Source organism: Nelumbo lutea, chromosome 3, assembly GCF_056320005.1.
Source record: "Nelumbo lutea isolate HS-2025 chromosome 3, American lotus-T2T, whole genome shotgun sequence".
NCBI lineage: Eukaryota > Viridiplantae > Streptophyta > Magnoliopsida > Proteales > Nelumbonaceae > Nelumbo > Nelumbo lutea.
In genome coordinates, this window is record NC_142686.1 from 20,633,021 (window position 1) to 20,690,979 (window position 57,959).

At 38.4% G+C, this 57,959-nt stretch overlaps 4 protein-coding genes across 4 annotated transcripts in view; 3 read left to right on the forward strand and 1 right to left on the reverse strand.

Annotated features, from left to right (window-relative positions):
• The first annotated feature begins 806 nt into the window (after window positions 1-806).
• LOC148863449 (choline/ethanolaminephosphotransferase 1-like) lies at window positions 807-41,039 on the forward strand. The gene is made up of 20 exons (XM_088978027.1): window positions 807-1,366; window positions 1,465-1,616; window positions 2,111-2,299; window positions 14,756-14,765; window positions 14,876-14,926; window positions 15,280-15,357; window positions 15,460-15,535; window positions 15,626-15,648; window positions 15,730-15,830; window positions 33,134-33,228; window positions 33,372-33,440; window positions 34,357-34,426; window positions 34,825-34,888; window positions 34,967-35,007; window positions 35,111-35,195; window positions 36,758-36,820; window positions 39,025-39,083; window positions 39,195-39,247; window positions 40,224-40,296; window positions 40,773-41,039. The coding sequence occupies exons 3-20, from the start codon at window positions 2,163-2,165 to the stop codon at window positions 40,792-40,794; spliced, it is 1,170 nt and encodes a 389-aa protein (XP_088834153.1). The 5' UTR covers window positions 807-1,366; window positions 1,465-1,616; window positions 2,111-2,162; the 3' UTR covers window positions 40,795-41,039.
• A 5,629-nt stretch (window positions 41,040-46,668) lies between these two features.
• LOC148863450 (proline dehydrogenase 2, mitochondrial-like) lies at window positions 46,669-49,505 on the reverse strand. The gene is made up of 4 exons (XM_088979730.1): window positions 48,763-49,505; window positions 47,334-47,979; window positions 46,978-47,218; window positions 46,669-46,866 (listed from the first exon to the last, which is right to left on the reverse strand). Exons 1-4 carry the CDS (start codon window positions 49,309-49,311, stop codon window positions 46,806-46,808), a joined length of 1,497 nt encoding a protein of 498 aa, XP_088835856.1. The 5' UTR covers window positions 49,312-49,505; the 3' UTR covers window positions 46,669-46,805.
• A 3,622-nt stretch (window positions 49,506-53,127) lies between these two features.
• LOC148863451 (uncharacterized) lies at window positions 53,128-53,817 on the forward strand. Its single transcript, XM_088979571.1, has 3 exons — window positions 53,128-53,273; window positions 53,366-53,434; window positions 53,541-53,817. The coding sequence occupies exons 1-3, from the start codon at window positions 53,214-53,216 to the stop codon at window positions 53,613-53,615; spliced, it is 204 nt and encodes a 67-aa protein (XP_088835697.1). The 5' UTR covers window positions 53,128-53,213; the 3' UTR covers window positions 53,616-53,817.
• Window positions 53,818-57,701: 3,884 nt separating this feature from the next.
• Window positions 57,702-57,959, forward strand: part of LOC148863452 (stress-induced protein KIN2-like) — a 1,665-nt gene continuing 1,407 nt past the window's right edge. The window contains exons 1-2 of the mRNA XM_088979572.1: window positions 57,702-57,845; window positions 57,946-57,959. The exon at window positions 57,946-57,959 is cut by the window's right edge and continues 55 nt beyond it. Of these exons, the coding sequence (XP_088835698.1) occupies window positions 57,786-57,845; window positions 57,946-57,959 (74 nt within the window). The 5' untranslated portion in view covers window positions 57,702-57,785. The remainder of the gene's footprint in view (window positions 57,846-57,945) is intronic.

Sequence of the window (57,959 nt, forward strand, 5' to 3'; positions counted from 1 at the left end):
GTAGACGGTACTGTATATAAATGCAACTTACGAGGTTTTATACCATGTATTTATACTCTTTCCAAATTGAACCAAATCGTCAAAAGCATCATTTTTACTCTCGTATAAGAAAATTAATGACAATCGCAAAGGATTACAAACTATAGGACATGTTTTAGCAATGTGATTGGTTTTAATACATAAATGAAACTTTAAGGGATATCTAAGTAAATGACAAAAAAAAAAAAAAATAGCTTCATTCCATCAACGTATATACATTACGAATATTACATTGATCCTTTCTTAATTATGGATCACGAAAATAATTTCTTTACCCATAGAGAACTTGTTAATTAAAATTTATATTTGTTAATAAATTAAGAGAAAAGTTACTTTGACCTGGTTAATGAAGCAAGAGAAAGTATGTCATGTTAATATCAAGATGTTAGGTGGTCATAGTGGTTTTATATTAAAAAAAATGTAAAGGGAGGTTTGGAACTACACATTTTTCAATGTTCTATATGAAAATCATCATTGTTTAAATATTTATTTCTAAAATATTTATGGTCAGCATATTTTATTTTTTATTTTTTAACATTGTAAGCATGAGATACTTGTCATGAAAACATCAAATCACAATAAGACAAATATATAAACCAGAGATTCTTGTTTCAAAATTCAAAGGGGGTCTTGTCTTGACTCTTGTCCAGTTGTCATTAAATGAACAAATAAGCCCGTGACGCTAGCATCCACCTTTATATTTTTATACACTATGGTACTCCCCAGTCCCCAATTCTCATATAAAGGAACCCTCTTAGAAGTTCATTGCTGCAAATGTATTATCAGTATCATATTATGATGATAATACATTTAAACCAAGTAAAGATGATGTGGCAAAACCGAAAACATCAGCCCCATATGCCCAAACTTTTGGGTTTCCACGTGGCAAACTCATATCTTTTTTGTTGAGGTTTATAATTGGGAACATCATTTATGGAATAACAGGAAAAATCTCAGTTATTCACAATGACAAGAAGTAAACCGTAAACAGTGAAGGGTACAGATGTTTCTGTCCTTTTTTTCGCAGAAGTACTTCTGGTTCTGGTCTATCAGTGATGGCTATGACCTATTTTGTAAGGCATGCAAGTAAAAGCACTTTTTGCCAAATAACCTGGAAAATGAATGATTTACAAAAAGTGAGTAAAGTCATTTGTTTTCCTTAATTTTACTTTTGATTAAATGCAGCTAATCAGCTATGGCCTATGGTTCTGAAAATCAAACAAGTTTGGCGGTTTGCCTTTTTTTTTTTTGGTAGAAAGATTAGCGGTTTGGGAGGGCATGAATGCATGATTCTCGATATTTATCGTTTTTCTCAATTCTCGTGATGGTAATGTATTAGGGTTTTTTCTTGGTATTCTTGTTCTTTTTTTGGGTAATCAATAATAGTATGGAAATTTGATGAATATTTTATTATTTTTTATATAGTTTTATACTTTTCAGAAATATAGTTTTGGGACGGGAGCGTCAACAATTTACCTTTGCCTCTGTTGTTTTTCCCTACAAAAAAAGGCCGAGAATATCTGATCTCTCTTGTTCCTTCACTTTCTCTCCATCGCTGCAACCTATTAAGCTCAGAGGTGCGACGTGAATGATTTCTGTCTTTTTATTCATTTTTTGCTTTCTTCAGATCTGTCATAGTTTTAATTTCTGTATGGTTTCCATTTCATCGTTTTCTTCTTCGTTTATTTCATGTAATCACGTGTGTCAGCATTTAGTTATGATTCTAGTTTCCTTGGTCACTGATTGATCCTCGAATCATTGTGAATTCGTTTCTTTCTATGCTTATTTTAGTAACAACTCATTGTTGACAGTAATTAGTAATAGAGCAGATAGCAGAGCAACTCTGTTTTCAATCTATTTAGAATCTTTTTCTGCATTTGTCTTATAGATTGAATGGAAAATGCTTGGCCTTTTCTTAATATTTGGTCACTTTGTTTGCTTACGATGAGCTTCAGTTTATACTTTCAGCAAACTGATTTTGTTTATGCTTTTGTTTTTCCTTTTAGTAGAGAAGTTTTTCTGATTCTTGAGTATAAGTTTTATGCTTTATTTCATTTTAATTTTTGAACAGGTAATACTAGGAGTTCAGTAGATTGGGAAGAGCTTCCGAACTTTCAGTGCAAATGGGGTACATTGGATCACATGGAGTTGCTGCTCTGCACAAGTATAAATACAGTGGGGTGGATCACTCCTATGTTGCAAAATATGTATTACAACCCTTTTGGAGTCACTGTGTCAATCTTTTTCCTCTTTGGATGCCGTAAGTGGTTTCCTAACTTTGGGTGATTATGCTTTTTCCTGAATGATGAGAGTAATAGCAAACTGAGTTTCCTAACTGCCTTCATCTCGGATAATGCTGTTGTTAGTACTTTATTTGCTTTATGATGGGAGAGTTTTATTTAGTTAGAATAAGAGCTTATAATTAAAGCGCAAGTATAAGTAAACGAAATTAGTTTAAAATGAAACAGCATTTGGTTGAGTCTTTGAATTTTTGTTGAGAGTTGGTTTGTCATGAGACAAGAAACATTGAACTAATTCCTTTTTCTTTGCAGTTTCTGCCCTCTTTTTCTCTCATCTGTTTGCTTCTACAATTCCCATTTCCCCTCCTTTGTCTCAGTTGCATTGAAGGGCTTTTGGGATTTATTTATTGTCAACTATTACCATTCCTGGCATCATGTTAGTTGCATTATGAGTAACAATTACAAGATTTCTTTTTGAAGGGTGAGCAGATAAAGGAAATATGGAAGGGAAGGGACTCTTAAGAATTATTAGGTGAGTACCATTTTGGAAGCTTAAGTGTACAATAAATTATTAATGTTGAGGAAAGCAAAGATGACATCTATTTCGTAGGATTAGGTCCTGAAGTTAAAGAAAGAATCTTGAGAAAGATGAGGACTAAAAAGGCTTGATTGAGTTTTAATCCATTAGAAGTCTGGAAACATTGGGAGGGTGTGTTTGTTTGAATTGTTCAACAGGGTTGTAGATGAAGATGTCCTGGACGAATGGAGGAAAAATATCAGATTACTTGCATACCAGGATAAATGAGGTGCAACAAAGCGACACAACTTGTCTGGAACAAATTTATGAGTCATATTATGAAATATTAGGAAGGAGATTGTTGAACTATGATTAAGACATAAAACAAGAATATCAAAACAAAATCTGGCTTTATGCTAGGTTGGCACATGAAATACAAATTGAACCGGGGACACAACTTATCTTTGGCTTTGGATTGAGAGGTAAGCTTGTTAGGGTCTGTGGAGCATTTTGTGAACTTGTTGAATTTTTAGTATATGTTTTCTCAACAGGACCATAGGGTGCTACAATGGAAAAACCTAAAGTAGAAAGATGTTGGAGTTCCTGTATTGTGAAGAACATGGGGCTTACTTTCTGTGAGGGAGTTTGATGATCAGAGTCAACTTTGAGTCGAGAAATAAAAAAAAAAAGAGGCACTGTTTTGTCCCAAGGGACCTTTCATCTCTTGTTGATGCATGCCCTGTTAATGTCATAATGTGTTCAGTGAGAAGGTTTATGTTCCTGGAATTTGAGTGCTATTGCTATCTGCTAGACCTTATGGGAGGAACTAGTGTATCTTTGGTTGCAGATAGCTTGATGTTATATTTTCATTTTCTTTTAGAAATCGATGTACATTTTGTACATGTGGCATAGGGACCATATTTGTAACTTTTTTTGTATTCGGGGTGCTGGCCAAACAGAAGGAAACCATTCAGGTAAAGAGTTGTCACTATATAAAAAGGTCCTATAATTTCCAGATTTAGTGAATTATCAGATGTAGATTAAGCTCTCTAGTGATCCAATGAACTTAGTATCTCCCTTATTGCATTGAGGTGATGAGCCAGGCACCATGGTCCATCATAAAAAATGGACCTAGGAGAATTTCTTTCAACATGCCACCGTACAAAATTTTGAACTTTTGGTGGGTCAAACCATATATTTTCATAAGCCATAGATAGGGCTTTTCAAAAATTTTCAGGTCTGCCCCTGTCATCTATACAGATGGTGGCCTCCTTAAACAGATGGGAAAGAAATATCTTCCCATTTGACTATTTTGCAATATGTGCCCCTAGGAAGAGCCAATGTCACTAATAAGGCCACTAGAAGCTCTAAAGTTGCTACTGTCAGCCTTTAGGAAGAATCCCTTCTCTGCTTTCACATGCACACAATGCCAGGTGAACTTCAGTCTGGCGCTGCCATCAAACTGTATCAAGATCTCCCATTGGTTACAGGAGGATCAGCAGCATGTCTAGTGGTCCCCCAGGAGAAGAAAGGAGAATTTTTGGAATACTCCTTTTGGACCTCTAGGTTCTGCCCTATGAGTATACTTTTAAAAAAATGAAAGGATTCTTGTACCACCTTTTAGGAATCTTCTTTGTATATTCTTGTTTTTATTAATAAATTCTTTCTTTACAATCAATAAAAAAATAAATCCTTTCTTTACAGATGAAAAAGAAAAAGAAAGGATAAAGGAGGTAGTGGCATCAACTCAAAATAATGAGGCTCATCAGTTGGGAAGTGGGCATATTCTTGATTCGGGAAATAAAGCTCCAACAGATGGGAAAAATTGTCCTTGTAGTGATTGAAAAGGCCATTACCCAATGTTGGTCCCTCTGTCCCAGCTATCTTGAATATTGGGAGGGGTAGACTGGGTATGGTCTTAACCTTTGTCCTTGGAGTGATTGATTTGTCATAAAATATGATTGAGTTGTTTCTTCTTCCTTAAAAGCCCTTGAGGGTCTTACTTTGATGTAGAACAAGGAATCTGAATTATCTTGATTTAGGAACCAACTTTCTAAGAGATGGACAAAAAGTGGTATAGGAGTGACTCTCAGGTTTGGTGTAAATTATAATTAGGTTATATTTTCTTCTTTAGAAGCCTTGGAGGTATTATTTTCATGTGGAATGAGTTGTCTAAGATCTAGAGTATTTTCTGGACCAACAAGGCTTGGAGGTGTAAGAGCATGGGGTTAGCAATTGCACATTATAAAGAGTGTGATATAGGTTGGAATTTGGATTAGTTGAACGCTTTGGCTGTTCAGTGGACTGTGGAACCATTGATGAGGTTCCACTCCAGTAATAAATTCATGGGCCCCACTATGAAAGGTGCGGGCCCCATGTATTTTTATTTCTGGCATGGAACGGACCTTATCATTGGTTCCACAACCCACTAAACAACCAAAGCGTTCAGCTAAACCTTACTCTATAGGTTTGTTAGAATGTTAGAGTGATGTTCGGCTGATAAGAGTTCTTATTAGCCCATTCTTATGTTTAACTTATCTTGTAACTGGGCTTGTGTTAATGGGCCTGGGCCTAATCCTGTTTAATGATTTAAGTCATCTGGGTGTCCCATCACTAATCAGGGGCATCCCAGTAATTTCTTGTACCTTGTACCATATTCATCTATAGATAAAGGACTGGTCGACTGGATAGAGCAGTTCGACATTCTCTTCAGTTCTGTGGTTCTCTTCTCTTCCTTGCTACTTCGAGTATAGCTCTTTAGATTACATGGTATCAGAGCATTAGCTCCTTCCTGGTTTCAGCAGGCGCACTCTTTTCCCTTGCTGTCTTTTCATCTTCTCTCTTCCTTTTCTGGGTTGCTGCAGTGAAGACCTAGGAGTGTAAGAGAGTAAAGCAAGTTCGAACCTAGGGTTTCTCTTGGTTGTAGGACTCAAGGGAAGTAAGACCCAGAAGTAGATGTCCTACTAGATTATCTCCAGCAAATAGTAGCTATTGGGCTACTAAGAGAGGTCTGTATAGGACAAACCTAGTTGAGGATTGATTTCAGTAGTCCTAGCACTAGCCGAAAGGGGGAGAGCTTCCTCTACAGTTGCAGCTTTGTGCTCCAGCAAGACTTGCGCAGAACAAGTGGTAAAGACTTAGCCTTCTCTACAGTTGCAGCTTCGTGCCCCAGCAAGACTTGGGCAGAACTGTGGTAACTTCAGTTACAGATTCTCTTCAGGTCGGTTATCAGTCCTACTAGCCGAAAGGGGGAGAGCTTCCTCTACAGTTGCAGCTTCGTGCTCCAGCAAGACTTGCGCAGAACAAGTGGTAAAGACTTAGCCTTCTCTACAGTTGCAGCTTCGTGCCCCAACAAGACTTGGGCAGAACTGTGGTAACTTCAGTTACAGATTCTCTTCAGGTCGGTTATCAGTCCTACTTGTAAACTTCAGTTACTGCACTGCACAGTTACTTCAGGTTGCAGAACAAGCCCTAACTGAAGTAACTTTAGTTACTAGCACTGTGAACTGGTTCAGTTACTTCGACTAGTCCTAAACAGCACTGCACAGTACCCGAACTGTGAACACTTCTACCAGCACTGTGAACACTGTGACCACTTCGGCCAGGCCTAAACAGAACCACCTACAACACTGTGAACAACTCTTGGACTGAAGTCAGGATGTCCTCACTATTCGGTGAAGTTTCCTCTAGAGATAACAGACCTGTTACAAGGTCCTCAAACCTAGAAAACCCTAATCTGCATAGCTTGCAGATTACAAGTGTGCTGCTAGATGAGTATAGCTTCAAAGAGTGGTCTGTCTCAGCAATGTTGTTCATTACCTCTCGTGACCTCACAGGCTATTTGGATGGAGACAAGAAACAACCAGAAATTGGCAGTCCTGAATACACCGTGTGGCGCAAGGAAAATGCCACAGTCATGTCTTGGTTGCTGGCCTCTATGACTCCTAGGGTAGCCAGAACTGTTCATCACTTCCCCACAGCTGCTAAAATTTGGGAGAAAGTATCTAAGACATATGGCCAGAAAAAGAACAATGCTAGAATCTACAGGCTGAACCAAGACATTGCAGCCCTAAGGCAAGGAGACATGTCCGTGGCAACCTACTTTGCAACACTGGAAGGCCTCTGAGAAGAGCTTGACCACCATTTGATTTTGGATTGGGAAAATGCTAATGATAAGGGGAGGCATGATAAGCAGATTGAGGAGGGCAGAGCCTTCAAGTTTCTGGCGGGTATTGACCCTGTATATGAAGGTATAAGGTCACAGATTCTAGGGAGAGATGAATTACCTGAGCTTCACCATGTCTACTACCTAGTGAGGAATGAAGAAGTAAGGAGAAAGGAGATGCAAGTTGACTTCCAGACACAGTCAACAGAACTACCTGGAGAACATTCAGCCTTAGTCTCCACTAAGGGGAATAGATTTTCAGACAAGAAGTCCCTCAAGTGTACACATTGTGGTGGTGAGAAACACACAAAGGAGAAATTTTGGGTCCTGTACCCTCATCTGAAGCCAGCTGCTCTGAGAAAGGACAAAAGGCAACATAAGGGCCACACAGCAAGTGGGAATCTTGCCACCAACAACAGTAGTGACAACTCACAGAGTATTCAGACAGTGTCATCTTCCACCGCAAGGCAGGCTGCCGACTCCTCTGGACCAAGTACTTTGGGCTTCACAGCTAGTGAGGTAGAGGTTCTCAGTCGGGCATTAGCCCGTCTGAAGAACAATTCTTTAGCTTCCACCTCTCTTGCCAAATCAGGTACAACCTCTGCATTTAGTGCATCTAGTTCCATTAATTCTACCTCTTGGGTGATTGATTCCGGAGCCACTGACCATATGACACATATGTCCTCCTTATTCTCCACATATCATCTGTTGTCTGGCCAGGATAAGATGAGAGTAGCCGATGGGTCCCTCTCCACCATCTCTGGAAAGGGGGTGATTGACCTAAGCAAGGATCTCTCTCTTAAATCAGTCCTACATGTTCCTAGTCTTACCTCAAATCTGTTGTCTGTTTCAAAGCTTAAAAAAACTTGAACTGCAGTATAACTTTCTTTCCTTCTCATTGTGTCTTCCAGGACAGATTGACGAGGAGAATGATTGGGAGTGATCATGAGTATGGGGGCCTCTACTATTTTGATGAAGATGTTAGCTCAGCCTTGCAAGTTTCTACTATTAGTCCGGAAAGTGTGGAGTCAATAGCTAGGCTGCACTTGTGGCATGCTAGGCTAGGTCATTTGTCTTTTTCTTCCTTAGCAATGTTGTTTCCCGAATTATGTAAGGGCATTCCGAGTCAGAGTTTAATTTGTGATGTGTGTCAAATGTCAAAACAATGTAGATCAATGTATCCAATTTCTAGTAATGAAATTCAAGCCCCTTTTGATTTGGTTCATTCTGATGTTTGGGGTCCTTCACCCATTGTTTCCATTGATGGCTTCCGTTACTTTATCAGTTTTATTGACCATTATTCTCGGTGCACTTGGATTTATCTGTTGAAAGGACGTGAAGAAGTTTCTCGGATAACTATGATGTTTTGCAAGATGGTTGAAACACAATTTGATACAAAGATCAAGCAATTCCGTTCGGACAATGCAGCTGAATACTTTGAAAGATCCCTGAACTCATTCATGGAAGATGCAGGCATGTTACATCAATCATCATGTGCTTACACCCCTCAGCAAAATGGGGTTGCTGAGCGCAAGAACAGGCATCTATTGGAGACAGCTCAAACCCTTCTTTTCCAGCACAATGTGCCCAAGCAATATTGGTCTCAAGCTGTTCTTACTGCATCTTACCTGATAAATTGGATGCCATCTAAGGTACTGGGTATGAAGACCCCTTTCTCTGTTTTGTGTCCCACTCTTCCAGAATTTCCTCTTCCCCCACGGGTTTTTGGTTGTACATGCTTCATACATGTGAAAGATCCAAAGAAGACCAAGCTGGATCCTAAGGCTACAAAGGGAATATTTTTGGGGTACTCTCCTACGCAGAAGGGGTATAAGTGTTATGATCATGTCTCCAAGAAAAAATATGTCACTAGGGATGTAGTCTTTTTTGAGTCTCAACCCTATTTCCAGTCTTCTCAGAATCCTCTTCAGGGGGAGAGTAGTGGGTTGGAAGAGGATTCTCATTTTCCCTTCTTTTTTGTTCCCATTTCATCACCTTCCACTACTACTAGCTGTAACATTCCGGGTCAACCTAGTGAGACTTCCACTGTGCCAGTTGCTTCTCCAGATTCGGCTGATGCTCCTGAAGGTTCCAGTAAACAAGAAAAAGAGATACTTACATACAGTAGAAGGAAGAAGGCCCCTCAACCTCATGATTGCAACCAGTTGAACTCAGATCAATCTGTCTCTGCAATCCAAGGTAATTTTGATTCACTCAATTCAGATTTGGATCTTCCTATTGCTCTCCGTAAGCCTGTTCGTTCTTGTACCACTCGGCATCCCATAGCTGATTATGTTTCTTACTCACACTTATCCCCTGCCTATCATTCCTTTGTGTTTGCTCTTTCCTCTGTGTGTGTCCCTTCCAGGTATTCAGAGGCGGCATCTGATCCAAGGTGGAAAGAAGCCATGAATGAGGAGATGAAAGCCCTAATGAAAGCAAGGACATGGGAATTGGTGGACCTGCCAGAAGGGAAAGGCACTGTTGGGTGCAAGTGGGTATTCACAGTAAAGCACAGGGAAGATGGGTCACATGAGAGGTACAAGGCCAGACTTGTAGCAAAGGGATTTACACAAAAGGAAGGAATTGACTACAAGGAAACCTTTGCCCCAGTAGCAAAGCTCAACACAATCAGGGTTCTACTGTCACTAGCAGCAAAATTCTCTTGGGAACTTCATTAGTTGGATGTGAAGAATGCCTTCCTAAATGGTGATCTTCATGAAGAGGTATTCATGGAACCCCCACCTGCATATGATGTTGGAAAGAAGGTATGTAAACTAAGGAAAGCATTATATGGTTTGAAGCAATCTCCCCAGGCATGGTTTGAGAGACTTTGTTTGGCCACGAAGAAAGTAGGGTACACTCGGAGCAGTGCAGATCATACATTGTTTACAAGGAGACAGGATGACAAACTTACAGCACTCATTGTGTATGTGGATGATATGGTGATTACTGGAAATGATGTGAAAGAGATGAAGAGTTTGAAGGAGTTCTTAGCTTCAGAATTTGAGATCAAAGACCTGGGAAATCTGAGATACTTTCTTGGAATTGAAGTTGCTAGATCAAGAGAAGGAATCTACATATGTCAAAGAAAGTATGTGCTAGATCTCCTAGAAGAAACAGGCATGATGGGGTGCAAGCCAGCTGACACTCCAATAGAACCAAGCCATGGATTACAAGAATCAATGGGTGAGGAATACTGTGATAAGGAAAGGTACCAAAAGTTGGTAGGAAAACTGATATACTTATCCCTTACTCGGCCAGATATTGCCTATGCAGTGCATGTTGTCAGTCAATTCATGCACTCACCAAAGGCCCCTCATATGAGAGCAGTGGAAAGAATCCTCAGATACTTGAAAACTTGCCCAGGGAAAGGAATTCTATTCAGAAAAAACAGCAGACTTGAAATTGAAGCCTACACTGATGCTTATTGGGCTGGGTCCGTTGGAGACAAAAAATCAACCTCAAGTTACTGTACATTCTTGGGAGGAAACCTAGTCACATGGCGTAGTAAGAAGCAGAATGTTGTGGCTAGATCAAGTGCAGAAGCAGAATATCGGGCAATGGCACACGGGGTTGCTGAACTCTTATGGCTTAGGACTCTCCTTAATGAGCTTGGTATCAAGACTGAGGGTCCTCTCAAGCTGTATTGTGATAATAAAGCTACTATCAACATTGCCAACAATCCTGTGCAGCATGACATGACAAAACATATTGAAATTGATCGACACTTTGTCAGAGAGAGAATTATTTCAAGAAAACTTTGTGTGCCTTATACTCCATTAGAGATGCAGATTGCAGATGTATTAACTAAAGGGCTGGCATCAACGAAGTTCAGGGACATACTTGGCAAGCTAAACATGATTGATGTTCATGCTTAGCTTGAGGGGGAGTGTTAGAATGTTAGAGTGATGTTCGGCTGATAAGAGTTCTTATTAGCCCATTCTTATGTTTAACTTATCTTGTAACTGGGCTTGTGTTAATGGGCCTGGGCCTAATTCTGTTTAATGATTTAAGTCATCTGGGTGTCCCATCACTAATCAGGGGCATCCCAGTAATTTCTTGTACCTTGTACCATATTCATCTATAAATAAAGGACTGGTTGACTGGATAGAACAGTTCGACATTCTCTTCAGTTCTGTGGTTCTCTTCTCTTCCTTGCTACTTCGAGTATAGCTCTTCAGATTACAAGGTTGACAATGTGGAATTACAAGAAAAGTTTAAGTGATCTCAACTTGTGATCCAAAGCAGTTTTTTAAAAGCGCAAGGCGCAAAAAATGGTGCAAAGGGCAATTTGTACTCGAGGCATACGCCTTTTCGAAGCAAGGCACAAAAGCACAAAAAACGCCAAAAATTAAAAATATTAAGCATAACCAAGGGTTTAAATATTGACACAATACATTTGACATCATATTGGTATTGGCTAGGGTGGTACAGGAAACATTACAAATAGGCTTGTATCCCTTGAATCATGCGTATTAGGCCGATATGCACCTATATCGATCCGTATCATGTTGTATCGGCTGATATGCACCAAAACATGATGATATTGACCGATATAGACACATAATGCATCATTTCACATCTCTATTTAAAAAAATGTAACTAGTGTGATTGAACCCAAATCACTTTTTTTTTTTTTTGAGAAAAAGGTAAAGTAATTTATTAGACAAAAAGCATGAACCAAATCTGCAGCACAAGGAGCTGTGCAGTGCCCAATCAAAAGCTATATTACTTAGTATGCATAGATACAAAAAAAGCTCCAGCATTACAAAAGGAGCTGTGAGGTCTATTTCTGAACAGATTACGAGATCCTACACTCAATACCCAAGCCTTAAATGCGGTCTTGAGCAGTTGAACCAGTAAGCCAACCTTCATTTTATAACAATAAATGAAATAAAATAACTTTTACCAATTCTAATGTCTACATGCAATCCAAACAAATAACAAATATTTATGTTCTGCAAAATTAGTATTTTGTAAACTAATGGAATAAATAATCTCTCAAATCCACATTTATATCAAAAAGTGGATTTTAATCTCTAGAAGCTGAATACAGAGCCATGGCACATACAACTTGTGAATTAGTTTGGTTGAGAAATTTTCTACAAGAGATGGGGCACTCAATTGATACTTCGATGAAGTTTTATTGTGGCAACCAAGCTGCAGTCTACATCTCTAATCCAGTTTCTCATGAGAGAACAAAACACATAGAAGTTGATTGTCACTTTGTGAGAGAAAAGGTTTTTAGTGGAGTAATAAGTACAGCATATGTTAACACAAGAAGCCAATGGGAAGATTTGTTCACCAAAGGGTTGAGTCGGGCAAGAGTGGACTGCATATGTAACAAGCTGGGATTATATGATTTATACTCATCAGCTTGAGGGGGAGTGTTAGTGTCGACTATACAGGGGCAGATTAGTCTTTTGTTTATGTTTAGTATGAGGTGTAATGTTGAGTTATAAGTGATGTGTCCCATACTTAACTAGGGGCACAAGAGTCAATTTGTGTTTAATATAGAAAACTATAAATATAATCTGGCCGACTAGAGAAAAGTGATTTTTCTCTCTAGTTCGAACCAGCCTTTCTTCCTTCTCTCCTTCTCTTCACTCTTCTCCTCTCTTCCTTTCTCTTCTCTCCTCTTTCTATCTTTCCTTTCTCTTGTATTCTGAAACTAACGGATATACAGATCTGAACTTTATCATATCCGTTGCTAAATTATTAGCGCTTAAATCATTTCTTACTACTTCTACCCATGTCTAGCCTTTCTAGCTTTATCACCTATTGGAGCAACTCCTAGGTTCTTTTGAGTGACTTCATTTCTGATCCTATTTTTTCTAGTTTTCCACTCATCCATTTCAGCATATACATTTCTGCCTAACTCATTTTTTTTGGAAATGTTTTCTTGACTGCCCGACACTCTGCTCCATACAGCATAGCTGGTGGCCTTACAATTGTTTTATAGAATTGTCCTTTTAATCTAAGTGGTATTTTCCTATCACAAAAAACTCCAGATACACCTCTCCATTTTGCCCATTCTGCTTGCAATTGATGTCATGAAAATATCTTCTAGGTTGCAGCATATCTGCTATAGTGGCTCTTTTTTAGGATTTCATATCTCATGGAAAGCTATGATACCTGGATGCCTGTACAAGGGTGTCAAATTGTGCTGGATGGTTCAATTTTTAGTGAAAATTTTGTATCCAATATTGTATCTGGCTGTGTCATTGTTGTATGATTGTATCCAGGTAAAATAGCTGAAAAGTTAACCTATTTGGGAGAAACTTTTAGGAAATGAGGTTTGGAGTAAAACAATCCCCCCCCCCCCCCCAAGGATTGGGGGTTTTTGTTGGAAATCTTCCCGGAAAGAATTAATACTTGTGATTCGCTCCAAAGAAAAAGACCAAATTGCTGCCTTTCCTGGAACTGGTGTGTTCTTTGTAAGGCTAATGGAGAAACTTGCTATAGCTTATTAATTTCCTGCCCCTTTGTAAGCTCTGTTTGGGAATGTTTTTTTTTTCCTGTTGTTTGGGTGTAGGTGGAATACCCTGCCTAATGTGCAAAGTTTGTTTGTCTCTATATTTTTTAGTTGGCCGATGAAAAGGAGCAATGTAGGGATGCTTAAGGGCTGCTGTCAGTTGGACCATTTGGGAGGAAAGGATTCTAGGACTATTTTGGAATAAGGAAAGAGGCAGAGAGGCAATTATTGAAGCAATTACTGTTAGGGTGTTTCAATGGGTGTAATCCTTGGAGCTTTTTTCTGTTTTTTCAACAGGTGACATTATGAGAAAGTGGAAGGAAGTGGCATGTTCTGATTGGCTTAAGTCTGTCACAAACCCCTCTTGGTCTCCACCAGAAAGTGGTTTCATTAAGCTGAATTTTGATGGGAGCAGTGTAGGGAACCCAGGTCTTCAGGTATTGGAGGTGTTTTCAGCAATGAGGAAGGCAAAATTATTAGATTATTTTTTAGGGCCAATTGGAGTAGGGGTTCTTTAAGGGCTGAAATAATGGTTTTAATGGAAGGAGTGCAAAGGGCAAAGGATATGAACTGCAATAAGCTGATTATAGAAGGTGACTAAGTTGGCGATGGGATGGCTGCAAAAGGAAGAATATGGAATTACAGAAGTGAGAGGAGGAAATTCAAGTGTCTGACAGCCTGACACAAAAATGGATGTGAGACTTATATGGGTTAAAAGAACTGCTAATGCCTTTGCTGATATACCAGCTAAACAAGGGGTGGGAAGAAATCAACTGTTTTGGGCTCAATTGTAACACTGTTAATCTCTTGAGGAGAATTAAGTGAGTTTACTTCTCCTTTATTTCTTCTCTTGTAATATGTTTTATATTTTAATGAAATTTGCAGTTATTGATCAAAAGGAGGGGGGGGGGGGGGAGGAGATGATGGCTGCTGTTTTTGAGGTATACAAGGTTAAATGACCTGTTGCCAAATCACTACTCAATTGGATTTCTCCAAGATTATTGCGGTGTCATTAAATATTAAATCAACTGCATTATTTGGATAGTTTACAGCCCCATGTGCATTGCTTCAGCATTTTTTAGATTCTTATTATATGTTGATTGTAAATACTAACAATTAATTTTCAATTTCTATGAATCATTACTTATCAAATAAATTTTCTATGATACATTAAATATGCATGTAGCTAATTGAAAATTTATGCAGTCTTATCATGCTTCTCTATACCTTCATCTTAGTGCAATTTTAATGACCCTTGACAGAATGTGCTAACTATATTTTTCTTTCTATGTTTTCAAATTTGGATGCTTCTCCAGACCAAATATGGTAAGATTTTCTTTCATAATCACCATTTCCTGGCACGCTAATTAGTAGATTTTGAGAAGATAATATTTTCTTGTTTCTTATTTGATAATAGATTTGTTACTTTTTCCCAGATAACACTTACGGGTTTCATGTTCTTGGTTATATCTGCACTTCTTGGCTATGTAAGTGGGATCTTCTGATATTGGATTGGTTTGTAATCAATTTATAGTTGTGTTTTCTAATTATTGATCTCTAAACTGTAGTAACATCTTAGGTTATTGTATTTGGCCATAATTAGTAGTTTATTGGGATTTGGTGTATTGGCTTTTCTTTTTGACAAGATTCGAGTAGAAACTACTCTTTTAGTAAAGATATGAAACATTGCCAAGAACCACATTTATTACAAGAATTCCATCCATATTGTCACTTGGTGCTGCCTTTTCTTTTTCTGATTGCAGTTCATTTATAACCTCTTTTGGTTTGGTGACTCCTCACTTCTTGCTTTGAGTTTCTTCAACTTCTTTAACAATCTCAGGTGTACTCACCTCATTTGGATTCAGCTCCCCCAAGATGGGTCCATTTTGCACATGGAATGCTTCTCTTCTTATATCAGGTTTGCTCAAGTTTCCTTATGAGCAATGCAGTTTAGATCTTTTTTTTTTTTTTTTCTTTTTACACATGGAATTTACTAATTCTTTTACAACATGCTTGTCAGACATTTGATGCTGTTGATGGGAAGCAAGCAAGGCGCACAAATTCCTCCAGTCCACTGGGGGAGCTTTTTGACCATGGTAATTTTCCTCTCATGCTTATGCCATTATTTTTTATTTTAATGGTTTGTGTTGCCGATATGCTTCTTAATCATCCAAAATAAATTGCAGGATGTGATGCACTTGCATGTGCGGTATGTATTATTCTCTTTAGTTGTCATTCTGTAGCCATGGCAATTGAATTCCTCTCAGAACTTGCATTATGCTTTCCTCAGTTTGAAACCTTGGCTTTTGGAAGTACTGCCATGTGTGGAAGGAGCAGTTTCTGGTTTTGGGTCATTGCAGCTGTTCCATTTTACTCTGCAACATGGGAACAGTAAGTTATCTTAAGATTTCTAATACCATCTTGTCATTCAAGACTTTTGCCTGGTTACAGTTTGTGTTTGCAACTAGTGATTTTTTTATGTGCATCTGATATAGTGCTAACTGCTATTCATTTTTTGGTATGGTGACATCTTACTTGCTTTCATGGCTTGTTAATCCAAATCAACATTACTTGGCAAGATTTACTGGATCAATATGCTCATATCCATATGCCATTGGCAACAAAGGAAAAACCAGCTGCTCCCCCCTCATCTCATAGCACTGATCAATTGTTGCTTGCTACTCAGACAACCTATATAACCTTGGATATCACATAGTTTCCCAATTCTAGTCCACTCATCCTCCCAAAACCTTACTCTAGAACCTCTTCCCACTTTAAATTTAATCAAGCCCCTTAAATCCTGATTAGACCTCATAATTCCTTTCCAAACACTCAACCCACAAGTCCTTGAAACTTCCCTTGGTTCCCACTGAAGCCTCACTGCCCCATATTTCCCAACCACCACCCTCCTCCATAAAGCCACCCTTTCCTTCTCTTGCCTTTTCCTTTGATGAATAACTGGAAAAACATTCATTAATTAAAAGAGAAGTACAAAGAGAAGGGAGAGATAAACTCTCTTAACTCTCCTCAAACAATTATAAGATGTTACAACATAGCCCAAGATAACTGTATTCTTTCAACCCCTTGTTTGGCTAGTGCATTGGCAAGATAGTTGGCATCTCTTTTTACCCAATTCAGGTTCACTTCCATTTCCTGTGTTAACCATTTAAACCTTCTTTTTTCATTAAGGAATTCCCACCAACCCAGATCCTCTTCCTTGGCTTTTTGAGCCCCTACCAAAGCAGCTAGAATTTCAACCCTCAGAGTTCCCCGCACCAATCTGTCCTGAAAAAAGACCAATAATTCTGTCATCCCCATTTCTGAAAACTCCAATTCCTGAAGGCCGAGATTCCCTTCACAACTGCCATGTTTAGCTTAATAAAACCATTGGAGGGAGGAGACCAACTTGGTCTTGTTACAACCGTATTAGGAGCAGAATCAGCTACTACTTTCCAACTTCGCAACAAACCTACTCTCCAAACAATCAGAGCATCCCTTCTGCAAAAATGTCTCTCTTTCCATATTTTCCAACACACAGCAGTCTTGATACACCTCCATAAAGTTTGACCCCTCTTTTTTTGCCAGCTGACAAAGGAGGGGTCAAACAGGCTTTGTATATTTGATAGGAGGTTCCGTTCCACCTACACCCAAACAAGGAAAGAAACCAATCCCAAATTGAAGATACTAAGGGGCAGGAGATTTATAAGTGATGGAAAGGCTCAGCATTAGCCTTGCACAGAATACACCAGTGAAGGGATAAGCACCACTTAGGTCTCTTTCTTTGGAGAAAGTCATAGGTGTTAATCCTTTCCAAAAGCACTTCCCAGCAGAAATCAGCAATCCTAGGCAGAATTGGCTTACTCGAAATCTCTTTAACCGGAAAAGGTTGATTCAAATTATCACCTGGTTGGATGCACAGGTAAAGATACCTGATGGGGAAAAGGTCCAAATCCAATTGTCCTTCTCCTGCCCAAATCTCCACAGCCACTTCCCTAATAATGGTTTGTTGAAAGGTTTTATCCTTCTCAGTCCCAGTCCACCCCCTCCTTTGGCCTGCACAACCTTTTCCCAATTAACCAAATGAAACTTCTTGGCCCTGCCCAGCCCCTTCCCACAAAAAAATCCCTTTGAACCTTCTTTATCCTCCAGGCCACTTCTGAAGGAACCTTCCATAGTGAAAGCTTATATGTTGGTAGGCTTGAAAGAACACTCTTAGTAAGTGTAATTCTACCTCCAAATGAGAGGTGCTTTGCCTTATCTATCCGACCTCTTCTCCACTCTCTCTAAGAGGGGTTTCCAAATGTTTACAACAGCAGATCTAGATGCTATTGGGAGCCCAAGATAAAGGAAAGGGAGCTCCCCAATATGACAATCCAACACAGTTGCAAGCTACTCCATATTTTCTCTACTTAAATACCCAACTCCAATCAAGTGGCTTTTTTCTAGGTTCACTTAAGAAACCTCTTCCTTTATTTCCTACAAATCAAAGCTCTTTTCTAATTGCTTCTTTTAATGCCCATCTCTCCTCATCTCTTTCCCCGAAAGTATGTTAAGCTTCTTTAGCCATCCAAAAACCTCAATTTGATCGATTGCTGCTTGCTTTCTCTCATCTAATTCCCCAAATTGCCGGATATTCCGATCTTTTATTTTAGCTTTTAATTCTTTCAACTTATGATGGAACTTCATGCCCTTCCATTTAATCCTTGAATTGCTACTCTCTTCCCACCATTCCTTAACTTTCTCTTTGAACCCAGGTGACATAACCACATGTTCTCAAATCTAAATGGAGCTGGACACCTACATCTTTAATAATCTTTAAACAGGGAAATTGGCTAATGATAAGAAATTGTTCTAGGCATGGCCCTCGAGACCAAATCTCCCCCAATGATCCTCCTCGTTCACCGTTAAATAAAAATCTATCAAGATAAGTGTGATAAATGAGAATTATTGTTACTGATGATGGAAATGGCTAAAAATACAAAAGAAAAAGACAATAGAAGTCTAATCCATGATTTGCTAACCAGGTTAAACAATTCTTCAGTTCAGTTGGTGATGGTGGGGTCACTTGTCAATGGTTTTTTTTTTTTGAAAGTGAGTGGTTTGGAGGTTAAATGTACCTAGTTTGGCCACATGATTGGCCAACTGGCCTGACTAGCCAATTTTGCTATATAGTATAGTAATGCATGTTAAGACCTTTTCTCAACTGATAAAAAAAAAATGTTAAGACCTTTTCCCTTCTGTCTACTCTATTTCCTTGTTTAAGAATAAGGTTGTCTCTAATTTCCTTCCCTCCCCCTTTTAGCCTTTGTCTTCAAATTGGAATTTTGGCTTCCGTCGGGGCTTGAGGGATGTTGAACTTGGTGATGTTTCTCAACTTCTTTTGATTCTTGATAATGTTTGTTTGGATCCTTTACAGTTAGACAAGAGGATTTGGTTCCCCCACCCAAAAGGCTTTTCTTGTGCCTCCTTTTTGAAAGCCCTTTGTCCTTCCTCCACTCAATTGGTTTTTCTTGTAAAGGAGCTTTGCGCTAAGCGTGTTCACCCAAAATTATCCTGTACTGTTGGGAAGTGTTTTATGGGAAAATCAATACCCTATACCTCTTACAAAAAAAGAAGCCTTTTATGTGTTTGTCCCCTAGTTGGTGTATTCTTTCCAAAGCTAATGGTGAGGATTGCTTCCACTTACTAATTTCCTACTCCTATGCTATTGCTATTTGGGATTGGATTTTTGCCTTATTTGGTTGCAGGTGGAATTTACCCACTAATGTAAGTTTGCTTTTTGACCCATCAGTCTTTGTATGGCCCACAAAAAGAGGGAGGATCATGTGGAAATGCATCAGAGCAGCTGCACTTTGGACAATTTGAGAGGAAAGAAATGCAAGAATTTTTCAAGAGAAGGAACGAAGTCTCCCGATAATCAAAGAGTGTATCTTAACAAGGGCAATTCATTGGTTGAGAACTTAAGAATTCTTCCATTTGTTCTGCTTCGATGACTTTAGAAGGAACTGGATAGAGGTGGCTAGTAATTCCCTCAATAAGGAAAGGATGTCTATAGTATGGAATCCGCCGCCGGAAGGTTGTGTAAAACTGAATTTTGATGGAAGCAGTCAAGGCCAGTGTTTTAAAAGCACAAAGCATAGGGGTCAATTTTCACCTGAGGCACAAGGTGCAAGGCGAGGTGTGCGCCTTTTTTAAGCAAAGCGCAAAAATACAAAAATAATGCTAAAAAATAAAAAAAAAGTCAGAAAATTCAAAAAAATCAAAAAAATATTAAACATAATATTAATAAAAATAAAATAAATTTTAAAATAATGTTTTAAAAACCTATTATCTAAAATTAAAATACATAAACATAAGATGTAAAGCATATTCAAATGAGAATTTAAAAATAAAATCAAACACATAAAACATTTTCAAGCATGTAAAACCTCTAATCTCTTTTTTCACTCAATTGCATTACTTCTAGTAGCTAATGTAATGTAAAACATATTACATTCCTGATTCTACGAGTCGCCTTTGTGCCACGCCCCTCGAGGCAAGCCCAAACAAGTCCATGTTAGGTCTTAAATTCTTAGTTTTCACACAAAAAGTAATGATTTTATAAAGTGGACTTGTTTGGGCTTGCCTCGAGGGGCGTGGCACAGGGGTCTGGGGGCAGAGCCCCTAGCCCAACCGCTATATTCGAAAAAAGCAAAAAAGTGTCAAATTTTCAAAAGGCGCACACTTGGGCTGACGTGCAAGGCGCATGCCTAGGCGCATTAGGCGTGCACCTTTTGAAAAGGCTGCGCCTAGGACCTAGGCGAGGTGCATACCCTAAAATGCATCTCGCCCGTGCACCTAGGCGTGCCTTTTAAATCACTGGTCAAGGCAATCCTGGCCCCTCAAGTATAGGAGGGGTTTTGTGTGATAAGGATGGTAATATCTTAGCCTTGTACTCGGGCCTAGTGGGAATAGGAGACTCAAATAGGGCTGAATTGTTGGCAGCTTTACAAGGTATTCAGATTGCTAATCAACTTGGTGTTGAGAATCTTCAAATTGAAGGTGACTCCAAGATTGTTGTAGGTTGGTTAACAGATCCGAACTCAATTATTTGGTGCTACAATACAAGAACCTATCAAAGAAGGGCAATTGGTTACTAAGAAACATGAATGTTAGCATACTGTGGATCGGTAGGTCTGCAAACACTATAGAAGATTATCTAGCTAAACAAGGGGTTTTGAGGAAACACTTGTACTGGCTACCTTGTAATCATGATCCTTAGTGCTATGTGATTTTTACTTTTTAAGGGAGGCCACACCTCATGCCTCTCATTGGGCTGCTTGTAACAATTCTCATATTTTCTTAATAAAATTCTTCTTCAATTATCAAAAAAAAAAAAGTAATGCATGTTAAGATAATCTATATATTCTGATCTATAGCCTTCTTTTTTGTGTTTTTTGGTGTACATTACAAAAACATAGAGAAAAAGAAGGAAAGATGGATCTTTATGTCAAATATATTTCAGAAGTAGAGAAGAAACCAACAAAATTAGACCAGATCTTGTAGATGTGAAAGTTTTGAACAACAAAATATTACCTATATCAGCTATTTCACTATAAAGAGTAGGAATACTCAATGCTCTCTTTGGTGCAAGGTGGAATCCTCCAATAGGCATCAGATGTCCATTTGAGGCATCTTTCCTCTCCTCAATAACAAGGGGAAAATGAGAGAGATGAACAATGGCAGCTATCTTGTGGAGCCTATGGAAAGAGAGAAATGTGAAAATTTTCAAAAACAGACAATCAAACCAAATTTCGTCATAGACTTGGTCACAAACTCACAGTAAGAATGACTGACTGGATATCCACAAGAGAAGAATTATAAACGGTGCATATTGACTCCATTCTTTGGAGATGACTGACTGAATATCGGATATCCACATGGATTGGAACCCCCACCCACAATGGTGAAGTGAAACTCAACTTCAATGGATTCTAAGTAGTTCCAGGACAATCACTTTTGAGGGTGCGTGCACTTAGGGGTCACTTGGAGAGGTAATTGCTGTATTTTCTGGCCCAATTGGAGACGAAACAGCAATGAGAATGGAACCTTTATCCTTGCTGCAAGGACTAAAGATTGGTTACTCCTATTCCCAAGGAATTGAAGGATTTGAGGTTGAAGGAAACTCATCAATTGTAATTGAATGTATGAGATCATTAGAAGATTTTCCTTTGGCTCTATTATATCATATAAGGGAGGCAAGATCATTATCTGTAAGGGTGAACATCTCATTCAGTTGGAACCAAGATTTTCCAACTCACTAAAATATGGTCAAGCCAGGAACTGGGTTAATAGGATTCTTTTTTTGGGGAATGGCCGAATTGGGGTACGCAATGTTGTAATATGGTTCACTTAGTCAACCTGCTTGGGGCTGTTTTCTGTCCAGTTATATATATATATATATATATATATATATATATATATATATATATATATATATATTGTTATGATTTGGCCTGCCTTGGAGTTCTATTTGTTTGAGATCGGTTATGTAGAAAGAGGTAGAAAGGTGGAAGAAAGAGAGAAAGAGAAAAGGAGAAAGTCTGGTTCGAACTAAAAGTCTCAAGGAGGTTACCCCCATTCGGCCAGACAATGCTTTTTATTATTAAAATAATTGAAAAGACATATGTGCCCTTATTAAGGAAGGAGCACTAGTTCTAACACAACATTACAGATCAGCAACCTTAATCTGGGTATAAGGACAGAAATACCCCTATGCTAACACTCCCCCTCAAGCTGGTGAGTATATATCATATACTCCCAGCTTGTTACATATATAGTCCACTCTTCCCCGACTCAAGCCTTTTGTAAATAAGTCAGCCCACTGGTTTCCTATATTAACATATGTAGTGTCTAGCTCTCCATTCAACACCTTCTCCCTCACAAAGTGACAGTCAACATCAATGTGCTTGGTTCTTTCATGAAACACCGGATTAGAGGAAATATGAACTGCAGCCTGATTGTCACAATAGAGCTTCATTGGAGTATTGATGTTGTACCCTACTTCCTGTAGAAGGTTCCTTAACCACACTAATTCACAAGCAGTGTGCGCCATAGCCCTATATTCTGTTTCTGCACTATTTCTTGTCACGACCGTATGCTTCTTACTTTTCCATGTCACCAAGTTACCTCCCAAGAAAGTGCAATAGCCTGTGGTAGACCGCCTATCAGACATAGAACCGGCCCAGTCAGCATCAGAATACCCTTCTATTTCAAGTTTTCCGCCACTCTTGTATATCAGACCGCGACTCGGGGCCCCTTTTAAATACCTCACAATTTTCAGAACTGCATTCCAATGAGGAATCAGAGGTTTCTGCATGAATTGGCTTACCACACTAACTGCAAATGAGATGTCTGGTCTAGTAATGGTTAGGTAGTTCAGTTTACCCACAAGTCGTCATTATATGCCAAGGTTTTCAAACACTTCACCCATTATCACTGCTTAGCCTGGTATTTGTGTCCATAGGTGTTTCAGTTGGTTTAACACCCAATAAGCCTGTTTTTTCCAGCAAATCAAGCACATATTTCCTCTGGCACAAATTAATACCATACTTGGATCTTGCTACCTCTATCCCCAAGAAATATTTCAGTTTACCAAAATCCTTTGTCTGAAAATGATCCTGCAGATAAGTCTTCAGCCTGTCAATACCCATGTTATCATTCCTAGTAATAACAATATCATATACATACACCACCAACAGTATTTTTCCTACCGGAGAGTCATGACTAAATACAGAATGATCAACTTTGCACTGTTTCATGCCTAACTTCTTTACTACCTCACTGAACCTACCAAACCATGCTCAAGGAGATTGTTTAAGCCCATATATAGCCTTCCTTAGTCTGCACACCTTACTATCCTCCCCCTGAGCAACAAACCCTGGAGGTTGCTCCATGTAGACCTCCTCGAGTAAGTCACCATGCAAAAAGGCATTCTTGATATCAAGTTGCTATAGCGGCCAATAATACATGGCTACAAGAGAGATTACAACACGAACTGACCCTATCTTAGCAACTAGAGAGATCCTAAAAAACACACATAGAAGGATAAAAGGTAATGGAACAGTTAAGTGATTTGGTCAGCTTACTAACAGACATAAGATTAAAAGGCAATTTAGGAACATACAAAACTGAGGAGAGGGATACAGGGTCTAGGTCAATATTACCAACACCACAAATTGAAGATGTGGAACCATTGGCAAGGGTGACAGATTGTGATCTTGAGCAATGAGATAAGGAAGAAAACACACCTAGAGTTCCGGTCATGTGATCGGAGGCTCCAGAGTCAATGATCCAGGGATTGGGTGTGGATGCCAGACAAGCCATACCTGAGTGAGCGAAAGTCGCCATGTTCTGCTGTGATTGGATAAACCTCTCATATTCATCACGGGAAACACTCACCATCTCCTTCACGAGACCATCTGTGGATGTAGGAGGTATCTGATCAGATGAATGATTCTCCTATCTAAAACTGGAACTGGAGTCGCTAGTCGCGGCATGATTGGCCCAGGTTGAGGGTGGACCATGTAGATCATAACAATAGTTAATGGTATGTCCATCCATACCACAATGAGTGCACTTCCTCGGGCCTAAGCCACGCCCTCTACCACGGGCTTCCCTTGAATCTCTGCCCCCAATACGACCACCACCACGATTATAAGTAGGCCCACCATTGCCACTTCGGCCATACAGAGGACCACTACTACCACCACGACCAGACTGAGCTCCCTGAGCTCCACTTCTAGCACCACGGCCTCTCGATACAGCAAAAGCAGATCTATCGAAGATATTAGAGTTCTCAGTAGATCCGATAGAAATCCTCCGGAGTCGAGCAAATACCTCTTCTAAAGATGAGAGAGTTGATCCTCCAAATATCTGAGCCCGTACTGGTTCATATTCAGACTTCAGTCCCACCAAAAATCTAGTCACATCAAGATGTTCTCTCTGTTGTTGCTGAATCTTGACATCAGAAGTGAGGGTGATAGACATTCAACTCATTACGTATGTTTCTCATGCTGGCATAGTACTCCTCAAGACTCTGATTGCCCTGTTGCAGATTAAAGTACTCCTGATACAATTGATACACTCTGGTTGTATTGTCCTGTCCCGAATACAATTTCTTCGCATTGTCCCACACATCTTTGGCAGTGTCAAGAAACTTGAAGTTTACACTAATCCTGGGTTCCATACTATTCCACAACCATGTGATGATCTGAGCATCCTCTTGCTCCCAGTCTTCATACTCATGAGAGTCAGTGGAGGGTTTCTACTCTTTTATGTGTTTTACCTTCTTCTTTGCCTTCAAAAAGACTTCGATGGAGCCCAAGGCACGTAATTCTTTCCATTTAGTTTAATGGAGGTCATCTGAACATTCAGGTAGTATGTAGGCACCATCACATTAGGTTTACAATCACTGTTATCTCCCATTCTGTTATCACCGATTCTACACACCTGCTGAATTCTATTACCATTGAATTCTGCACACTGCACACGACTAAATCACACTCGTCACACTGATTTCAGCACTTGTTGTTGCTGAAAAGTGTGCTCTTTACACCACAAACCCTACTCCTATGGCTACCTGAAATCTCACCACTATATGATCACAACTCTTCCTTCGAAATACACAAAAACAGCATAAACCCTAGCACGCTATTGTCTGAAACCACAGCATATGATCTAAAAGACATTTCCTATTTGATCCATAACAGATATCATGCACAGAAACCTCTTACCTTATCACTGAAGGAACAACCACACGAGCAGGAAATCAGTCCACACAAGACAGCCACTGCATCACACAGATCGGCCCTCTATTCTTCATCGATTAGGGGAGGGCGATCTTAGAAACCACAACAACCGACCACACAAGATCCGACTGGAGACATAGAAACCTCCAAGGGAAGAGGGCGATCACTCCTTTTCAGCTCTTTCCCTTATCTTCAGTTGAATGCAGAAAAATCAAGAGAAACCCTAGATAGGGTGCACAGAAAATAGAAATCTAGGCAGATTCAAGTTGTTCTGATACCATGTTATGATTCAGCCTGCCTTGGAGTTCTATTTGTCTGAGATCGGTTATGTAGAAAGAGGTAGAAAGGTGGAAGAAAGAGAGAAAGAGAAAAGGAGAAAGTCTGGTTCAAATTGGAAGTCTCAAGGAGGTTACCCACATTTGGCCAGACAATGCTTTTTATTATTAAAATAATTGAAAAGACATATGTGCCCTTATTTAAGGAAGGAGCACTGGTTCTAACACAACATTACAGATCAACAACCTTAATCTGGGTATAAGGACAGAAATACCCCTACACTAACATATATATATATATATATATATATATATACTGTTTGTGGTTCTTCCTCTCTACATTAGGAAAGAAGGCATATTTTATTTCTGGCTTGATTCTATTAGTGAACACTATTGTCATTGTCACCGGTAAAAGAGACCTCACCCATATCACTATGGTCATTGTTTCTGAATTGATTCTATTACTGAACACTTTGGCAGCACATAGATGCATATTATTTCATTAATACAGATATCTATGAACAACACATGGACCTTATGGTTTTGACATCCACAGTCAACCATCCAAATAATGCACAAGGACCTGATATTTTAATTTGGATGCAATAGGAATAAGTGATCTATTGTTTGCATAAATTGATTTAGTGGTGGTGGTTGTTGTACTGTTAGTAAGGGCGGTGATGATGAGAGATGGAAGCAAAACTAAGGTTTGGTTCATTGCAATTTTTGGGGTTAAGTAAACTATAAAAAATAAAAGGGGTTTTGGAATTTATTTTACAGTCAGATTCACAGGTGGAAAATCGTAATTGTTCTACAAGTTAGAGGTAGCATGTGGATCAATTTATGAGAAGTTTCTAGGACTTCTATCATGTCTCATCTCTCCCCTATTTAACATATTCAATACAGTATTACTGCCATATGTAAATAAGATTACCACTTTGCAACTGCATGTAAATGAATAGGTCTTTGCTCAAGTAACATGTTTAGTGTTTAGTGGTTATTATATAAATAATGCTGCCAGTTTAGTACTATATATAAACAAGCCTAGCTTTTAATTAGCCAAGACAACTCTTGCTTAATAGTTTGCTTTATGCTCAATTAGCTTGACAAACTTTAACTTGAATCCCAGACTTGGCTCATGAGTCTGGAAACAAGGTCATGCAGGCTGAGTTAGGGAAGCTCATTTACATCCTCACCTTGTAACTGTGCATCATTTGTATTTTTTAAATATTGTTCCTAAAACATGGGACTAAAAGTGATGTAAATCCTGGAGTTAATTCCTATGACTGTCTATTTGTCTCTCTGAGGGGGTATGAACCCCCTAAACTTATTTGATTCATATTTTACTGATTAAGACATTTTCTAAATCAGTAAACTATTTTGTTTTGTTTTATCTTACTTTCTTTACAGTGGTATTTTGGCAGGTGGGGAATGTTAAGGTTTTATGTGGATGAAATCTTTCCAATTCAAACTCATTTTGTTGTTAGGATGATTAAGATTAGAACATCATCATCTAAGCTTTTCAAACCAAAAAATCTTATGTATCAGCAAGCCTTGTGCTGTTTTTGGGAAAGAAATGTTTCACAGTAAATCTTCTCAGATGCTGAAGTGAAGATGTTTCACAAAGATCTCGGAGAGTTCAGGGCGGTGGGAGGAGATGGGAAGCAGGAAACTGGTACGGGAGAGCAAAGAAGGGTGCAAAAGCAAGATCAAACTTTTCCTACAGTAAAGCGGTGTTGGCTGGTGCATGGCCTGATTTTGGGCATTCAGAACTCAAAAAGGTGGAGGAAAAAAGCAGGTGGTATTGACTGAGGTCCAAGGTGTTGAGGCAAGAAGAAGGTTCCTTTGTGATTGCTTGGTGGGAAGATTCAGGTGGAGGGTAGGGGTTCGAGAAGTGGAAAACTGGGCGAGTAGATCTTGGAAGGGAGGGGGGGGGGGGGAGTGAGAGTAAAAAAAGCTGGCAGATGACCTTTTCCTTTTCAACCTTCCTTCGAAATCAGAGGCAGCATGGATCCTTGACAATGGTCCATGGAAAATGGGGAGAAATTACCTTTTTCTGGATTGGTGGGGAGCAAGTGCAGGTTGCTTCTATCCGGAATTGAGTGAGGATATTGATCGATCGGATTCTATCTGGGTTAGGGTGTTTGGTCTTCCTTTGATTCTCTGGTGTCCGAGTGTGATCAAAACAATAGGGGATGCATGTGGTGGTTTCTTTGAAACTGATGATTCTCCTGAGGAGCTGTCTACCTGTGAGTGGATTCGAATGAAGGTGAGAAAAAAAGATCACATCCCTGAGAAGATCGAGATTGTAGCTGGGGAGCCTCTCTTCTCAGTCTGATTTGGCCTCAAACTCTGTTGTCAGTTCGAAGATGGAAGATAGGCAGTCATATGAACAAACAGGTTCAGACTAAGAGGATGGGTTCGGAGATTTCAAAGACGGTGGTTTTAGAAGATGTGGGGGAGAGTTTGATGCCTCTAGATTCCCTGAGAGGTATTCAGGCTTATAAATTGTCGCCGATGAGGTCGCCAGAGACTGGTGGAGGGGAAGAAGAAACCTGTGTTGCAAATCTGGACCGTCCACTCTTAATTCCATTGGAGGGTTTGGATCTTCCTTTGAAGGATAGCTTCAAGCACTGTGCGCAGAAATTAAAGATGGGAAGGAGTGGGGGAGACTCGATGGTTGAGGATTTAAAAATCCTCATTAAACAATGCATTAAAGAGATGCACGTGGCACCTATGGTGGAGAACACGCTGAACAAGGGGCGGGAGGCTCGACAAGGGTCTGAGCTTGGGTTCCGTGAAAGTGAGGTGTCCCGGATACAGATCCAGGACCCGGATCTGGGTCACTCATGCCCAAATAACCCGACTATCCGATCCAGACAGGTGTTCAGGAGAAATGACTTAAAAAAGTCAACTAGTGAACCTCGGTGGCTCACTGGAAGACAGTTCTTCGATAGCCAGTTCGTCTGGAGCCGACCTGGGTTAGCCATACTTCCAAACAGCCGAAGAAGCCCAGTTTCGAGTCTCCAACTGAACCGATTTCTCTGTCTGAGGACTTGGAGATCAGAGGTGAGGTTCAGGCTGCTTCGTCTCTCCAAAAGCGTCTTTCTGTTCGAAGAGTTCGTCGGTGACTGATCCTAGGCGGCGAAAAATCCAAGTTCTTCCTCTGGTTCCTGTGGAAGATAATCCGCTGGTGGTGACTCCTATCACAGTGATGGTGTCAGAGATGCAAAGTGAAATGAGGGAAACTGTCTTAACCAGCTTAAAGAGCCAGAGAGAAGTGAGAGAAGTCCTGAGTTGAAGAAGAGAAGTTAAGAAGTTCTCCTGAAGGGAAACAAGGACAAATCAAATTTGTTGGAAGACGACGAAGGTAAGTACAACACTATTGCTAATAATTCTTCCTCATGGATGACGTAGAAGCTTTTGAGGTTGGGAAATTTCCTAGGAATTTCGATGGAGGGGATGGAAGCTGAAACTGTCAAGTATTTGGAAAGGGTTGAACAAAGAGTGCCTACGGAGAGTGGAAAAATGGCGGAAAGAAAAGGAGGTACCATTACAAAGAGAAACAGAGAAATGATGAGACTTACGTGGGGATTGAACGATAAGGCAGGGAGAAGTGAAGGGGCAGCAAGGGGGTCTAAGAAGTTTTGAGGTGGGGGGTATCTGTTTTCAGACAAGTTTTTATGGAGTTAAAATCTTATCTTGGAACGTTAGAGGTTTGGAGGCGGGAAGGAGAAGGGTGGTGATGTGTGATTCCTTGCTCCAAGAAACAAAATTGGAGAATCTTGATGCTGCTGTTGTTCAGTGTATTTGGGGGGAAGGTCAGGTTAGGTGGAAGGCTTTGGCTGCTTCTGGGAGTGCCGGAGGTATTCTGAGTCTTTGGGATCCTGCATTTTGTAGCCTTGTTTCCAGCAGAATTGGAAATTTCTCAATATCTTTAAGTTTAAAGTTACAGGACGGAAAAATTATTCAAGTTACAAATGTTTATGGACCAACAGTGTCAAATCTTAGGGTGGCTTTCTGGGAGGAGTTATCAGGTATGAGAGTCTCAGAATCATCCTTGGGTCATCGGCAGTGACTTTAATGCAACTATTATCGGTGGAAGAGAAAATTACAAGGGGTAGAAGAACTGGGTCGATGAATTTGTTTGCTGGCTTTATCAACAATATGGAGCTAATGGATGTTCCAATTCAGGATAACAGATTTACCTGGACTAATAATCAAGCAAACCCGACAATGGTGAGGCTGGACAGATATTTGGTCTCCTCAAATTGGGATGGTTTCTTTCCTGATTTTAGGCAGATCATACTTCCTAGACCGGTTTCTGACCACAGCCCTATTCAGCTTGTTTGTTGTCATCGTGAGACAATCAGTACTCCATTTAAATTTGAAAATGCATGGTTTGAGGAGGATAAGCCTATCCCCTTGATCATATCTGTGTGGAATGAATTTCAGGTGGAGGGTTCTAGTTCATTTATTTTGGCAAAAAAATTAAATGCCATTAAGGGAAAATTAAAAATTTGGAGTATGGAGAATAAAATGAAATTGGGTATTGAAAAGAAGGCCTTATTGAGCACCATTGTTGAGATTGATAGAGCTGAAGAGGTGGGTCCCTTGACTGAAGAATTGAGATTAAAAAGGTCTATTGCAAAAATCAAATATGATAAGATGGCTGTAGAGGAAGAGATGAAGTGGAGACAAAGAGCCAGAACCACTTGGCTAAAGGAGGGTGATAAAAATACGAAGTTTTTCCACAAAGTGGCAAATGCCCGTGTAAGGGTCTCTTCAATCAGCAAGCTGGTGTGGGAGGATAGGAGTGGAGAATCATGTTCTAAGATTAAATCAGTAGCCACCTCTTTCTATAAAAATCTTTATAAAGAGAGGTGGGCCCATAGGCCATTTCCCTCTGAGCTTCCTTTCAAGCAATTGAATGAAGAGCAGAAATTCTGGATTGAGAGACTCTTTACAGAAGAGGAAATAAAGGAAGCAATCAAGAAGTTAGAATGTGATAAATCGCCTGGTCTGGATGGGCTTTCAAACCTTTTTTATTTAAAATGCTGGGATATTGTGAAGAAAGACCTGTTGATGGTGTTCCAGGTGTTTCATTCAAATGCAACACTGCAAAGAAGTTTGAATGCTGCATCTATCACTCTCATCCCAAAGATTGAGGGGGCTGTAAATATTAAGGATTTCAGACCCATCAGTCTCCTGCACAGTTTTTACATAATCTTGGCTAAAGTCTTGGCAGAAAGAATGAAAGGTGTGTTAGGCAGTGTTATTTCTTGCAACCAAAGTGCATTTGTTCCGGGCAGACAGATGGTAGATTCAATTTGCATTGCCAATGAACTGCTAGAATCTAGAAGAAGAGAGGGAACTCCGGGTGTCATTTGTAAACTTGATATTGAGAAAGCTTATGACCATGTTAACTGGCAATGTCTGGACTTGGTGTTGGGAAGATGAATTTTGGGCAGAAATGGAGAAACTGGATCAGAGTATGTGTTAAGACCCCAAAATTTTCTATCCTAATTAATGGCCAATCAATGGGATTTTTTGGTATCATGGAAATCCCAACTCTTTTTTGCAAGAAGGCTGCAGAGAATGGGCTTTGGGATGGCTTTGCAACCTCTCCAGGAAAGGAAAAAGTTAATGTCCTCCAGTTTGCAGATGATAACTTATGCTTTGTTGATGCTTCCCCAAGTCAGTTGGAGTTGGTGCTTGGAATTCTGAGTTGGTTTGAAGTGGTGTCTGGACTCAAGGTTAACTTGAATAAGAGTCAGATCATCCCTGTGGGTCTTGTTACAAACTTAGAAGAATGTGCAAAAGTGATGGCTTGCCAAATTGCCTATCTCCCAGTCAAGTATTTGGGGCTTCCTCTTGGGGCTAAATGCTCTTCCTCTGAGACTTGGGTTCCAGTTATTGAGAGAATGGAGAGGAAATTGGCTTTTTGGAAAGCTAAATAACTTTCTTTTGGGGGTAGAGTGATTCTGATTAAGAGTACTCTCTCTAATCTTCCTACTTATTTCCTCTCCCTATTCCCCATTCCAGTCAAAATAGCAAATAGATTGGAGCAAATCCAGAGGAACTTCTTATGGAGGGGATGGGAGGAGGAAAAGAAGACCCACGTTGTAAATTGGGAGCAAGTGTGTCTCCCAAAGGAAGATGGTGGGCTGGGAATAAGGAATTTGAAGAAATTTAATTCTGCCATTTTTAGTAAATGGTTATGGAGGTTTGCTAATAAAAGAAATGCATGGTGGAGAAATCTTATTGCCGAAAAATATGGAGTGGAATGGGGTGATTGGAGATCCAAGTGCCCTCTTTCAAGGGGGGCAAGGTCCATTTGGGCAGGTATTTTGAAGGTCCTTCCTATATTTGGGGAAGGGATTAGATTTAAGGTGGGAAATGGGGAGAGAATTAAATTTTGGAAGGACTCTTGGTGCTCAGAAGTGTGTTTGAAAGAAGCTTTCCCTCTTCTGTATCAAATCTCTGTAAATCAGGAATCCTCTATAGCTGAGAACTTTAATGTATCAGGTAATTCCATTATTTGGAATCTGCTTTGTAGGAGGAGTCTCTTTGATTGGGAGGTTGAAGAGTATGCGGCTCTGCTGGGTTTACTTCAAAATCAGATGATTGATTTAAATCTGGAGGACGAGTGGAGCTGGAAATGGAAAGCTGATGGCTATTTTTCTGTTAAATCTATGTTTCTTAAGTTGGTCAGTCCAGGTTAAGTGAACTTTCCAGCCAGACAGATTTGGAATTCAACTAGTCCCTCAAATAAATTTTCTGGTTTGGACAATGGTTCTTGACAAGTGTCTGACCAGTGTTAATCTGGGGAGACGTGGCATTCAGATTCTGGATATTTCGTGTGGCTTGTGTTGAGCTCCTGCAGAATCTACCGAGCACCTGTGTATCCATTGCCCAATTTCTTATGTCTGGGGTCATTTCCTTAAGGCCTTGGAAGTTAGTTGGGTAATGCCAAATTCAGTGAAGGAGCTGCTGAACTGTTGGAAAATTGATGGTCTCAGCAAGAAAGGAAATTTGGTTTGGAACACCATTCCGGCAGCTGTACTTTGGGCTATTTGGACTGAGAGAAATAACAGAATTTTCCATGGCAAAACTAAAAGTCCAGATGAAATAGTGCAGAAAGCAGTGGGAAAGTTATTGTCTTGGGTGTCGGCAACGGAGGATTTTAAAAATCAGAATTTGCAGTTGTTGTTTTGTTCTCAGTCTTGGATGAGATTGTAATCTGAGGTGGTCCTCGGCAGCCTTTAATGGCCTGGGCTCTATTGTAATGTCTCTTTGATTGAATAAATTACCTTACCTTTAAAAAAAAAAAGACAATAGATTTAGATAGAAATAATCTTTATTAGTTGCAAACATGCAGCTAAGAGGCATCTTTTGAGACCAAAGAAAGGTAGTGTTGAGCTACATGCAGCAGTGATCAAGTATATCCAAATATACTTAAGCACAGATTCTTTTATTTGCACATGCACTATTTCTATTTCTATTAATAGTCCATTCATGTTGCACTTCATTTTCATCTTTGAAATAAAATCTTTATGGTGGCAGTCTCGTCAAAGTTGTATTATTCAGGGATATGTTTCTGAAGTTACTATTTCTTTTTTGGATTCAGCTTTTTCACAAATACACTTATTCTTCCAGCAATAAATGGTCCTACAGAAGGCCTCTTGCTGATTTATGTGTGCCATTTTTTTACAGCTATTGTTGGTATGTCCCCTAGCTTTCAATTTCAAGCTAACACACATTTCTGATATAATTTTAGAATCTATTTCAGTGATACTTTACTTTAGTGTGCAATTCATTTTTTTCAGTATTGATATGATTCTAGTCTTTTCATTCACTTCTTTCAGGTGCTGAGTGGTGGGTTCAACACTTCGGGAAGTCTATGCCATTTTTGAGTTGGATACCGCTTGTTTATGGTAAATAATATTCAATTTAGCAGTTTCTTTTTAACGATAACATCCATAAATTACATAAAACTGCCTTGGAATTTTCCCCCCAGGAATTTTCTCTCTATATGCATATGCCAGAGGGATGAAATCCAGCATAATAAATCCATATAGGATTTTGCCTATGGCTTTCTCTTGGCAATATTTGACTGGTCATTTGCATTTATAATATGATCTATCATCTTGATCATATTTTCTTCTACTATTACTATATTATTTTGCTCCGTAGAATCTAGGGTGCATTTTTCAAAATACTGATGATATTGAGTGGTAAACATCTTTCAATTATCATGTGTGCTAGCGGTGACTTCTGGTTCTTGGTTGCCTTTGGATCTTCTATATTTGCATCAATAGGGAGTATTTTTTACTGACTTTTCTATCAGAAGGCTTCTGAAATGTTCAAAACTTCAAATATGAGTTTGATTCTACTAGAAGGAATTCTAAAGTTTATGTTAATTGAAGCTCTAGAAGCTACTAAAAGACAAGCTTGAAACACAATGTCAAAAATGTTTCTATGTTGGTTGGAATTAGAACTTTTATCTGATATATTGTGCTATTCATTGGAATTTGTGGTGCTTTCAATTAAGCCACCATTAGTTACCAAGCATTAATCCAAACCTCATTCAAATGATCTGGACCATTGGTTCTGACTTTTTTTATGGGTGGCCCACATTATTCCTAGATCTTTTGAAATATTGGATGATACATCCTTTTGTTTTTATGTCTCAATCTTCCCTCAAATATGTTTCTTATTTTGTCATTACCATTTGTTTCCCAGTTAATCTTCATGTTATTTCTTCATACAATCTGTGAATTGTGCTCTTTCCGTGCTGCCATTTCGTTTAAAAATTTGACATTTCATTTTCCCATTGTCCTTGAATATCAGAAATTCCAACATACAGAGTTGTGTTATTTCTAATGACGGCTTTTGGTGTTATACCAACAGTTGTATTCAAGTAAGTACCAATTGGTTGTTTGTTTGTTATCTATTTTTCTCTTCTTATCTTTGGTATATATTTTCTAGCTTTGTTATATATGTTTATACCTGATGGACTAGCTAATTTTCTTTACTTTGTGATACCTGGTTTTTTAATTCCACTGAATTGCCATATTTTACACAAGAAATTTTTATGGTTATGGATTATGATTCATGTCCAGTGTGGATCAGATATATCTGAATATCCTTTGTGAAATGATAAATAGATATTAGGTTATTTATTCTTGAATTATGCAAACATTGTCTCTGAACAGTGGCTGTTATGGCACTTTTGTATTTCAATCTCATTACTCCATATATGTTGTTTGGCAGAGGTTGTTGGGCACTTACCTCATTTGTTATAATGCCTTTGTGCAGTGTCTACAATGTTTATAAGGTTGTTCAAGCAAAAAAAGGAAGCATGTTATTGGCATTAGCAATGGTAATACTGTTACTTTGAGAAATATGACCATTGGTTTCCTGGTTGCCTAATAAATTTCTGTTTCTTGCCACTTGCCAGCTTTACCCTTTTGCTGCCCTTCTAGGAGGAGTTCTAGCCTGGTATGATTCTAATTTTTCTTAATCTATGCTACCTCCTTTTCTTTCCCTTCTAGCTTCACTTCCAAGAGATATATCTCTATTAATGAAAAACCTATTGTTGCAGGGATTATTTGTCTCCCTCTGATATCATGGGAAACTATCCACATCTAGTTATAGTGGGAACTGGACTTGCATTTGGATTTCTCATGGTAAGATATTCATGGTATAGTATGCATATATAATCCTTGCAGGTTTGAGTTCAAAGGACTCTGAAATGGTTTATCTTGCAATGCAGAATTGAATCAGTTGACGTGGTGTGTTGTGGTTGGCTTTGTATTATGAGTAGAGATATAGACTATTCAGGCTTGAGTTCCAAGGGTTTCTAAACGTTTTTCCTATCTCTAATTTCACACTAACATGGGCTGGTTCATCTTGACTGGGTAACACATCAGATCTTGCACTGTAGGGCCTATTAGGATTGTCAATGTCTGAAATTTCTTATGAGTGCTTGTGTTGTGTGAAAGGAATTCTAGAACTTTTAGGAGTAAGGACAAGTGGAATATATAATAGACCTCATAAAGACTAGGGTGGTCTGTTGGGTTTTAACTATGGAGGATTTCAAGGGAGTTCCCATCTAAGAGGATGGTTCAAAATAGCTAGTTATGCTCCAAGAAGCCAACATACTCCTCACCATTGGATACCCTTGAAGTGGGATACACAACTGAATTTTGATGGGTATTGCTAAGGTAATCAGGTTTAGCAGGTATAGGTGGAGAAATAAGAAATAGAATTGGTTACATATTGATATTATTAAGCTACTTGGGGCCAACAGGAGGAGATTCTTTGAGGCTATTTCACCCTTCCAATTACAGCAACCTGGTTGTAGAAGGTAACTATCAAGTGGAAAATTCCTGGTTCATTTCTATAGCTTCAGGTCCATGGTCTCTTATAAGTATGATACTAGAAGCCCAGGCTTTAGTATCAAGCATGAACTACTTGTTCAACTGGACCCCAAGGCTAGCCAATAGCCTAGCTGATCCTTCAGCAAGAGGAAACACAAGATCTGAAGATTCTGAACTGGTTTGGGGGGCTCCAGGTCTAAGGATAGATTTATAACAAAGTGAAAATATAAAAAAGAGAGTCAACCTTGAGATGTGTTGTACTATTTCTCACTTATGTATTCATGGGAAGTGAGACCCTTTTATCGATGAAATCTTAAGAACTGTTATTAATCACCCCCGGCCCCCAAAAAACACAAAGAAAATGAAAATGTCACATATTCAAGCCAGGCAGCACCAGAAGGGTGTCTTGGTGTAATTTTCAGGTTGATTTATATAACGCCAATGGACAGCTTAAATTGAGTTTCTTGGTTTGGTGTAGTTTTCAGCTTGCTTTATGTAGTTGTGGTTATGTATGATCAACTGTCTACACCTCATAGGTTCATTTAGTCCTTTATGAGATGATGTCAGAGCTATTGTTCTCAGAGGTCAGAACTCACCAATTGTCTGAACAGGGTTGTTGACAACTTGAACTAGTTCCCGATACTCTCCTTCTTCCTGATGTTCCTTTTCTTCAAGCATTGTGAAATATTCCGTGTCTATAGTATTACCTCTTCCATGTAAAGCACTACAAATTTCTTTATCTATTATTTATCTCTATAGTTTGCATATGGCTATGCTTGTTGGTGCAGTACAAATTAATAACATCTTATTGTCTTCTTTTAGTTAAATTAGACGATCATCTAAGAAAAAAAAACATTATGTGTTGGCAGGGAAGGATGATCCTCTCTCACTTATGTGATGAACCCAAGGGCTTGAAAACTGGAATGTGCATGGTATGTTGCATTTTTCTGACTGATTTACTTCCAAAATCCTTAGTAGAATTCTATCCCATCTCATGGGTTGTGTTTTTGGACTCTAGATCCTCTATTTTGTTGCCTAAGGCACTTGTCTGCCTCCAATATGAGAGAGGGCCATGTTGCTCAAGCTCCTGGGACCAAAGGCAAGTGTACAATCTTGAACACGTGAAAATTTTGAAAGGGAAAATTTTAAACTAAACCACTTTGCCAATGGCCTCACTGCTTTGCATTGATTGCCATCATCTTGTTTCTATTATCTCCACCTGTGATTTTTTTTTTTTTGAATCTATTACCTCCACCTGTGATTGGTTAAGATCAGAAAGGATGAAGGCCTGAAGGGGGTGTGGGAAACTGTGGAAGGAAACAAAGAAAGGTGGGGTAACTTTTGTGGGTTAGGATTTCAGTTTTTTTTAATTAAATATCCCTCTATTTTATTTTTTTTATAGGAACATTCTGTTAGTTGCCTGCTTGTGCACCTTTCATCTGATGAGTTTGGGTGAATTAGCGGCTTCTCATGACTCGTGATGACACAGAGAAGCCCTATAGGGAACTTCATAGAGTATCAGGACCTATGTTTCTTTAGGTCTGTTATTTTAGAAAATGTTGTGTACTAGCCTTCTATTTTATTTTGTATTTATTTTTGTTCTTTTTTTAATCAATAACTGTAACTTTCATTAATTAAAGATGAGAAAAAGTGTACAAGTACAATTAGAGATAAAACAGCTCATCTCCAAATTCAAAATATTACAATTAAACCCAAACATTTGATTTCTCCCAACCCTTGTTTTGCCAAAGCATCAGCCATGCTGTCTGCCATTCTTTGGATTCATTGAATTATACATCCATACCCCTAGTTATCCATTTAATCTTCTTTAACTCATTTCTATACATCCAAAAATCACCCCCTTTATTTTGCAGTCATTTAACCACCAGTTGAGAATCCCCTTCTATTATCAGCTTATGCACATCTAACTCCTTTGCTTTGATTACTCCTTCCACAGTTACCATTACTTCGGCCTTTGTTTTTGCAGCCATTTAACCACCAGTTGAAAATCCCCTTCTATAATCAGCCAGCTTATGCACGTCTAACTCCTTTGCTTTGATTACCTCTTCTAAGCTACCAATTACTTCAGCCTCCATTAACCCCCAATGCCAATCGGACTTTAGAAAATCTCCACCACCTGGCCTAGCTCATTTCTGAACAAACCTACACCTGAGTGGCCTAGATTCGCCCTACTACTGCCATCAATGTTCAGTTTTATGTACCCCTCAGTCAGTGGTGTCCAAGATATACTAATCTGGGACTTTAAAGATGATGAGTTAGCCACTTCCTATAAAAGTCATCCACCCAGAAATCTGAAAACAGCTGTAGAGGATTTTTTCTGGAAAATGGCTTGATTTTCTCCCATCCCTCCCTCTTTCTGGTTATTGAGGAATCTATTTTTAGAATCCATCATCACAATCTGCGTTATTCCCTCTGACATCCTAAGGGGGATTTGCAGCATGGAATTTGTTCCACTATTCCTCTCCAAGGTTCCATGTTCTATATTAAAGCATGACTAATCAAATCATTACTTACTATCCAAGCCCCAGCTCTTTGGTATTCCCTACTATTTTATGGCATACAACTTGCAATAAATCACCTTTTTCTGGGAAATTCATCTGTTCTTCATTTGATGCAGATAAACGATTTTCATCTGTTCTTCATTCCTCCCATCTTTCTGAAAAAGTCTTTAATAGTTTTTATTTTTCCTTTTTAATTTCTTTTATCCACACCATTCATCTGTTTGAACATCCTTGTCTTGATTACACTCATCCATGGATATCTTGCTTCTTAATTAGTCAATTTTCTGTTCCATAAATCGTAATGGTCTTATCCCATACAACTTCCTCAGGTTTTAATATTATGAACTAGTTTTTTCTTTTTATATTTGATGAAACAACAGTATGTGCCAGTTGTACAACCCTGAAATGTCTTTCCACCTAATCCACTGCTACTGTAGTTTTTATAGGTGACATCCTCTTCACTCTCCCTCATGGACTTCACTTTTCCCTTTTTGTATTTCTATTTCTCTTAAAAATTTCTTCAAGTCTTGGACGTTTTTTTTACATTTTCCAAAATATGGCAATATATTTGTGACAGCCATCCAGAGTGCTAAATTCTCTTATATTTTGAACAGTCACTTTTATATCTTCCATTTGCTGTTGCAAATGCTCTTACAGCAAGGCTCAATGATGGGTATGTGATAATTTTACTCCACTGTGACTTTCAATGTTGATCATGATACTAGAACTATTATAGGAGCATATTTTCATCTTACAACCTCTTCCTGTGTTTCTTTGGTGTCAGAGTTTCTTTAGTTGATGAGAGCTTAGTTCTTCTTGGATATTGTGGATTCACAGGTAAATGAATTATTTGTTATTTATGGTTCATGATAGCAAGTGTTGGGCCTGTATTTTTTCAGAAAACCAAATCCCATGCTTGATCCATCTGACTACTGGTAATTCAGTCTTCTTTCTCTTGGCTCATTTTTTTCTTTTCTGGTAAGAAGAAAATCAGTAAATGTTTACTTTCCATCCTTAGGTAAGAACATATGTATCTTCTTTTCGCTAGGCAAATGGACTACACTACCCGGGGGGGGGGGGGGTAATTCCAACCTCAAGGCCCAAGCCCTAAACTAGGAATGGCCCTTGCAAAAATAAATAAATAAAAACATCCCCATCCCTGTCCCCGTCCCCAGCAATGGTGACAGTGATTTCCGCATCTCTATCCCCATGGGGATCCCCACTTTATTTTTTATTTCTGTTTAATTCCAAAAAAAATAAAAAATAAATAAAATAGTTACAGTTTACAATCCAATCAAAATAGATCCAAGTATATTGAGACATTATATTAACACAAATTCATTAATTAATTCATAAGAGAAAATACAAATTACTCAACAAAAAAATCCCAAGTTTTGGGCCTCTAGGCCTTAAATCCATCTATTAAAAACCTAAATATCTACGGTTTGAAGTTATATATATAGCGGGGATCCCCACGGGTTGGGGATTGGGGACCCTGTGGGGCAGGGAGTGCTCTCCCCATCCCCACCCCGTCCCCACTATGGGGATTAAAATTTCTCGATCCTTATCCCCGTGGAAGAAAATCATCCCCATCCCTGCCCCACTCGTGGTGGATCCCCGTGGCAATCAGGGAAACAGGAAAAATTGCCATTCCTACCCCTAAACCCTGGTTAAGGTGGAATTCAACCCCGGCTCTCAAATATGACCAGCAGTAGACTTTAACAGAAAGCTGGCTGGCACCTTTCTAATTTGCTATTTATGGCTCTGGTTATCTTATTCTTATATTCTGTATTTTTTTCTCCCCTGAAAACAGTGGCGCTATACTTGCATTTTGCTACATCAGTCATTCATGAAATCACCACGGCTTTGGGAATCTACTGCTTCAGGTGAGAAATTCTGGACTCATTCCTTGTGCAGAATAGTTTAGAATGGAGCCACTGATGACCTTGATATAAGCCTTGAACAAGTCAATAAATTATCATAATATCTTACACTGAAGATGATGTTAGTTCCTAGAGGATGCTAGCTTGCCAAGTTGGAAAGGGTCCGTCCATATTCTTGTGGAAGACTTGGATACAAAAAATGTCTTCATCCTTCACATGATGTTAAAGAAATCCCGCCTACATTGTGCAGGTTGCTTACACACTGTTGTTTCATAAAGCCTGGCAGTGGCATTGCCATTGAACACAATCAATTTGGCAACATTTCAGAAATCAGAAGAATAGATGGAAATTATAATACAAATAAAATTTACTAGATGTGAAGACAAGTGATTAGTTTTATCCCTTGGGACCTGGTAGAATTATCTCCTGATTGTCAAACCATCAGGCTGCTTCTAACCATTGCCGATACTTATTGACAGGATAACAAGGAAAGAAGCTTGAAAACAGCTGATATTTTTTGCATTTTTTGAGGATATCCTCTCCAAGTGCATGTACCATATATCTTGTAGGTTTTTGGGCTGGGTCATCTGGACAGGTACACATTTTTTTATTGCTAATAGTTGAGGATTTGGATGGTAGTACATCAAAAATATTTGTATTTGACTTCCTCAGCGTATAGATGACCATGTGACTGTTGTGGATTTGTTGTTGCTGGTATATTGTGATTTGTAGTTGGCAAGTATCAATCCTTGATCTTAAGGTCACTAAGCTAATTTTTGGAATTTTAGCTTTGACAACTCTAAACTCTGCAAAAAAAAAAAAAAAGCCACCCTAACGCCGTGTTTGGTTGCAATGCAAATAAATTTGCACTGATGCAAAACCATGGCAGTGCAAATGATTTGAATGTAAATGTTGACCTATTTTTGTTTCAAATTTTAATTTATTTTGTTTGATTGCAATACAAATGAAGTAAATTAAGACATGAATTCCATGCATTTGTACTAGTGCAAATAAATTTGCACTGCAACCAAACACAGCCTAAAGAATTAAAAGGGGCCATTTTCACTCTCAGACATGATTGAAATGCCATTTTAAGGCAAAAATAGACAATGATAAAATAATAAAACATGCTTATGTGGCATTGCTTGAGTAAAAAAATTGGTAAATTACCGGCCACTTCCCCCATTCTGTGTAGCCCTTTCCCGTCCTATCAAAAAAAAAAATGAAGAATTTTATGCATACAAGTTTATACAAAATTTCTGGTCGCAGATGCACCTTTGTTTCAGGTTCATTAATTGCTTCCTAAAATGAAGTAGGCTGCATGACGATTTTGGATTTGGTTTGATTATCAGGACATTAATCCAGATTTAGGCATTAGTTATTTAGGCTCAATTTGAAAAGAATAGTACAATGCAAATGCATACAAAATATATGATTTTGCACTCTATATAAGTTCATAATGAGATGGTGATGCTTTTTTTTTCGATTCTTGGGCTTCTTATGCTTGGATGCCAGGAAAAAAATGCCATAAATGAATAAGTATTCTTATGCTTCGGTTTGACATAGTGGCATGCAAGGGATGAGCGCCATGCCTTGCTAAGGCGGTAAGGTCTGAGGGGCTTCCAAGAAAGGATTAATGTGGTTGCCGCTTCATCTTGTGTTGTGACCAATAATGTGCTTGGTAAGTTGTGGCAAAAATAAAAAGGCATTCTTTTGTTATTTTCATCTACTTTAAATTAAAACAGAAAAGCGAAAACAACAGCTATCACAAGGGATAGACCAATGCATTCGGATTCAGTGAAGGCAACTCCAAAAATCGTTTGGTCAAAAGTAACAAAAGTGTTTTTTCCCCATCAAAAAAGCTATTAGAAAAAGGAATTGATAGGCGGCTTTTGGCTTCTTGCGTTTTTAACAAGTGCTTATTTCTCATCTTGGTTTTGCGGTTTTGCCTATTTAAACTCTTCTTACTCCCTACGATGCCCTTCGCTAAAACTTTTATTGACTTTAAAACCCTTGCCTCATATTCTTCCTTTTCCTTTCCATTTTGCCGGTTCGGTTGGTTTTAAGCTGTTTGACCAACCAAATCAACCTGATTGGGTTGGGGAGTTTGTCATCTGAAACTAATTGACTAATGGTGAAACCAACCTATTCAAGTTGTGTCAGTTTGGGTCAGTTTTTGGTTTAGTTGGTCGGTTTAAGAGATTTAAATATAAAATTAAAGAATTGTAATGATATTATTAAAAAATATAAAATATTAATATGTATCTATGGCCGGGTAAAATCAATTTACAAATGGTCAAATCAAAATCGACCTGACCTCTTGGGTTAGCATAATTGTTGAACTCAAACTGACTGAAATTATTAGAAAATCAAATAAATCAGGTTGAATTGGTCAATTTGGTCCGTTTTATTGGTTTGATGAACAGTCCTACTTCTCACCACTTGCAGCGACGGTGAGTTACAATCAGGTTCAATTTCTAGCCATTTTTTCTTTTTTTTTCCTAAAAAAAAAACATTGATACCTACCACTCCTCGCCACTTTTTTTTTTTTTTCTTTTATTGTTGTTTGAATTAAATGCTCCACATTGGTTTTTGCAACGAACCAGGTTTGATTCATATATATTTTTTTTATTCATACAATGAGTATGAATTGATTGAAATGTTCTTTCTATTAGCCCATTTTGAACTGGGCAATACTAAATGAGTGTCTTTTTCATTTGAAAACGCACTTCAAAGAAGTACCTTGCCGAACCGACTTTAAGCACTTTTTAGAAGCGTGTAAAGGCAAGAAGCCCTGCCAAATGCACCCTTAGGTTATGTTTGATTTGAAGAAAAAAGTAGGTAAGGGAAGGGAAATTGCAAAGGTTTTTTTACCTTTCCCTACTCTTTTCCTTCAAACCAAACACAGCCTTAAAATCAAACTCAAACCCGTTAGTCACCTTGAATGAGCATAAGAACGAGATTGTAATCAACTTTCTTGGTCAAAAAAAAAATCCCAACGGAATAAATTAAAAAAAAAAATCTCAACGTCCGGGATTAGAACTTGTGCAACAAGTAGAGATGTCCGTACCTGTAACGAGCGGGAGGTTGACATAGAATGATGGGTCGTGATATTCAACTCTGTAAAAAAAAGAAGGGGAAGAAGAAAACACGCATTAGAAAACAAGAAGAAATAATCGAAGGAAGGGGAAGAAGAAATATGGGGAAGAAAATGTATGAAAGAACCATGATTTTACTTGAGATTTTGACCAGTGCCGGAGGATTGGAATAATCAAACAAGGGGAAGAAGGGAATGGGGTAGGGTTTCAAGTGGGTATTTTAAGAATAACAGGAATTACTAAAGTGGCCTCAGTTTAGTAAGGTTTCGTTATTTCAAATTAATGTGGCGAGAATCATGTTCCTAAGAACTGGAAATATTGTCAAACTTTTTCATCCCATTTTGAATGAGAAGCGATAACCTGATTAAACCAAACGTGATTCTCATTGTAAGAATCACCAGAATCGGTAGAATCACTCCCAGGAAATAATGCCAAACGGGGTTTAAGTGTTTTGGTGATCCTCTAGAATGATATGATACGCTTCTTTGAATCATGTCTGCAAGCTACCCGAAGCTCAAAAGCAAAAACTTATTCAAACATATCATTGATGGCAGTCCAATTATTTACAAATCTAAGGAAAAATGTGTGTGCTCATTTTAGTTTGGAAATTGTTTTACTTAATACCTTCAACTTGGGTGTACCGAAACATGTACAGATGAGGAAAGTCTGATTTAAATACGTGTAGTTAATTAGTGTTTTTTTTTTCTGTTACTTTTTCAATTAAGAAATAAAAAAGACATGTAGATACGGACGGTGAACAGAAAACATAAGAGATCTGAAGCAATTATTCTTTTGTCTGCCATAACTTTGGCTGTCCAAAGACAACCAAACTTTTTTTCCTTTCCCAATTCATGTGGCTGAAGCTTCTCTTTCATTTAGATCATCTTCATAATCATCTAGTTCTTATCCCAAATATATGGGGTCGGCATTTAGATCTTAATTAAATTTTGGTAAAATTTATGATGTTGAAGTATTTATAGTAAAAACAATTTGGTAAAATTTATGCATAAACAGCACTATAAAGTAAAAACATTTAAATCAATAATAAAGTGATACATCACAATTATTAAATCATTAATATTGTTAAAGTATTTAATAGTAAAAACAATTTATGAAATGTGAACCAATAAAAAATAAATAAATAAACTATATGACACCTTTAACATGATTGATTTAAATTTTAATTTAACATGCAACAAAACAAATATTTCAAATGCACCATGTAGTAGGGATTCCAAAAGAGAAGGGCTTAGTTTGATGGCAATGTCATTTGTCTCATCTAGTAGGGATTCCCACGTACTGGTTGGGAATCCAGTCTTGCTTTTACATTCCCCCAACGCACCCATACAAGTTTTCAACAACAACAACCATAATAATAATAATAATATCTTGGCCGGTCTGTTGAGTGGAACTATTTGGTGGTATGAAAAGGAGTGAGCATGTATTCTAACAATCAAGGTCGCATTTGGTACCATTAACCTGAATTTGGATTTATCAATACAAATTGGTGAAAAATATGTATTGTCACTTCAGCTAAAACAATGCATGTATAAATTGATCATTAATATATAATTGAAACAATGTTTCAAGTAGAAACAATGCATTGTATTGATCAATCCAAATTGTTTCAGGTAAAAACAACAATGTTACTAAACACAATCAAAATGTTTTTGCAATTTATAGGTGATTTTGTCCGATTCGAGGTATTTTGAATTGTGGATACAATTAGATAGTTCTGTCAATTAGATAGTTCGGGTCAAATAGGGATTCTGTGATTGTTAGGATGAGGTTTCCTATCAAGATCTTCGGGAGGTTCCACCTTCCCCGATGGAATCCGCTTCCTTGTTCATGTGGGACATTCCTTCTTAATCGTATCTGTCCTTCATGTGGTTTTGGGTGACGATGCCAACATGGCCCTGAGAGGGCAGCTACAGAGTCAGCCACGTGGTGCCTTGGGTCAACTTAGCAACCACCCCAACACCACTCCCCTAGTTCCGAAGTCGAGGAGTGTTGTGCTCGACCGCGGGCAAGCGGGAGGGTTCTAAAGTCCTCCACTGAGGAACTCCAATTTGCGAGCCAGTTGGTCCATGGTCAAGTTGGCTTGGTGGGTGGACCGGGTGGTTCAACACTCATACCATTTCCATTACGGTTTGGCAGATGTGATGTGTTGTTTTATCTTTTCGAGGTCATGTGCATGTGAAGTGTAACAATGGTCCTACACCGTTAATCTGATTTGATCTGGACCGTTGGCTGCCTTTATAAAAGGGGGTAGGCGATCCATTTCACTTTGTCATTCGGAAAGAGTCTCCGCCTTAGAGTTTGGTTGGCATCCCTTGTTTGGTATTCCAGGTGTCCCGAACTTCTTTTTTATTTAGTAAGAAGTCTTCCACTACATCTTCTTTGTCTTCCCTTTTTACTGAGTATACTTAGGGGATGAGACCTATCCTAGCAATCCTCAATGAGATTAATATTAGACCCCAAGGTTTTTAAAACCAGACTAGACAGGGAACCGTTCTGGTTCTGGTTCCCTAGTTGAACAGTCCAATTGTCTGGTCCGAACAGATGGCCCATTCTGACAAAAAATAAATAAATAAATAAAATTTAAAAAAACCCAATCCCAGTTTTCCCGTGTTGAACAATTTAACGGTTCGACTGCCTAGGTTAGCAGTTCACTGACCATATCAACGGTTTTTGGCCAAATAGTGGCTTTGGGGTAAAATGGAACCAATCACTTAACCCGATCCCAGTTTTCCCGGTCTAACGGTCCGGTCCGGTCCAGTTTTGAAAGCATTGTCACCTGACGGTTCGACTGCCTAGGTCAGCAGTTCGCTGACCATATCAACGGTTTTTGGCCAAATAGTGGCTTTGGGGTAAAATGGAATCGGTCACCTGACACGATCCCAGTTTTCCCGGTCTAACCGTCCGGTCCGGTCCAGTTTTGAAAACATTGTTGGACCCTACCGCCCATGGAGACTAATTGCTTAGACCGATAGAAATTGCTTTCACTTTCTTTGCTTTCTAACCGCCTAGAAATGGGTTAGTGGGTCCTGCTGCTTCAGCAAGTGTTGAGTGGGATCTGAGAGTCATGGTTTGCCTGAACTGGTCTGGGATGGAACTAGGATGGAAATGAACTAGAAGGAACAAATCCAGACCCAGAAAAAAGGAAGATCTTGTCTGCCGCTCGCTTTGCCACTCCTACCTAAAATCCCAAATATAGGAAAATGGTTTGGCTTCTTTCCCATATTCTTTAGAGCTCATGAACAACAGACTAAAAGGGTACAAGAGAAGAGATTTCATCAATTTCATTTTTGGTAAGTTAGTAGTTAATACAGATACTCTAATCTTAACTTTGATCTACACTTCTTATAAGAAAACCAAAAGAAAAAGAGAGACAAACTTTGGGGCTAATAGAAATTATATTTTGTCAACTTGGCCTCCTCGAATTGCAGCTTTTAATCTCCTCTTTAGCTCATTCCTATATGCATACAAATAAAAAAAGGGGCTAAATTAGTTCAATTTGAAAAGAAACCCAACAAACAGTGAGCCACAAAAGCAATAAAAAATATGTATAAATGTTGACACATACCTCATCAAATTTCTGTCCATGGTTGAGGAGGATAAGAGGCCTCTATTCTCTTCAGCTCTTCTAAGAAGATATGGAATAACCTTCTCCACTGGTCCAAAAGGCAAGTATTTGCTTACTTGGAATCCTGCATTCCTCAAACCATAGGAAAGTCCTTCAGCCATTCCCTTCAACTGAGCAAATTGCAGCTTCTGATTTCCCTTTCCAATCCCCAAGGCTTGTGCTTTTCTTGCTGCCACACTTCCTATTGATCAATTCACCAAAATCGTATTTGTGTTTGAAATTAGTACTAGTTAGTAGTAATAACAGTACTTGTTCTCAAAGTACGAGTTGTTTTAGCTAGGAAATTGAACTTTTACCAGATTGAAAATTATGAGTGGCAAGAACAACAGATGCTGAATCCCTAGCTACTTTCTCAAGCATAAATGAAGCACAATCGTCGTAGCACAAATGTGTCTCCTGAATACTCTCATGAATGGGAGAAGGAAAACCCAGAGAAAATGCTAATTGGGTTTCGCTAGACAGATAGGCTCCTCTTACCAATTTAAAACCAATTGGAATTCTCCTCTTCTCTGCAGCTTCAGTTGCCAGAAACAACCTTTGCTTTGAATCTTTTAGGTAAGCTTGAATTGTTCCAAAAATAACTGGGTTCTCATCTTTGTTGAAACTGATTGCAGCACAGTAGGTTAGGTAGTCAATTGCAGGTTGAACTGATGTGTACTCTGCATCAACAAGCAATGGGAGATCGGTTTCAAGGCAATTCTGGCATAGCTTCATTAGTCTTTGGTGGGCGAGTTGGAGATCTCGTTCCTCTGTTGTAGTTAGAGGTTCTGGTCTTTTGAGGGTGTGATAGAAAGGGCTAGAATGAGAAAGAACTGGTAATGTCTCTTGCTTCCATGGAAGATGGAAAGATGGGTCTCTATGTTCCCATCTCAGCATATCACTTACGCGCTTGAGTAATGAAATTGGACAAATAGCAGAGATCTTCACACAAGCAAAGCTAACCTGTTTGCATGAAAATATAGATTTGTTTTCTGTTTCACAATTAATAAGGATACTGGGAAGCATCATGATGCAAGAACTCGTTATTAGTACTGCTGGTGGTTTTAACATCAATTTATCTGATCTAATTTAGATTGTGTTTGGTATGTATAATTGTTGTTTATACACAAAACGTGTATAGAAACGTCAAATTGACATTTCAGGTAAAATCAACAAGGGGTAATTTGAGTTCAGTTTCCCTTAGAATTCATAATGCCATTGTACAGTTCGGCAAGGGGGAAAGATTCCCAATTCACCACCATTCTGGAAGGGCTGACATAACCCACATAGTTGGAGCCACCTAAGAGATCATGTGTCAAAATATTGGTTTTATCGTCAATTCAAATGGGTCTTTTATTTATTCTAATGTAAAGTTTGATATATAGCATATATACCACAGGATTATAAATTATATCAGCATTGAACAAGATTACAAAAATGAAAAATCAAAAGAAAACAACAATATGATATTGCATAGCTAGCCTGCTTTAGCTTTAAATTCAACCATATATTCATAATTATTTATTTTTCAAAATTCAGAAAATACCATTTATGTAACTTCCAGAAGCAAAAATTATTAATTTGAATTATTGAAAGGTGGAGCAAAGGAGGTGGAAGCAATCCGGAAATTAACCAGAAACCCAAAAAGATAGAAAGGTAGATTAATTAACTAAATTTCATCCTTGAAAATCGATAAAACAGAATAATTGAGACAAATTAAGAAAGATAAAAAAAAAAAAAACTTACAGAAGATGGTGGAAGCAACTTGGTAGTCTCGACGGTCTTAAGAAATTCATCCAAATTCCGATCACACGACTCGTTATCAGTTGCGTCCTCCAACCCATAATCCAAAATTCCCCTCAACCCATCATCCCAAAGCCTCTGAAGCGTCCTTCCAGCCTCCTCCACGTTCTCGCCAGCACAGAAATGTTGGTAAAACGTGTATTTCACTGTCCTCAATATGATCTCTTTGAAGATCGAATTCCCCACCAGCCCAGACTTCATTACCCACACACCCAAGTTCACAAATGGGTCAAATGCAGCCATGTGAAGGTTCAACGATGATCTCAGCAACTGAAAAGTAGAAACCGATGAAAACAACTTGTCAACCTCGTCGAGGTTCAAAACTGAGTCGGAAGATGCGGTGACGACCGGTTCCACAACAGCTTCATCATCAGCTTTCTCCGGTAAACTCAACGGAGGAACGGCAGTGACGATAGACGAAGATGAAGAATTCAAGGATCTGACGATGTAAGGGAGGTTCTGGAGGACCTTGGGGGACGCTCGGGCAGCCATTAAAGATTGAACTGGATTTCAGTCTTCAGTTTTGAACCTTCTTAGTTGTAACAGCTCTTTCTGGTTAGTTTGGAAGAAGATTAACGTGATATATAAATGGACGTTTGTTGAGACTTGAGAGGAGCAGCTTTGTAATTTTTGGAGAGGTGAAAGGGGTAATTAACAAAGGCCCGGGCCGTTAACAGGAATAGTACAAGAGTTGCGGATAATCCAACACCTTGGCTTTTACACTGATGAGATTCCATGGTGACGACACTACTCTGGGAGTAATGGAAAATTTCCTCTTCCAACGGTGGATAACGTTGAAAGGAGCGTGGCTTTACTATCAACCGTTGAAAGGAGCTAAAAGTGACAGCCCCGTTACACGTGTTGGAACTAGAGATATGCCACGTCACCCCTTGTCACAGGCAACTGGCAACTAACCGGATAAGGCATTGCACTTTTTTGGTTAAGTGTTGAGATGCGATATACAAGGGTGGATGGTGGATGATGGGAAGAATAAGTTAAAAGCATGGGTTTAGGTGAATGAATGGTGGTGGTGAAGCTGAAGGCCGGGGTAAGAGATGATGAATGATAGAGTCTGGGATCTGGATGGGTAAGTTGTTTGAGCAAATCTCTCACTTGCTCAGTGTGATCTTTGACCACTCTCCCGGTCTGTCCGGATTTGGGTTTTCAATTTTCAACCAATTGCCTCACTAGAGTTGTTTGGTGTGGTACTGGTAATAATCAACTGATGAGGAACACTATAGCATACAGGTTTAGTAGTAAAGGTTGTGTTTGGTATATGACTTATAACGTGAAAATCATTTCTGTTTTAAAAAAGCAAAATCATACATACAATTTAATTTGGTGAACACCCCAAAATTAAGGGAGTACTGAAACATTTAACTGGAGCTGCAGCTAACCTGCCATCCAATTCCATACCTTCTACTGCGCACAACTCGGAGTGAAACACTGGAACTCTCTTCTTCAATTGTTCTGTTTCTGGAAAAGGTTAATGAGAAATTTGGAGTTGAAAGTTGAAACTCTTCAAAGAGAGAAGAGAGAGTTAAACTTCCAGCTGTTCATATAGTACTGTTAGAATTCAAAAGTTGAGAGCATTGGCTGGTAGGCCCTGAGCTAAATTAAGTTATTCCCCCATTCTTAACGTCCTTTGGCCTCTTGTTCTATACTTCTATAGCTTTTCATTCTTACAACTTTCCAGGACTGTAAGTTAGGCCGATCTGGCTCAAAATTTCAACCCATGGTTTTCAAAATCGGACCGGACCAGGCGGTCTGACCAGAAAAACCGGGAACTGGTCAGGTGATCGGTTCCGTTTTTCACCAAAACCGCATTTTTGCCAAAAAACATTGATTTGATTAACAAATTGCTGACCCGGGCGGTCAAACTGTTTGAACCGTTCAATGATTTTGACCGTTTTTTTATTTTTTGTCTGAATGGCCTGATTGTCCGATTTGAACAGTTGAACCATTTGACCCAGGAACTGGACCCCTAATCGATTTATCAACCGGGTCGGTTTTAAAAACCTTGGTTCAACCCAATCGGGTTTTATCTAGGACAAAAATTTTCAGCCCAAAGCTAAGTTCAAATTTGGGTTAATCTTAGTTTAGCTCAAGAGTCAAGAACAAAAAACTGGACTCACATCCACCTATGCATACTGAAATATAGGATCCTTTGGAGTTCAAGTCAGCCCCCAACAATGTCCACTGCACATAGAACATCTCCTGATGATGACATCATCATTTTTTGGATTATCATTGGGAGATGTTTCTAATACACGGCGTGAATGTGCTGTGGGACGTTGTGGGGGACAATCTTGTGGGACCTAATTTGATCTCCTTTCTTTGATTAACTATTGACTTCTAATATGAGTTCATTCCTCATATAGGCTTCTCAAGTCTGGCATAGCTCGAGCCTGCTTGAAACTTACTACCTCTCTCTTCAAGCATCTTTTCTAGAATTGTTAATAAGCATACCAAAAAAATTCTCTGTTAGAGATGGATTATGATAATGCAGAAATGGAACCATTTCTGCAACTAGAGAAGTCGAGGCTTTAAAAGCATGTTTAGATCATTTTGTCTGTGTTTGGTTTCTAGTGGTTTTCCTTCCTTTTCCTTCAAACCAAATATAGCCTTAGAGGGAGTTCACATATCCGTCCCACAGCACATTCCGCCGTGTATTGTGAACATCTACTGATGATGCCAATAATGTCATCATTGGGAGATGTTCACAATACACGGTGGAATGTGCTGTGGGGCGTTTGTGGGGCGGAAATGTGATAAGTTATTTTCTATTCCCTTAGACAAAAGACCCAACACTTAAACTTCATTTAACTAAGGAGAAGGAAAAGAAAAGAAAGATTAACTCATTGAACCCAAGAGATTAAAACATATGGGCTATGTCTTCTCCTAATCCTTTGAACTAAAAAAAATGGAAAAACAAAAAAGATAAGCCTCTTTAATTTATGAAGCAATGGAGAATGACCAAATAAGTAATTTACAAACCATTTGTTTGCAATGCAACTTCATTTGTATTTGTACAAATGCATGAGAAGAATGCAAATTCTGGTAAAATTTTTTATTCGGGTTTTATTTTACCTCATCTGCAATGCAAACCAAGAAGCAAAAGCTTAAGGCTATGTTCGATTTAAAAATAAAGGTAAGGAAAGGAAGGGAAAGGTAAGTTTCCTGTTTCCCCACCTATAGTTTTCTACCTTTTCTTTCAAACCAAAAACAGCACAAATTACACATATAAATCAGAATCTGCAAAGAAATTGCAGTGCACCTAAAAGTTAAAAAGTTTTCAGTTTGGCTCAACAAAATAATAAATGCCTTATTTTTTTCAACTTAAAAGGCGTAGAAAATTTTTCACATCATTTCAGCTAAACTTTCACTTTTTTACAACTAGCTAGACCTTTGTTTTCCACCCCTTTTTTGCAGGCTCGGTTTGGAAAGAATACAAATACTAATATGTACGGTAAAAATACATTTCAAATAAAATAAAATACAAGACTTTGCACTCTATATATTCATATTTGTACTCCTTCCAAAGGTTCAATTTGAGAAGAGTGCAAATGTAAATATGTACATTGAAATATTTCAATTAAATTAGTCACATTGAAATATATCAGCTAAATTTTGTCCTTTTGAAAACTAGAACTTAACTTTCCACCCCATTTGCATCGAAGGAATGCCATACTCTCGTTTGCTCGCTTTTCATAGGTAATAGGTTTTATATTCAAAAACCAAAAGAAGTAAAGACTCAAGAGTGCTTATCTTCGATTAAGGCCCAAGAACTATATCTACAAGGGCCCATGGGCATGTAGCCTAAAGATTGAATGAATTCGGTTCAACCTTAAAGGTTTCATTGTTAGACAAACTATTTATACTAATCTATATGTTTTTTTTTTTTCAGATAAATAAGACAATGATCATTTTAATCATAAAAAATTATTGTTAGAAGGGTAATTTTATCACATCTAAGTATTAACAACTTTCCTTTCAGGTGGAAAAAATTACCTACCCACCTGTGAGATGGATGTCACTTGCCTAAATAAGTTATACCTAGAAAAAATAAATTTTCTATAAACCCTACATTAATCTAAAAATACAATATAAGTATCCCTGTTCAATAAGAACCAAAATCTCATTGACAGACATTTTCCCTCTAAAAGTCAAAATCCTGAAGTATTTGAATTGAACGAGCTTCTAGGGGCAAACAAAAGTCACATTTGTATGTACAAGACAAAACTACATGGCACGTGTCGTCCAAGGGCTTCATGACCGAGATTATAATTAAATTTCCTCGCCATTGCTCAGTTTCTTCGTCAATTACGACAAGCCTGTTTAGAATAATATATGTGCTAACTGTGAGCTTTCAGGAAGGCCAAAAGAGAAAAAAGATGGCTGACAATTCTCAGAAAGCGAGCTTCCATGCAGGTGAAGCTAAGGGCCAAGTTCAGGTGATGGAACATTAATGTTTCTTCTATATATGATAAAATCGATCAATTTAATATATATATATATATGTATGAGAGTTTTCTGCTTATTGCAGGCCAAGACAGATCAGATGATGGAGAAGGCAAGCAATGCCTATCAATCAGCCAAGGAATCATACCAAGAGGTTCTAGCTATTCATTTCCCAATTAAGAAATTCCAGTTCTAAAAATGTTAATCCAAACAATATTCTTTTAATTTATAATATAATAGTATAAATTTTGATTGTATAGGGTGGTCAGCAAATGATGGCCAAGGCACAAGGGGCCGCTGATGCTGTGAAGGAAGCCACCGGGATGAACAAGTGAAAAGTTATTGGCTCATGGGTCCCTTTTTTTTTTAATTTGTTGCTTTGGATTCTCCTCTTGAATAAGAGCTGGTTATTGTTTAAGGAAAAAAAAAAAAAACAGAGAGATCATTTCTCTCATGGGTTGAATTTGTTTAATCTTGATTAGCACCATCTCCTTTTGCTGATATAATTAATGGGCATCATTAAAACATTCAACACAACGTTTTATGTGCCTTCGATCCACAATTCAGGTTAACCCCAATTCCTGGATCTAGTTCTCAGGAAAGTTAAAAAGCAAATTGAATCAGTTATTGGAGAGATGGCCTTGAGAATTGAGATCGACGGCCGCCAATCTCCCAAACATTATTTTGATTTCACAATAAATTCTTGCCACGATACATTCAACCAATCCGAAATTGCATAAGGGTGTTCATTTGATTCATTACTCTTTGATAGAACTGCAATGGGGGCTGGGCCAGGCTGGTACAGCCAAGTTTTGTCATGTTATCCGCATGGCTCGTGCTGAGGCGTGAGGCCGGCATGATTTTTTTTATGAAGAAACTTTGAAAGAGAAAATAACAAAATATTTGAAAAAAATAATAATATAAATAATAAATTGAAAAAATTTTAAAACTTTATTCTATATGAATTTTAATGTATATAATTGTTCATATATGAAATAATAAAATGAAATTAAAAAAAAAAAAACATAACGGAATTTGAACGAAATAGTATAATAAAATTGAAAATAAAATACAATGGAATTGGAAAAAAAATCACAAATGATTTGGATTATAATTTATGAATAAAATTGAAAACCAAATTTTATAATAATTTTAAAAATTTTGTACAGTTATTGGACCTTCCAGTTTCATCTCCTTTTTGAAATTTTTATAGAAGTTTCTTTATCACTTGACCAAAATGCCCCTCAAAACTAATTGTTTATAGCTGTTGGGGGAATTCTGAGAATTTAGAGGGCACCTAATGATTAAATACAAAAATGCTCACACCCTCAGGTGTTTGCATTTGTTGGGAGCATTTTGAGGATTTGGGATCTGCTCCTCACAGGCACATCCACCATGCATTGGGAACATCTCCCGTGAATAATAACCAATAAGTATGGGAGATGTTCCCAATGCATGATAGGATGTGCGTGTGAGGCACCTGTGAGGCGTCAGGTGTAGGCCTGTTCATGGGTCGGGTGGCCCGGCCCAATCCCCGGACGGGCTTGAACAGGTATATAGGCCCGCAATAAATTCTAGCTGGGCTCAGGATTTGTCAAAATAGCTTGGCTCGAGCCCGGTTCGGCCCGACCTATAAATAAACCTAGAAAACCTAGTTGAATACCCCTATTTTTTTTATCTCTTTCCCTTCTTTTTCCAACCAAATTCTTCTTCTCCACATCATCTTTTCCTTCTTTATATATTTTTTTTAATATAAATAAATTTTGAATTTATATATTTTTTTAATGTAAATAAATTCTGATTTATATTGATTATTGAATAGGGAAAAATTCTAATTTTTTATTAGGTTGGGATTCGGGCTTCGGGCTTTTTTATTAGGGCCGGGATCGGGCCCAAGTTGTAGGCCCATTGGTCGGGCCGGGCTCGGGCTTGGGCCTAACATATTTCTTTTAATGAATAGTAAAAGCCCGGCCCGGCCCATGAACAGGTCTAGTCAAGTGTGAGGAGCAGTTCCGGTCTCGATTTAGACGGCCCTAATGATAAAATACCAAAATGCACCCCTAAAACTAGTTGTTCACTTGTCCATAGCAGTTGAGGGGCATTTAAGTCATTTAAGGCCCCCTAAAGATGAAAATGGCCGTTAGAAAGGGGGAGAGGAAGTTTTGCAATGTGTTGTGCTAGCATGGACCCTAATGGGCTGCAGTTCAAACCACTTAAGTGACTCAATGATCAAGTGAGACCATGGTTTTGGTAACCATGACTGCTAATTGAGGTTAAATCATTACATCCTCAAAATATTTTGAGATTTATTTCAAGCCTTCATATCCAACATTATTCCATCAAGGCCAATCAAGACTAGTTTGGTTGCAATTATGGCAATGCAAATGATTTGAATGTAAATCCTGACCTACTTTTGTTTCAAAATTTAACTTATATTGTTTGATTGCAATAAGTAAATTAAGACATAAAACAGAAAAAAGTAAAATCCAAGTATTTGCATTTTTTTTTTTTTTACATTTGCACTCCCATTCATTTGTACTAGTGCAAATAAATTCGCACTGCAACCAAACACAGCCTTAAGAACTTTCCTTCTAACTTTCTCTTTCTCTCACTTTCTATCAACCCAAACACAGCTTAAGGTATCTACATTGGCCTTGTATTCAACATCTAATGACACTTTTCCCTCTAACGCCATTCATTTAGGCTGTGTTTGGTTTGAAGGAAAATATAGGGAAAGGAAGGGAGAGGTAGGGAAACCTTTCCCTTTCCCTACATTTTCTAGGGAAACCTTTACAACCCTTGTATTGGTTTCCCTGTCTTTCCCTACCTTTTCCTTCAAACCAAACATAACCTTAAGTTAGGCAATAGGCATTAGGTAGCTCCTATGCCAAATACCATGCTTTAGATACCACAAGCAATGTATACTACCTATAAAGAGTGAATGCCACTCCTTTCTAGAATTTTCATTGGATGTTTTTTACCCTTTTGTCTAAGCATACAATGGATATAAAGAGGGCATATATGTCCTCTGCTCTCACTTCAGAAACTGCCCACTTATAACCGTTCAAAAACTGCCCAGGTGTTGGAACCATGAATTATTACTATTCATCCCACTTAATACCTTAATTAATTTTTGGATAAATGAATTATAAGAAATGACCATAAATTATAAATAGTTTTGTCTTAGAAATACTGCCACATACAAATGCACATACACGTTTACTAGTACTATAAAATCCATAAATTATTAACAAATCCTGTATTTCAGTTTGTAAGCCCCATCTTGCAGATTGTCAACCTCAATATTCAATTGGATTAAATAATTTGTCCAATTACAATATAAAATCAGAACAAAGATACCACAAGGGGTGCAAAGCCCAAACCAAGCCCAATTAAGTTGTACCACTAGATAGATTTGATGGTTAGAGAAATCAAAGTTCAAATAGACTATCCATCACTTCTGTCAAACAAACTAGGTACAAGGCTAAAATTGAAAACCCAATTGATGGAATAAACATGAGAATGCAGGTTCAAGTCTGAGATCGACCAATTTGTGAAAAAAATGGCCCCAATAGCGTAGGTGAATATTGGATAACAGCCCTTTTAATAAATAGAATGAGATAAAAAAATGGAACTTCTTTTGCCAATTACAATGTTTTGAAGGTTTAAGACTATGAGACTATCAAAATATTGAAACTATGGGTTAGAAGAATTAGGAATAGACTGAAAAAGGACTTGGATGGAATCACAAAATAGGATTCGTGTAAACAACCCTATATAATTTAACAATGAATATCGTACTGGAATCACAAAATAGATTCATGTAAACAATCCTATATAGTTAGAACAAGACTTAAATGATGATGATGATTATGCTATATTTTAGTTCTTCCAGTCCATCATCTATGATATCCACATCTAAATCTCTGGCCTTGAATGCCTGTTGCAATTGTGCAGATTAAACTATCTGATTATTGAATGAAGATTAATCCTGTTTGTAACATTCTATCACATTGATTTTTATCAATATTAATCGGCCCCAACAATTGCTTTTTTTTTCCGCTACGATAGTTGTTTTTGTTGTAAAAAACAAAATTACGCTGGCAAATACCCCTTCAGAGAATTATCGGATCTGCTACCCAAAAGCTGTACATGAGGAAATCTCCCTTATCATTTATTAAGAGATGTTTCTAATATACGGTAGTGATGCTTTGTGGGTAGAAATGTAAGAACAATTTGTGGGTAGTAGATCTGGAGTGATATTTTAGGGTTGAATTGACTACTTGTCTAGTAGTCCCTCGTCAGAAGGCTGGAACTCCTGCTGCCTCTTCAAAACAGTGCCACTTGTCAAAATTTCATGTCGCATCCACAACACATGTCAATCCAAGGGCTTGAGATAAAAACTATAAAGCCTTCTGCCATTGCTTGGGTTTGAATCATCAAAGGAGAGAGCTAATTTGAAGTTTCATTTTGCTTCTTCAGAAGCCAAAAGCAGAAAACAAAAGATGGCTGACAATTCCCAAAACCTCAGTTATCAAGCTGGTGAGGCCAAGGGCCAAGCTCAGGTGAAAGACTGGTCTTCTCATTTTTCTTTTTATGGTGATGTTTTTTATATACAATTGATTAATGATGTTTGCGATTGGTTCCATGGTTCTCGCTTAACAGGTCAAGAAGGATGA

Coding starts and splice junctions, on each gene's coding strand:
- LOC148863449 (XM_088978027.1), top strand. CDS start 2,163: ATGGGGTACATTGGATCACATGGAGTTGCTGCTCTGCACAAGTATAAA. Junction 15,536..15,625: donor GGGGGAGCTTTTTGACCATG/GTAATTTTCCTC, acceptor AATAAATTGCAG/GATGTGATGCACTTGCATGT. Junction 35,008..35,110: donor CTAGGAGGAGTTCTAGCCTG/GTATGATTCTAA, acceptor CTATTGTTGCAG/GGATTATTTGTCTCCCTCTG.
- LOC148863450 (XM_088979730.1), bottom strand. CDS start 49,311: ATGGCTGCCCGAGCGTCCCCCAAGGTCCTCCAGAACCTCCCTTACATC. Junction 47,980..48,762: donor AGTTGCTTCCACCATCTTCT/GTAAGTTTTTTT, acceptor TCATGCAAACAG/GTTAGCTTTGCTTGTGTGAA. Junction 46,867..46,977: donor ATGGACAGAAATTTGATGAG/GTATGTGTCAAC, acceptor GTATGCATATAG/GAATGAGCTAAAGAGGAGAT.
- LOC148863451 (XM_088979571.1), top strand. CDS start 53,214: ATGGCTGACAATTCTCAGAAAGCGAGCTTCCATGCAGGTGAAGCTAAG. Junction 53,274..53,365: donor AAGCTAAGGGCCAAGTTCAG/GTGATGGAACAT, acceptor TGCTTATTGCAG/GCCAAGACAGATCAGATGAT. Junction 53,435..53,540: donor CCAAGGAATCATACCAAGAG/GTTCTAGCTATT, acceptor TTGATTGTATAG/GGTGGTCAGCAAATGATGGC.